Below are 72,089 nucleotides of genomic sequence, written 5' to 3' on the forward strand. Positions count from 1 at the left end.
AGGACGAAGAGTTCGGAGGCATCTCCACTCAGGTCTCTGTCTCGCTCCGTTGACATCTGACCCTATTTCTAGTACAAAATTTATGGTTACTTTAGTTTTTTTGTTACAAAAGTATATTATCATTTTATTTTAATTAAGAATTTTACATACACGAAGGAGTTGTTAATATGTATTTTGTCCTACTTGAATTTCTCACTTCATGTTATATTATGGGTTAAAATAATAAATAACACTAACAGTAACATTTTATTTAGAAGAAAAATCTACTCCATTTAATGTATGTGTCTACATTGATAATTTGTTAATTTACTTAATAATTAAATTTTTTAAATCATAAAATTCTTTTGATAAAATTAAAAGTTTAAAGTAAAATATAAAAGATCTCATTTTAATAAATGTATGTGGTAGATAAACATTGAAATTAAATTTTAATTTAAAGTAATTAAATACATTTATAATTTTATTATGAAAAAATTAAATATAAAAATATTTTTTTAAGATTAAAAAAATAATTTGCTCAAAATAATGAGTTATATGGATTATATTATATTGTGAATATAAAATCAAATCAAATTAAATATTTTTATGTAACTCAAAATTTTAATAGCTAAATTTTTAATAATTTTAGAGAATTAAAATAAGTCAACTTGTAAATAGAAATGACAAAAAATTTTATAAAAGTAAATATTGTGAAATTAAAAAATATAATCTACTTTAATAATTGTATATATAATATATAGTAATATTTAATAATATTTATAATTTAAAATAAATTTAATCTCTTCGTGCAAGGCATGAAAAAATAAATTAGTTAATTTAAAAATTAAGTGACCAATTGTGTAAGAAGTCAACAACAAATTGATTGTTATCTCAAAATTATAAAATTCTATCAATGTATCTTAATTTAACAATTTCTTTTTTTTTTTTCAGAAAAAAGAACTCTACCTTTAAAAGTTTGTGTGAAGTTAAAGATAAAAGATTGAAGATTTACTGGCATATGTTCTATAGATATTTTAATCTAATGGTTGTTATTATTTTTTTAACTTGTCAATATACTATAATAAAAAAAATTTTCTAGGTGGATAAGACAAGATCATTTAGATATATTAATATAAAATAAACGTAGTTTTAATGGCGATCCTACGAATCCAAAAAACTACCTAATGAAAAGGATATATAAGTTAATTATTTGGGGTACGTATTTGCATTCCAGGTATATCATTCGTAGTTGGTATGGTCTTCTAACATATAAAATAGGATTGCAGATACTAATTTTATGTACGGTTATCCAATTTTGGAACGAAGGATTTTTCTTTTATTTAAATTATTTAAATATAATATTTATGAAAATGTATAATTTATAATATATTTATGCATTTATATAAATTTGAATTATACTCAAAATAGTTTCTAAAATTTGACTCCGATTTAATTTAACTTTCAAATTTTCAATTGATCCAAAATATACTCTAAAATTTTAACTTGTGCCTCAATTTGGCTCTTCTGTCATTTTCTGTTACCAGAAAGCAGATCTGAAAATTTAAATTGACACTTGACACTTTAATGGTTATATGACGTGGACAAATTCTTGTAGGCATCAATTTAGCCCCAACAATTTTAACATAAAATCTAGTAGCCCCAATTTTTCTAAATGGTTGTTTCTAGTGAGTAGGGGAGAATGTTAGGGAGCTACAACAAAATCTCGAGCAGTTCTAACAAAGCTCTCGCATGGTGGCTGGGTGAGGAATGCACATCGTGGCAGAGGTGGGTAGATTTTTCATTAGTGTGGTTGTGGGATACGACATGTTCTTCGATAGTCTGGTACGGATTCTAATCTATAAAGATCATTTTATAGATACTCTAACTATAATGTGAGTTGGCTGAATGATTATAACTTAATTTTGTGTCTTATTTTTCCAATTCTTCTTGGTTTTCTAATTGTTCTTCCTCTTATGTTATTTCTAGGTTTTTAATGTTGTAGACTCTTGGTAAGAGATGGTGTCATTTTTTGTTTGGACAAATGTTGAAGAAGAAGAAGCCATAGTTAAGAGAAATGAAACTCTAGTTAGTGAAGAGTGAAGACCATTGAAAAATAACTTTGGAATGGAGGGTTAGTGCAGTTGAAGATGAAATAAGAATGCTAAGAATATGAAACATTATTTTGTTTGTGATTGTTATCATTTTTGGATTTGTGATTGTAGGCCATGGATTTAGTAGGATGAAATATATGTAAATCTGACTTGGTGGGATGAAATATATATAAATCTGATGAGAATTATGTGAATGAAATATTGTTATACTTTTAACTGTTTTTTGTTTTTTACCCTTGAGTTGAAAGTTGATAACAAACTAGAAATGAAAATTGTATATCTTGTGTAATGATGTATATTGTGAAAGTTGTTTAAAACTGAAATGGCGTGAACATGGTATAAAATGAACAAAGTTGTATTACAATACAATATTTAAAACAAAAGATATTCATTGATTTAGTAATTCAAAAGTAAGTAATTATTTTCATTATAATAAGCAGCAGTGGAACCAGCTACTGTAATATACCACACTTCAAGTCCAGAGTATCATCAAATACACACACATATATTTAAGTTTATCCTAGACAAAACACAATATCCTACATACTTAAAATAGCATAGTTTAAAAAGGTTTTCCACAAAATATGTCCTACACAACTTGATCTAGTCAACATTCTAACTCATAATTTATTTCTTTCTTGGTGGGTTGAAGCTCAGGGTTGGGACGAATTTCAGAAATTCTGCCAAGCGTGCAATTGTCCTAGAACTTGCTCCTTGCATTGAGTCCACCTTTGGAGTTGTTTTTCTCTTGGGTTGCATCTCCTCGAGCCTTGTCACCTGTTATAGAGGTGGAGGTGGATCTGATAGAGGCACCTAGTAAAAATTTGAAGGTAAACAAATATTATAAACCTCTACAAACCAATCACTGTTTAATTAACTATTATAATCCAATATAAATCAAACATTACATGTTTCAGATTCTCTCTGTGAGTAAGTGGGTTAGGTGGATTCAATCTCTGTGATTTGTGGGTGACCAACAGTTTGAAGTCGTGCTAATGGAGCATTACCAGTAATAACACCAGGTTGTGTGTCAGCAGCAGTAATATTTGTTATGTTTGGAGTAACTCCAGCATTGGAACCTTTTGATTTTGCAACAACAGTTGCTGCTGCAGCAGTAAGAGCACTAGCAAGATTATCAACTGAAGGTTGTGGTAGGGTTAGAGAAGGGCGGTTGAATCTATGCCTTCCTTTTAAGTTGTTGTTATGACCCTTTTAAAACAAACTTTCAATTCTGATTCTGTTTGTTCTCAGCAAAGGAAATTTATGAGACAATTTATTTTTGACTCATGAATATCAGAAAACAGAACACAACAGAAAAGAGAAAAGCTAACACCAGCATGTATCCTGGTTCGGTTGCCTTGTGCTATGCAACCTACGTCCAGTCTCCTCCACAACAATAGAAAAATTTGACTATAGTTAAAAGTATTACATACACCAATTCCACAGGATTGACCCAATCCACACTCAAGTTCTAACCTAACTTGACATTGGCTATGGTAATACCTAACTCTTCACTCTTAGTGCTAATCCAACTAAGAAAGGGATACCTAACAGGTACAAGATACAAGACACTTAATCAAGCTAAAGAAATCAGAAAATAACTCTAGGCTTTTCTCTCAAGTATATCACTCACCCTTTTTCCACTCATGGATTTTACTTGAGCTCTCTCAATATGCCTTTTCACACAAGAAATGACAGAAAGATAAACATAGAAAAGTACATCACAATCTGTAAAAACATGAAGGAGATTGACTTCATCAACAGCTTCTTTGCTATGTGATAAACCAGCTTTGCAAGCTTTAGATTTTGTTCTTCAGCATTGGCCGAATGCCTCTTTGAAAGAAAGCATTATCCAAGTAGAGGAACTTCTTTACAGAACACGACTCACCAAGCTCTAGTTTTCTCTCCTTGCCTTCTGAATAAACAGCAAGCTTCTTTTATCTCCTTGCATGTTGTTGGTTGCTCTTCCTAGGTCAACTTCTTGAGCCTTGAGCTTCACCAACCCAGCCGTTCACTTTTTCCCATTTATCCTCAAAATAGGAACTTTGCTTTTGACTTCTCTATCTTGACCGAAAGCCACATTATCAGCAGAAAAGATTTCTTCAATGGTAAACCCAGATCTTGACCATTGAAACACAACATGGTCCGCAAGAATCACTTGTGACCGTAGATACACAGCAGTGAGAAACACAAATCAAGTTTCCTTTGTATCCCATTTTGGACTGAGCAGAGAGTTGGGAAGAGGAGAAAAAGATATGTTGCTTGTATAAGGAAATGGGTTACCTTTTAGCTTTTGATCTTTTCTTGATGTGGTTTGAAACGGTTGATTAGACCTTATGCTTCTTTGCTTAACCTTCTATTTCCTTCTTCTTTCATGACTAGCTTAGGAACTAAGCTCTCTTTCTTACTTTTGTTGAGTTCTGTGATTTGACTGAGACAGAGAAGAGAGGAACGTTACTTTGGAAGAAAGATGGAGGCATTTGAAATCAACTCGGACTTGGATCGGTTTCTTCTTAAGATCAGCTCGTTGGTTTCTTTGGCTTTGTTTCTTTTGGGCTTCACTTGACTAACCAGCCCATTAGCCTTGATGTTTTATTTTTATTCCATTTTGGGCTGCTGGACAAAGTTTTGGCCTGCAATGTTTAATAAATAATTAGCAACATATAATTATTATTACTCAACACTAATTATTTATTTTACCCAAAAATAATGTTTGTCATCACTAATTAATTTAGTTAATTTCTTAACTCAACAATCTCCCCCCTTGATGACAAACATATTTAAACAATAACCAAAAGGAATTGAATTTTAGTAAAGTTAGAAAACTTCCCTTTGATTTATGTTTCTTGCTTTAGTGGCTACCCCTTTCCTTTTCAAGATTAGCTCCCCCTAGATTTATGCTCTCTTCTTTGTTCCTGTTTTACATTGTACTTATAGAGAACACAATAAAGAGCTACACACCTTTATCTTGACTAAGGGAGATTCAACAAGCAACCACAAAATCAGCCCAACATATTATATTAGCAGCAATATTAAACATCAAGTTAATATCAGCAGCAAAACTAAGCGTCAAATTAATTAGCCCCTATTACTATTACTCCCACTTTTGTCATCAAGGGAGGACAATAAGCAAGATCAACAAAAATACCCCCTAAAACCTGTAGAAAAGAGTTAGAGCACAGTTCAAAGTACTAACTAAACTACCAAAAGTGCAGTAGTATATAGAGTTATTACAGTCATCCAAGATAAAAAAACAGTTCAAGAATAGCAAAAAAAATAGAATTCATGAGATAAAAAGAGAGCAGCAGCAGCAATTTTTATGAGACAAATCTAGACATCAGAACCATTCCCCTCCGAACCAGCTTCCTCTTCATCATCAGTGGCAGGGTTTTCATCCTTTTGAAGGTTATCAATGAAAGTCATGAACACAGCCACTCGATCTCTTGATTTCCGGAGGAAGTTCTCATGTTTGCTGGCTAGCTTTCTTTGCTCCTTGCTCATTGCAATCATGTGATTAGACTGGGAGACAAACTCCTGAACAACATCCTTGACAACATTCAGCAAAGCAGATTTTTGGCCTGTAGAGATGGAGGTACCCTCGGTGGAAGGAGGAGGAAATTCCTCAGGGACAAAGTCATCGTCTTCATCGTCTAAGACCACCCTTTCAGATCTAGTAGGTCTCTTTTGCTGTTTCACTGAACCACCCCTTTTTAGATATGAATGTTTGCTTTTATATTTCTCATTAGACAAATCAACACCAAAGAGCTCAAAAACACAAGTTAGAAACATGCCATAGGGTAGTGCTTTGCCTTTTTCACTCCTAACAGAGTCAAACATGTATCTAACCATCAAATATGCAAATGAAATTTCAGTTTTGGTGAGAAGGGCATATAAAACAAGAGTATTAGTGTAGGAAAACCTTTGATATGAACCACTTTGAGGAAGTATAATGTGGTTGACAATTCGGTGTAATTGAGCACATTCATATCCAAGGGCTTTGTAAGTGGGTGTAATGACATCAATTAAAGAAACATGTTCACAAATGTGAGCCAATGCATTATTGTAAGAAATTCTAACACCTTTATCCCACTTAACTGAAGTGTAAGCACAAGGCCCAACATCAGTATACTTCAATGCATCACTGATTGTCTCATTGTTCAAGACAATGTCTTAGCCTTTTACATAAGAATGAACAGTCCCTTCATGGTATGTCAGATTTGCATAAAACTCTTGAACCAACAGAGGATAAACAGGCTTTTTGATTTTAAAGAGATTATTCCAATCTAAAAATTCCAGATTTTCAACAAAAGGAAATCCTTTCTTTTTTAAAGTTGGTAAGTCAGCAAGAAATGATGGACACAGGGTACGGTACTTAACAATTCCTTCAAAGAAATCATTGTTCATGGCAGACCTAAATCTATATGGATTATAATTTGAGTGTGATGTAATGAAGTGGGATTTATGGGCAAATGGGTCAATATCTGGTTCTCTAACAGTTTTGAGAGGAGGATAAGGTTTACCTCTCTGAGAATGTAATGGAACAGACCTAGACTTTGGTTGTGTGGGCTCAGATGGAGGCTCAGGCGTGGCTGGTCACTTCCCCTTGGATGAACTCGGCTTTGATGAACCAGGCTTGGATGGAGGCTCCTTCGGTGGTGGTGTCTGCTTGGGTGAGGGTGTAACCCTAGAAGGATTTTTGGTTCGAGCCATGGGATCACACCGAGGAGGACAGGTAGGAGGAGAGGGAGATGGAGTGAAGGTTCGGTCTTGAGAGCGAGTGGAAGGCTTTGTGGGGAGCTTGTATACTTTTTCACGAGGAGGCCTTTTAGCAATGGAATTCTTCCTCATTTGGTTAGTTTCAAGCTTTTGAGGGAAGAGAAGCAGTAAAGATAGTGGAGGAAACCGAGGAGTTGAGGAGAAGTTAATGCAGGGAAGAGAGGGAGTGTTGGTAACCATACCCAAAAGAAGTTTTTCACAAACCATGCAACTGCATCACCTTTTGAAATGACTTGAAAAGACATGACTTCATAAAGGAAAGATTTTATCTGATTTTAAAATAAAACAGAAAAATAATTTTAAATTTTCAAAACCCTTTTTGGACCAGAAAATATTAAATAAAAAAGAAAACCTTTTTGGACAAAAATCTGAAACATAAAAGCTTGTGCGCGTAAATTATGATCATCAACAATGGCGCCAATAAACTTGGAGCTCTCAAATGTGAATCACACTTTGTCACAACTTCGCACAACTAACCAGCAAGTGCACTAGGTCATCCAAGTAATACCTTACGTGAGTAAGGGTCGATCCCACGGAGATTGTTGGTATGAAGCAAGCTATGGTCATCTTGTAAATCTCAGTTAGGCGGATTCAAATGGTTATAATGGTTTTCGAATATAAGGATAAATAAATAGAAAATAAAGATAGAGATACTTATGTAAATCATTGGTGGGAATTTCAGACAAGTATGTGGAGATGCTTTGTTCCTTCTGAATCTCTGCTTTCCAACTACTTTCATCCAATCATTCTTACTCCTTTCTATGTCAAGCTGTATGTAGGGCATCACCGTTGTCAATGACTACTTCCCATCTTCTCAGTGAAAATGGTCCAAATGCTCTGTCATAGCACGGCTAATCATTTGTCGGTTCTCGATCATGTCGGAATAGAATCCATTGATTCTTTTGCGTCTATCACTACGCCCAACAATCGCGAGTTTGAAGCTTGTCACAGTCATTCAATCCCTGAATCCTACTCGGAATACCACAGACAAGGCTTAGACTTTCCAGATTCTCAAGAATGGCTGCCAATAATTCTAGCTTATACCACGAAGATTCTGATTAAGGAATCCAAGAGATATACGCTCGATCTAAGGTAGAACGGAAGTGGTTGTCAGTCATGCGTTCATAAGGACGGATGATGATGAGTGTCACGGATCATCACATCCATTAGGTTGAAGTGCAGCGAATATCTTAGAATAAGAATAAGCTTGAATTGAATAGAAGAACAGTAGTAATTGTATTAATTCTCGAGGTACAGCAGAGCTTCACACCTTAATCTATGGTGTGTAGAAACTCTACCGTTAAAAATACATAAGAACAAGGTCTAGGCATGGCCGAATGGCCAGCCTCCCCAAATGACATATGAATTCAAAAATAGGGAAAAAGACCCAAGATGTGGTCAAAAGACGCCTAGTACAATAGTCAAAAGTTCTATTTATACTAAACTAGCTACTAAGGTTTACAGAAATAAGTCTAAGTGCAGAAATCCACTTTCGGGGCCTACTTTGGTGTGTGCTTGGGCTGAACTTGAGCTTTACACGTGCAGAGGCTTCTCTTGGGGTTAAACGCCAAGTTGTAACGTCTGTTTGGCGTTTAACTCTGGTTTGTGACATGTTTCTGGCGTTTTACTCCAGAATGCAGCATGGGACTGGTGTTGAATGCCAGTTTGCGTCTTCTAAGCTCGAACAAAGTATAAACTAATATATATTGATGGAAAGCCCTGGATGTCTACATTCTAACTCAATTGAGAGCACGCCATTTGAAGTTCTGTAGCTCCAAAAAATATATTTCGAGTGCAGGGATGTCAGAATCCAACAGCATCAGTAGTCCTTTTTCAGACTGAATCAGATTTTTGCTCAGGTCCCTCAATTTCAGCCAGAAAATACCTGAAATCACAGAAAAACACACAAACTCATAGTAAAGTCCAGAAATGTGAATTTTGCATAAAAACTAATAAAAACATCCCTAAAAGTAGCTAGATCCTACTAAAAATTACCTAAAAACAGTGGCAAAAAGCGTATAAATTATCCGCTCATCATAACACCAAACTTAAATTGTTTCTTGTCCCCAAGCAACTGAAAATCAAATAGGATAAAAAGAAGAGAATATACTATAAATCCCAAAATATCAATGAATATTAGTTCTAATTAGATGAGCGGAACTTGTAGCTTTTTGCTTCTGAACAGTTTTGGCATCTCACTTTATCCTTTGAAGTTTAGAATGATTGGCATCCATAGGAACTCAGAGTTCAGATAGTGTTATTGATTCTCCTAGTTAAGTATGTTGATTCTTGAACACAGCTACTTTCATGAGTATTCGCCGTGGCCCTAAGCACTTTGTTTTCCAGTATTACCACCGGATACATAAATGCCACAGACACATGACTGGGTGAACCTTTCAGATTGTGACTCAGCTTTGCTAAAGTTCCCAGTTAGAGGTGTCCAGAGCTCTTAAGCACACTCTTTTTGCTTTGAATCACGACTTTAACCACTCAGCCTCAAGCTTTTCACTTGGACCTGCATGCCACAAGCACATGGTTAGGGACAACTTGATTTAGCCGCTTAGGCTTGGATTTTATTTCCTTGGGCCCTCCTATCCATTGATGCTCAAAGCCTTGGATCCTTTTTACCCTTGCCTTTTGGTTTTAAGGGCTATTGGCTTTTTTTGCTTGCTTTTTCTTTTTCTTTCTTTAAATTTTTTTTGCCACTTTTTTTTTCGCAAGCTTTGTTCTTCACTGCTTTTTCTTGCTTCAAGAATCAATTTTATGACTTTTTAGATCATCAATAACATTTCTCTTTTTCATTATTCTTTCAAGAGCCAACAATTTTAACATTCATAAACAACAAGATAAAAAATATGCACTGTTTAAGCATTCATTCAGAAAACAAAAAGTATTGTCACCACATCAATATAATTAAACTAATTTCAAGAATGAATTCGAAACTCATGTACTTCTTGTTCTTTTGTATTAAAATCATGTTTCATTTAAGAAAGGTGAAGGATTCATGGAATTATTCATAGCCTTAAGACATAGTTACTAAATATTAATGATCATGTAGTAAAGACTCAAAACATAGACAAACATGAAGCTCAAAAATCGAAAAAAACAAAAAATAGGAGCAAGGAAATTAAGGAATGAGTCCACCTTAGTAATGGTGGCGCCTTCTTCTTGAAGGACCAATGGTGTCCTTGAGCTCCTCTATGTTTCTTCCTTGCCTCTGTTGCTTGATCCCTAGTGATTTTGGTGCTCCTATCCTTAGTTGCTCCCAATAATTGTGTGGAGGAAAATGTTTCCACTAAGGTATCTCAGGGATTTTTTGATGAGGGAATTCCTCATGCTCTTGTTGAGATCCATGAGTGGGCTCTCTTGATGTGCAGTCAAATGCTCTACTACTGAGCTATGGACCCTTGAGATGAATCTCTCCATCTCCCATGACTCGGAGGTGGAAGCTTTTGTCTTTCCTTTCCACTTTCTAGAGGTTTCTCCGGCCTTAGGTGCCATCAATGGTTATGGAAAAACAAAAAAAGCTATGCTTTTACCACACCAAACTTAGAATGTTGCTCATCTTCGAGCAAAAGAAGAAAGAATAGAAGAAGAAGAAGAAGATATGGAGGAGAGGGAGAGAGATGTGTATTCGGCCAAGAGGGAGAAGAGAGGGTTGTGTTGTGTGAAAATGAAGAAGTGTGGAGGGGTTTATATAGTAGAGGGAGAGGAGTTAGGTTCGGTCATTTAGGGTGGGTTTGAGAGGGAAAGAGATTTTGAATTTGAAGGTAGGTGGGGTTTATAGGGAAGAGAAGATGGATGTGAATGGTGAAGAGGTGAAGAGGTGATGGGGAAGAGTGATTGAGGTGATTGGTGAATGATTTTTGGGAAATAGTGTTATGAAAAGGTGTGAGAGAGAGGGAGAAGGTAGGTAGGGATCCTGTGGGGTCCACAGATCCTGAGGTGATCTTGTGGGGTCCATAGATCCTGAGGTGTCAAGGATTTCTCATCCCCGCACCCTTTAGGCATGTAAAATGCCCTCTGTATGCAATCCTGGCATTTAACGCCAGACTGTAGCATGTTTTTGGCGTTAAACGCCACTTCCATGCTTGTTTTGGGCGTTCAACGACAATATGCAGCATATTTCTGGTGTTGAACGCCACTTCCATGCTTGTTTCTGGCGTTTAACGCCAGCTCTCCTCAGGGTGTAATCCTGGCGTTTAAACGCCAGATTGCTGCTTGTTTCTGGCGTTCAACGCCAGCTTCATGCTCTGTTCTGGCGTTAAACGCCAGCCAGATGCTCCTTACTAGCGTTTAAACGCCAGTAAGCTCTTCCTCCAGGGTGTGATTTTTCTTCTGCTGTTTTTGATTCTGTTTTTAATTTTTGCAATTGTTTTATGACTCCACATGATCGTAAACCTAATAAAACATAAAAGAACAATAGAAATATAGATAAATAAAAATTGGATTGCCTCTTAATAAGCGCTTCTTTAATGTCAATAGCTTGACAGTGAGCTCTCATGGAGCTTCACAGATCATCAGAGCATTGTTGGGACCTCCCAACACCAATCTTAGAGTTTGAATATGAGGGTTCAACACCAAACTTAGAGTTTGGTTGTGGCCTCCCAACACCAAACTTAGAGTTTGACTGTGGGGGCTTTGTTTGACTCTGTATTGAGAGAAGCTTTTCATGCTTCCTCTCCATGGTTGCAGAGGAAGATCCTTGAGCTTTAAACACAAGGTAGTCCCCATTCAATTGAAGGACTAGCTCTCCTCTGTCAACATCAATCACAGCTCCTGTTGTGGCTAGGAAGGGTCTTCCAAGAATGATGGATTCATTCTCATTCTTCCCAGTGTCTAAGATTATGAAATCAGCAGGGATGTAAAGGCCTTTAACCTTCACTAACACGTCCTCTACCAATCCATTGATTCTTTTGTGTCTGTCACTACGCCCAACAATTGCGAGTTTGAAGCTCGTCATAGTCATTCAATCCCTGAATCCTACTCAAAATACCACAGACAAGGTTTAGACTTTCCGGATTCTCAAGAATGGCTGCCAATAATTCTAGCTTATACCACGAAGATTCTGATTAAGGAATCCAAGAGATACACGCTCGATCTAAGGTAGAACGGAAGTGGTTGTTAGTCACGCGTTCATAAGGACGGATGATGATGAGTATCACGGATCATCACATCCATCAGGTTGAAGTGCAGCGAATATCTTAGAATAAGAATAAGCTTGAATTGAATAGAAGAACAATAGTAATTGCATTAATTCTCGAGGTACAGCAGAGCTCCACACCTTAATCTATGGTGTGTAGAAACTCCACCGTTGAAAATACATAAGAACAAGGTCTAGGCATGGCCGAATGGCCAGCCTCCCCAAATGACATATGAATTCGAAAATAGGGAAAAAGACCCAAGATGTGGTCAAAAGACGCCTAGTACAATAGTAAAAAGTTCAATTTATACTAAACTAGCTACTAGGGTTTACAGAAATAAGTTTAAGTGCAGAAATCCACTTCCAGGGTCCAATTTGGTGTGTGCTTGGGCTGAGCTTGAGCTTTACACGTGCAGAGGCTTCTCTTGGGGTTAAACGCCAAGTTGTATTGTCTGTTTGGCGTTTAACTCTGGTTTGTGATGTGTTTCTGGCGTTTTACTCCAAAATGCAGCATGGGACTGGCGTTGAACGCCAGTTTGCGTCATCTAGGCTCAAACAAAGTATGGACTATTATATATTCCTGGAAAGCCCTGGATGTCTACTTTCTAACTCAATTGAGAGCGCGCCATTTGGAGTTTTATAGCTCCAAAAAATTCATTTCGAGTGCAGGCCAGGGAGGTCAGAATTCAACAGCATCAGCAGTCCTTTTTCAGCCTGAGCAGATTTTTGCTCAGGTCCCTCAATTTCAGCCAGAAAATACCTGAAATCACAAAAAAACACATAAACTCATAGTAAAGTCTAGAAATGTGAATTTTGCATAAAAACTAATAAAAACATCCCTAAAAGTAGTTAGATCCTACTAAAAACTACCTAAAAATAATGCCAAAAAGCGTATAAATTATCCGCTCATCAAAAGCCAACAAAAATAGACATGTAACATTCACATTAGGCCCAGAAGTTGTTTGAATTATGAAAACACATTGGACTACTCTAGATCTGATTTTGAGGTAGGCCCAGATTAACTCTCACTTGCAACAAGCCCAGAAGACGCTGATTGAAGGGAACGTTCTTCATATGCCCAGAATTGTCTCATACCTGTTTATGAGACAAAAACTCCAACAAATACATCAGTAACTTTCAAACAATGAATCATAGCTTAAAATTCCTAGGCTAGTCCTAAGCATTCAGATTTAACAAATTCACTTGAACAAATTCACTTGAACATATCTATCTTCAGCTAGTGGTTTAGTGAAAATATCTGCTAATTGCTCTTCTGATTTAACAAATTGAATGCTAATATCCCCTTTTTGAACATGTTCGCTTATTGAGTGAAATTTCACTTCAATATGTTTAGTCCTAGGGTGTAAAACTAGATTTTTAAAAATATTAATGGCACTCATATTATCACACAACAAGGGAATATTTTTAGCATTTAACTTGTAATCAGCAAGTTGTGTTTTTAACCACATAAGTTGAGAACAACAAGAAGAAGCAGCTATATACTCAGCCTCTGCAGTGGATAAAGCCACTATTGGTTGCTTCTTACTTGACCATACATTTAAGGACTTTCCAAGGAAGCAACATAAGCCTGAAGTACTCCTTCTATCAACTCTATCACCGACAAAATTTGCATCATAATAATCAATTGCAGAAAAATCATCAATCTTAGGATACCAAAGACCAAAGTTGGATGTGCCATGAACATATCTAATGATCCTTTTAACTGCTGAAAGATGTGGCTCTTTTGGTTTGGATTGGAACCTTGAACACAATCCAACACTTTGCATAATATCGGGTCTAGAGAAAGTTAAGTACATAAGAGAACCAATCATTCCTCTATACCTAGTCTCATCTACATCTTTCTTAGTTTCTCCCTTATCTAATTTTGAACTAGGGTTCATGGGAGTTCCCATGGGTTTGGCATTTTCCATACCAAATTTTTTAACTAGTTCCTTGGCATACTTCTCTTGATGAATGAAAATACCATTTTCTGTTTGTTTAATTTGTAGTCCAAAGAAAAAATTAAGTTCACCCATCATACTCATGTCAAATTCACATGTCATGAGTTTTTCAAATTCAGAACAAAGGGATTCATTGGCTGATTTAAAAATAATGTCATCAACATATATTTAGACTAGAATGAAAGAATCATTAGAATTCTTGATAAATAGAGTTGTGTCTGTGGTGCCTCTTTGAAAACTATTTTTCAAAAGAAAAGAGCTAAGCCTCTCATACCAAGCTCTAGGAGCTTGTCTTAAACCATAGAAAGCTTTTGATAATTTGAAAATATAGTTAGAACGTTCTTTATTTTCAAAACCAGGTGGCTGCTCCACATACACTTCTCTATCTATCACACCATTTAAAAATGCACATTTCACATCCATTTGATATAATTTAAAACCACAAAATGCAGCATAAGCTAAGAGAAGTCTTATGGCTTCCATTCGGGCAACAGGGGGCAAAAGATTCATCAAATTCTATTCCTTCTTCTTGGTCATATCCTTGTGCCACGAGCCTTGCCTTGTTTCTTGCAATGCTACCATCCTCTCCTAGCTTGTTTCGAAAAAATCTACTTGGTGCCAGTCACTTTCTTTCCACTTTGCCTTGGAACCAATATCCACACTTGGTTCTTCTCAAACTCAAGAAGTCCATCCTCCATTGCTTTAACCCAAGAGGGGTCACTAATGGCTTCTTTGACATTCTGAGGCTCCATTTGAGAGAAAAGGACAATGTTTATCTCTTCATTGGCCTTTCTAGTTGAGGACCGAGTTCTAACCCCATGAGAAATGTCTCCAATAACAAATTCCTCAGGATAATTCTTCAAGAATCTCCATTCACGAGGTCTGGTTGACCTGGAGGTAGAATTAGTTACCAAGGGATTTTGGGTACTGCTGGTTTCAGGATCTCCTTCAGATTCATGAGTCAAAATGGAATTGTCTCTCAAATTTTCAACAGCTGCAGTTTCTGGTTCAGCTTGACCAGAATTTTTATTTTCATGATTTTGAGCAGTTTCATTGTCCTTTTGAACTTGATTCCCTACATCACAATCTTCCAACATAATTTTCACCGAGTTAGTGTCACAAAATGTAACATGTATGGACTCCTCAATAATCCTAGCATCTTGATGATAAACCCTATATTTTTTACTAGTTGTGGAATATCCTACAAACAAGCACTCGTACTCCTTTGGATTAAATTTACCCAAATTATCCTTCTTATTTAAAACAAAACATTTGCATCCAAAGATGTGCAAGTAGACTAAGTTTGGTGGGTAACCTTTCCAAAGTTCATAAGGGATTTTCTTCAAAAATTTCCTTATGATTGTTCTATTCAAAATGTGGCAAGTCGTGTTAACCGCTTCAGCCCAAAGGAATTTTAGAACATTACTCTCACAAAGCATAGCTCTTGTCATCTCTTGTATGCTTCTATTTCTTCTTTCCATAATACCATTTTGTTGTGGTGTCCTTGGATAAGAGAAGTTGTGAGATATTCTAAATTTCTCACAAAAGGATTCAAATAAATTATTTTCAAATTCAGTTCCATGATCACTTCTTATAGAAGAGATCTTTAAATCCTTTTCATTTTGATTTTTCTTGAAAAAGGTTCAAAGGCCGAAAAGGCTTCATTTTTATGTGCAGGAAATAAAACCCAACCAGACCTAGTATAGTCATCCACAATCACTAAACCATAATGTTTACCACCTAGGCTTTGAGTTCTTGTTGGACCAAATAAATCAATGTGTAGCAACTCAAGTGGCATTTTAGTAGAGATGTCTTCCTTTGGTTTAAAAGAACTTTTTGTTTGTTTTCCCATTTGGCAAGCATCACAAGTGATGTCTTTGTCAAACCTTATCAAAGGAAGACCTCTTACTAACCCTTTCTTTACAAGTTTGTTTATTTGAAACATACTTGCATGACCCAATCTCTTGTGCCATAGCCACTTTTCAGAATCTTTAGAATGAAAACAAGCTACATTTTGATTCTTTAGTTCATCAAGGGTAAGTCCATACACATTATTAAAACGCTTGGCAAATAAAAAGCACTTCATTGGTCTTTTCATTTACAACACAGCATTCAAGTCTTTTGAAAGTTACTAAATATCCTAAATCACACAGCTGACTTATACTCAAAAGATTGTGCTTCAAACCACATACCAAAAATACATCATCAATGAAAGTAGATGTTCATTACCTACTTTTTCAACAGCAATAATTTTACCTTTACCATCATCTCCAAAGGTCACAAAACCTCCATCATACTTGTTTAGTTTAATGAAATAAGTTAACCTTCTAGTCATGTGCCTTGAGCATCCACTATCCACGTACCACATGTCCTTTTTGTTCTTGGATGCTAGGCAAATATGCATGAAGAGTTTCAAGTAGCCTTAGGTATCCAAATTAATTTGGATCCTTTGAAGTTAATCCATCTTGGTTGCCCAAGTGCATTGAAATCACAAATAACATTGTAAATTTTGTTTCCCACAACTCTCTTTTCAATGAAACATTGTGCATGTGTGTGACCATATTTCTTGCAATTTACACAATGATTTTCTAATGTGTATCGCTGAAATTGAGGTGAGTTGCTTTGCTGGAAATGATTAAAGGGTTGAAATTTTCTGGTTTTTGGAAGAGGTGCATTTCTTTTGACAAAATAATTTTTATTAAAATTGTTCCTCTTTGCAAAAACATTTTCACCAGAATTTTTTGAAACATTTGGAATCTTCAAATATGAGGTTTTGTTGTAGAAAGGTGGATTTTTGAAAGCAACCTCCTTATTCGAAGTATATCCCAGACCTGCCCTTTTTAAACTAGGTTCAGTTCTTGGTGAAGGTTCAGTTTCACTTGTGTATACTTCATCAAATTTTTCTTCAAATGTTGGAACATATCCAATACTAGATTTGATTGGTGTGGATTTAATATTTGATGAAGAAGCCACAAATTTTATAGAGGAATTATTAAAAACTGCATTCCTTGACTTGCAAGTAATTTGTCCAAGTTACTAGAACTTTGAGCAAATTTTGCTAAGTCACCATTCAGCCTTTTAATTATATCATTTAATCTTTCATTTTCAACAATTAACTCATGAGAAGGATCCACAATGTGCTTTCCTTTTAATTTTTCAAGTTCAAATTTTAGAAATCTGTTTTCTTTAATAATGTCCAAAGCACATTCAGTTTCCTTCACTTTTTCTTTTAAAAAATCATTTTCAGATCTTAACACAACTCTTTCAAATCTGCATTCATTGTACTTTTCAAGTAGTTTTGAGGTGTTTAAAGTGAGATCGTCAATAATAGCATGTAAATCATCAATGGTTAAATCATAATAATTTAACTCCTCAAGATTGTTGTTTCCATCCATGAAGCAGTCTTTATCTTCACCTTCGGATTCTTCGTCTTCATTTGAGTTGTTCTCAAGTTTCTCCCAAGCTGCCATGAGCACTCTTTTCCTTTCTTTCTTGCCTTTGTCCTCCTTTTTGAGCTTTGGACAGTTTACCTTGAAGTGTCCAGCCTCCTTGCAATGATGACACGTCACTTTGCTCAAGTCCATCTTGTGTTCCTTTGAGCTTGAACCCTTGTACTTGCCCTTGTTCTTCATCATTCTTCTAAATCTCCTAAGAAAAAACATGAGTTCATCATCTGAAATACCATCACTAGACTCGCTCTCTTTGGTTTCTACTTTTGACTTGAGGGCTATTCCCTTTTTCTTTGAGTCTGGGTTTGTGTGTGTGGTTTCATAGGCAAGGAGTTTTCCTCTCAACTCATCATAGGTTATGAGGCTTAGGTTGTTACTCTCGGTTAGGACAGTGGCAGTAGTTTTCCATTCTTTTGTGAGGCTTCTAAGGAGTTTTCTCACCAAGGTTTGTTTTGCATAGTTTGTACCTATTGCATCAAGGTTGTTGATTATGATTGAGAATCTCTCAAACACTTCATCAATGCTTTCTCCATCCTTCATGTTAAACATCTCGTACTCTTTTCGCAGCATATCAATCCTCGTTTCTTTGACTTGGTTACTGCCTTCGTGTGTAACCTGGAGCTTTTCCTAGATTTATTTGGCTATCTTGCATCTAGACACTTTTCGGTACTCTTCAAAGCTGATAGCACAATGAAAAAGGTTAATGGCTTTAGCATTCAGCTTCATCTTCTTCTTATCGTCTTCATTCCATTCAACTTCTTCTTTTGGAGTCACCACTCCATCAGCACTTATTTTTGTTGCGATCTTGGGACCGCTCACAACAATCTTCCATATGTTGTAGTCAATGCATTGGATGAAGATCCTTATCCTCTCTTTCCAGTAGGCATAGTTCTTCCCATTGAAGAAAGGTGGCCGGTTATTTGACTGGCCTTCAGTGAGAGTGTAGACAACTGTGGTTGTGCCCAAGTTATTGGCCATTGGATCTTTACTCCAACCGGTTAAGCTTGATTCTTGAGACCTTAGCTCTTGATACCAATTGAAGGTTATGGTAGGCTTAGAGAAGGGGGGTTGAATCTATGCCTTCCTTTTAAGTTGCTGTTATGACCCTTTTAAAACAAACTTTCAATTCTGATTCTGTTTGTTCTCAACAGTAAAAATTTATGAGACAATTTATTTTTGTCTCATGAATATCAGAACACAAAACATAGAAGAGAAGAGAAAAGCTAACACCAGCATGTATCCTAGTTCGGTTGCCTTGTGCTATTCAACCTACGTCCAGTCTCCTCCACAACAATAGAGGAATTTTCACTATAGTTAAAAGTATTACATACACCAATTTCACAGGATTGACCCAATCCTTTACACTCAAGTTCTAACCTAACTTGACATTGGCTCTGCTAATACCTAACTCTTCACTCTTAGTGCTAACCCAACTAAGAAAGGAATACCTAACAGGTACAAGATACAAGACACTTAATCAAGCTAAAGAAATCAGAAAATAACTCTAGGCTTTTCTCTCAAGTATATCACTCAGCCTTTTTCCACTCATGGCTTTTACTTGAACTCTCTCAATATGCCTTTTCACACAAGAAATTACAGAAAGATAAACATAGAAAAGTACATCACAATCTATAAAAATATGAAGGAGATTGACTTCATCAACAGCTTCTTTGCTATGTGATAAACCAGCTTTGCAAGCCTCAGATTTTGTTCTTCAGTATTGGCCGAATGCCTCTTTGAAAGAAAGCATTATCCAAGTAAAGGAACTTCTTCACAGAACACAACTCACCAAGCTCTAGTTTTTTCTCCATGCCTTCTGAATGAACAGCAAGCTTCTTTTATCTCCTTGCATGTTGTTGGTTGCTCTTCCTAGGTCAACTTCTTGAGCCTTGAGTTTCACCAACCCAGCCATTCACTTTTTTCCATTTATCCTCAAAATAGGAACTTTGCTTCTGACTTCTCTATCTTGACCGAAAGCCACATTATCAGCAAAAAAGATTTCTTCAATGGTAAACCCATATCTTGACCATTAAAACACAACTTGGTCCCCAAGAATCACTTTTGACTGTAGATACACAGCAGTGAGAAACACAAATCAAGTTTCCTTTGTATCCCATTTTGGACTAAGCAGAGAGTTGGAAAGAGGAGAAGAAGATATGTTGCATGTATAAGGAAATGGGTTACCTTTTAGCTTCTGATCTTCTCTTGATGTGGTTTGAAATGGTTGATTAGACCTTACCCTTCTTTGCTTAACCTTCTCTTTCCTTCTTCTTTCATGACTAGCTTAGGAACTAAGCTCTCTTTCTTACTTTTTCTGAGTTATGTGATTTGACTGAGACAGAGAAGAGAGGAACGTTGCTTTGGAAGCAAAATGGAGGGATTTGAAATCAACTCGGGTTTGGATCGGTTTTTTCTTAAGATCAGCCCGTTGATTTCTTTGGCTTTGTTTCTTTTGGGCTCCACTTGACTAACCAGCCCATTAGCCTTGATGTTTTATTTTTATTCCATTTTGGGCTCCTGGACAAAGTTTTGACCTGCAATGTTTAATAAATAATTAGCAACATATAATTATTATTACTCAACACTAATTATTTATTTTACCCAAAAATAATGTTTGCAACACTAATTTTGGACTATTCATCAGCATCCTTCCTTTTTCTTTTGGTTAATGTTCTTGACTTTTTCCTCATCTTAGGTGCATAAGACCTACTATATTGAGATTTTTTCCAAATATCCTGCCTGCTGTATTGAATATGGACTTAGATACTAACTTGGGTATTGGTTTGGGTTTAGGTGCTGATTTGGGTGTAGACTTGGGTTTTGGTGCTGATTTGGATGTGGGCTTATAAACTGGATTGGGTGTGGCTGGAGGTTTGGATTAGGAATTGAGTGTGGGCTGAGATGGGGATTTAGTTGGGGTTTGGGTTGGGGTTAGGATTTGGATGGGAGGTTGGAAGTAGATTGAGGTGAGGGATTGGATGCTGATTGGGAAGGCCTTTAGTTGTGGAATTGGTTGGTAATTTGCTAGGGGTTGTAGAAAATTCAGGTGGTTCAAAGTTAGTTTCTTCAGAGAGAATGGTTGTTGTGTAATTGTTTGAGTCAGGTGTGGTTCCTTTGGCATCCTTGTCTACACTAGTGGTAGTAGGTGTTAGCTCTATCAATTTAGGTGCTTCATTTACCATAGGTTGAGAAACTACATGTTCAAAGTATATATACACTCTTCCCTGGTTATTCTTTGCAATGGAGCACATCTCTAGCAACTCCTTGTCATTGTTTAGTGCTCTCAATCCACTCTTCATAAGTCTACCTAGAACAAGTCATCAACACTCCACCATGTTACCATAACCTAGCACCTTATCATAATCCTTCAGTGAAAATACATCCAGTACATCTTCATCCAGCCCAATCAACTCATTAGTGTGTTCAGTCTTATAAACTACATTGCCATTCGGCTTGATCACAAAACTACCTTCATGATGATACACAATTGTTATACCATCATCCATCTGCAGACAAGATTCAAAAATACAGAATAGTTAATAACTACACTAAGTTGAGTCCGTTTTTAAATCATGTATCATCAAACTCTATTTAAAAATAGAAAATGTTAAGTTAAATCCTCTATGTATTACAACTTCTAATAAACTGCTTCAAAAAAATATATTAACCAATAACCAACTAAAAAATTTTAAAAATATCATTGGTAACATTCTTACACCAGACATATCAGTCACACTTGATTATAGTGAAAACTAAATACAGATCAGTCACTAAATATCCAAAAATTTGCTCAATTAAATATTATAAACAAATAGAAACCAATCACTAGTTGAGCAAAAAAGCACTTAATGAAATACAAATCAATCACTATCTATTAAAGCATCCATTTAACCAAATGATATAAACAAATAGAAACCAATCACTAGTTAAATAAGAATACACTTAATCGAGTACTTGTAGTCAGGCATTATCTAAACACTTGCAAATAATTATTTTATTAGCTGTTATTTGCCAAAACCTACAAGTGTAAATACTCTTTTTCAAGACCAAGTGACTACGATAATAAAAACTCTCACTACTGATTTCATCAAATTTTTGTCATGTACAATAATTATATTCTTTCTACATTGTGCTAATAATTTAAAATGACAAAATTATGGTTGCTACAGTAATACAATTATTGTCTAAATATATGTAATTGTATTCTTTATGTGATGTACAATAATTCTATTAGAGAATCGTAAAAGAATAAGATTGTCATTTTAAATTAATCAAGGAGTAATACAATTGCTCTAACAATGGTTGCTCCTGTAATAAATATATATAATTTCAATCGAAAAATAATAGACAAAGAGTTAGAATGGGATATGAAGGAATAAGATTATCATTTTAAAATGGAATATGAAAAATTAATGACTATTCAAGTAGACAAAGAATTAAAAAATTCAGTTGATTACAGTCATATACATACAAAAAAAGATTAAACCCTAGCATACAAAAATTCTACTATCACTAATAATCATAATCAACCAAAATTTCCAAAAGATTCATTGATGAAGTAGAGCGAAAAAAGAAACGAAAAACAAACCTCAACCAACATTTTATAAAAAACAGAGCATTGTATGTTGAAAGCAACAATTTTGTTACTAACCTGTTTTGAACAAATGGTAGTTCCTAGGTACTTCGTCTTCACTATATGAGCGACACAAGTGAGAAAAGCTTCAAACTTCAGGTACAATGACAACCATGGCTCTTCATTGACTGGACGCATACGAGACGAGGAGGAAGAAGAAGAAGGGTCAATTAGGGTTTCATGTTTGAAGTGGTTAGCGTTTAAGTTTTTGTGTAATCCCCTTATCAAAATTAAAAAGTTTAATATGACGTCATATATAATTAATATCTAAATTTAATTTTTATATTAATATCTATTATAATATTTTTAAATTTTAAAAGCTATTTTATTAAATATTTTTATTTGTTACTTGTGGTTATTAAAATTTATTTTTAATTTAATTTATTAAAAATAGATGCTACAACCTTTAAAAGATTCTTTTTAAAAAATTAATTTTTATAAATTATTTTTAAAAAGTAAAAACTTTACTAAATCAAGTTTATGTCTATTTCTTGTTACTCCTGTCAAAATTTACACTTAGATTTCAATTAAAAATCAATTACTAACTAATTATTTGTATAAAAATAGATAGTCAATAATATATATACCTAATAATTAATTTGATTATTTATTTTTAGTATATATAAAATATTTTTAATATTTTTTTTTTTGGGTTTGAATGTGGATTTTAATTTAGAATAGACTTAATTAATTTGAATTGGTTTAATAATTAACTGACTAATTTATTTAAATAAATATTAAAATTTTAAATTTTATTTTATACATATAATAATTTATTGACTACAAATCTTTAGATAGAACTTAAATTTACAAAAAATTAGTCATTAACGGCCAAATTGAGAATATTGTGGAAAATAAAAAACTAAAAGAAAAAGCTTAGGGTAGACGTTTCTGTAAACGAATTTGCTTCCAATTAGTTGGGCCTCAATAGGACTTCCAAACCAATTGGGTTAACACCCCATGATTCATTTTTCTTGGAAAAATGTCACGATGGCAACATGAAATCAAGATTCAAGAACCCTCGTCACCAAAAACATAAAAGAAGAAAGAAAGGTTCGGAAAGTTTATCAATTTGATACGACGTAGATTCAGACTTCAGAGACTTCGGGTCTTCAGCCAACGAAACTAAAAATAATTAAAAAAATTAAAGAAAAAGGAGGAAGCTGCCTAGCTGGTATTGGATTATTGGGGTTTGGGAACGTTTCGCAGGACATAGAACTTGGCAGGCGGCAGCGATGCGAAACGTGACCCAAATTAGATGTTAGAAACCGCGGTTTATTTCTTAATTAATAACTTTTTATTTAATAAAAAAGCACCTTATTTTATAATAATAATAATAATAATAATAATAATAATAATGAATGATTTCATGCCTGATTGTCCACTTCCTCCTCCAACTCCTACTCCTCATCCCGTTGTTTTTCTTCGTCAAAATGGTGGAGACACGCGTCAATTATCTCTCGCTAATTGAATTGTGGTAATGGCTTGACTCCCAAATCTGGTGTCTCTGATAGCAGGACTTACCTGAGAGTGACATCTTTGTGTATTGGATATTAGATTAGAAAGTTAGAGTAGATTGAGATTGAGATTGAAGTGTGGGTTCCCATGGAAATGGAATTGGAAGCTGAAGCTGAAGCTGATTTTATGACGAATGACATGCTCACACTCCCACACGATCCCTTTGATCCCAACCACATCCATGATGATGTAAGCTCAATCCTCTATTGCAATTTATATTTCGATCAATTAAATGCTGCTTAAACCCTTGCCTATACTTATTGCCTCAACTTCTTTCTATCTTGATATATGTTAATCAACATTAATAAGTATAAAATAGGGTCAATGCTTCAAATGAATATGACTACATAGCGTTTGTTTTGTTTTGTTTCTTTGTATTGGTTATAAGCCCTAATAATGAGTGGCACAACATTGCCATCTTTATAATTTCAGTAGTTCTCCATTGCATTTGAACAATAGAAAAAGCATACATAGGGGTTATGCAATTGTTAATTGTTGGTCAACTTTTTCGCCTCAACCCTCACAATTTGCTAATTAACAGGATAATTTGGCTATTGAAGGCGAAAGATGTGGAATATGCATGGATATCGTCATTGATAGGGGAGTTCTCGATTGCTGTCAGCATTGGTATGTATTATATTCTCTTCCGTAATTTTTCAGCATGCTGAAATATGAATGTGATATTTTGACCTTGGCTTGTTTGTTTCATAGGTTCTGTTTTGTATGCATTGATAACTGGGCTACAATCACTAATCTCTGCCCACTTTGCCAGAACGAGTTTCAGTTGATCACTTGTGTACCAGTGAGTGATGTATCATGTAACATTATGGAATGCCTCTTTATCTTCTTAGCTTTAGTATAAGGTTTCAATTGCATTTGCTCACCTTATGAGTTCTGTTCTGGACCATACAATCTCGTGTTTTCATTGATATTGTTATGAAGATTTTGCATTATTAATACATCTAAAGTCTAAACATGTGAAACCCATGATTGTAAAGGTTTATGATACCATTGGAGGCAATAAAGTTGAAGATGACTCATTCTCCAGGTAAGTTTCCATCCATTATGTTTGTATAATTAATGGCCTTATCTTTATTGAGTCTTTATATCCACATACATTAAACTTTGGATGTTTCAACATTGGTGTTTATGTTGAAACGTGAAAGTCATGAATTTTGAATAGTTCTAGCCATGCATCACTGTCACTTAATTTTGAGTAAATATTTTACAGTTTCATCACTTAGCTTTGCATCTTTACCATGTGTCTGCTCTAAAAGGTGATTTATATGGTCTTTTATATCTCTTTGATTCATGATTGCAGAGATGACGAATGGTCCATTGAAGGGAAGAACAATACATTATCGTTTCCCTCCTACTACATTGATGAAAATGTAATTGTCTCCTATATGACCCGACACACACGCGTGCACACGGATTTAATCCTTATGTATAAACTACTGCACAAAACTAATCATTATGTATTTAATCCTTTTCTAGGCAGTTACTTGTTTGGATGGTGATGGCTGCAAAGTTCGAAGTGGATTGGAAACTATTGAAGGAGATTCTGATCTTGATACATCAATTGCATGTGATTCATGTGATACATGGTAAATCAATGGATCAGACTATTGAGTCTCTGATATATTGTTAATAGATCTGTTACTACTCTGGTTTCTTGTTTGCCTAGGCTTATCACTCATATGCAAGAGCCTGTTAGCAAAGAAAGAAAGGGGGGTATGCATATTGTAGTTTATTACAAAATAGTGGAATGACTTGCTCATAAGTTCATGATAAAATCTAATAGATAGATAGTTATATCTAGATGGAGGATATTAGAATTTTGATGGCGGATCAAGGGTACAGCACATTTTTTATTTCAGAACATAGTGGATTCCTTGTCTTGTAGGATATTACATGGTTAAGGTGGCCCTACTAAAGCATGGCTGTCAAATGACCAAATCATGGTATATCATGGTTGTAAGAGAGATGGTGCTAATATATATTATGATGTGTGTAAGCTTGTCCAAAGTTTTTCTGCCATGAACTTTCATGGGTGGGTAGGAACATCAGTTAATGATTGTATCCATATTACTATTTTGGGAGATGTATCTCCTAATCAGTGCTTGAACTAAACATGGCAGGTACCATGCCTTCTGTGTGGGATTTGATACAGAAGGTACATCTGAAAGTACATGGTTATGTCCAAGGTAAATTTAACATTCTACTTCTAATTGCCTTTTCTAATTGTTATTTATAGCTCAAATCTCTATTCATATCCTGTTTGGTAACTAACGTAGAACATATTGGCTACTTGCCTGTAAATAAAATGACGGTAGAGTTTGATAGGTTCTAGCTGCTATTTTGGGATTAAAGTCTTTCTTTTGGAATGGTATCCTATGATAGAGCACTTAATTAGATAATTGATAGTATAAACTTGAAATTAGAAAAACTCATGACATGGTTATTTGAAGCAGTCAGCTAAACATATTGCTGAGCTTCTATCTGATCTCATTCACGGTTTTATTTTAGATGCGTGGTCGGTGAAGTTTCTAAAGGAAGAGACACTGATTCAATGGAGAGCACGATGGTAGAATGTAACCCAGAGCATATTAACAATCAATGTCAGGCTGAGGATTCCTTTTCAAGAAAAGTTTGTGTGTCTGTTGCTGATGCGGGAGAGACAGCTGTTGTTGTTTCAATGGTTGATGGACATAAATGGGTTCCATCAACAAGCGAGAAAAGCCTATTGCCTCTTGAACTTGGCAGGGAACAATTGACTGCATCATGTATATTAGATTCTGACACAACTAATCAGCAGAAAGCAATGGAGAAGAAGATTATGTCACCAATTGTGAAGGAACAAGAGCTGGAGTTGTGCTTATCACACAATGTATCTGGTAGCCTAAGTTCTAAATCCTTGGAGCATAATGATCGAAAGGAAAGTGCTCATGGAGCAAGGAGTGGACCAAGTAACCTTGATGAAACCAAGTTAGCTGATGAGTCCCATGTCAAAACTAGTCCTTCTAGAAATGAATCTGATATGGGTCTTCATCTTGGTTTATCAGTGGGCTCTTTCCTATCAGGTGAACAATATTACATAATTTATTGCTAACTTTTTGTGCATGAACAATATATATCACAAGAATGCATAAAAAAAGTATATCAAAAGTTTTTTACCCCTTCGATTGTAAGCTGGTGTGATTGGTAATGTTATGTGTAATTCTAGTTGATAATGTGGACAAGGATGGAATAAAAGATCACACAACTGGTGTCAAGCACCTGAGTTCAGATGAATGTTCTATGGAAGGTATGGCACCATTCTTAGAAATATGATTCTTGTTGCTTGCTTTATTTAGGGCCACAGTTTGAACATGTTTTGGATCCTCATAGTGTCATTAATAAATGTTTTCAGGAGATGTAATTGAAAATGATGTTAAGAAGGATAATACTAGTGTAACTGCTGGGAAGAGAAAGCATGTTGATCACAGGTTAGAATTCATTTAAACTATACATAATATTTAGATGAATGTGCTTCTTACTTGTTGTAAATGTTGAGAGATCATTCTGCATAGAGAGAAATTTCTGAAACCTGTCGGGCTTAAGCGCCAATATACATAAGAGCTGCTTTTGGCATCAAGATCACCTTTAGAAGTGTGTGGTTGTTGCCATATCATTTTAGAAGTGTTGCTCACATCAAACTACAAAGGCCAAATAATGAATCATTGCATCTGAAATCTTGTCTTGATTTATCATAACACTTCTCAGTTGATGTTTCATAAACTTTCCAAGAAGACAAAACCGAGAGAGGACTGAGGAGGAGGAGGTGTATTGATAATCTTCATAGTAGTATATGCTGTTAAAACTGAAGTACTCTTTGTCTCCCCTCTCAAACTTGTATTGATTATTTACAATTTTTAAATGGCTATTCTGTTGATACAAATTAGCTATTTTTCTTTAATTTTAAATTCATTGCATGACCAATATTGACTAGTGTTTATGTGATGATGTGATGTGATGTGATGATGTTACAGCAATGATGGAGGTCATTTGAAAGTTGATGGGGATGTGAAGCCTGAACTTCCAATTGAAGTGTCTCAAAAGAAAATTAGAGCTGCTGGTGGTCAAATGACTAGTATTAATAACTCAGCTGATGCCCAGCTTTCAGACAATGGTCAAAAGAGCTCTGCTTTGAACCATTCTGCATCCAAGGAGGTTGTCAGACCAACTATAATGAATATAGTTAAAGGTACAAACCGTAGGCTTTCCAAGGGACCTACTGGCACTAATTCGTCTGACAATGTGACTAGAAAGGATGAAAATATGGCTGGATTGAGGGTAAAAAAGATCATGAAGAGAGTTGCTGATGATGGAGAATCATCCTTGATAGTTCAAAATCTAAGGAAGGAAATTAGAGAAGCTGTCCGTAACAAATCCTCTATAAACTTTGAGGGAAATATTGATACAAAGCTTCTTGCAGCATTCAGGGTTGCTATAGCTGGACCCAAAACTGAACCTGTAAATAAGTTAACCCCTTCAGCTTTAAAGGCAAAGAAGTCGATGTTGCAGAAAGGAACGGTACGTGAGCATCTTACAAAGAAAATTTTTGGGACTTCAAATGGAAAAAGAAAGCGTGCATGGGATAGGGACTGTGAAATTGAGTTTTGGAAATATCGGTGCATGAGGGCTACAAGGCCTGAAAAAATTGAAACTTTAAAATCAGTTCTAGATCTACTAAGAAAAAATTCAGAGTCAACACAGGGTCCTGAATGTCAGGCCAAGGATACTATTCTTTCCAGGTTGTATCTAGCAGATACATCTGTTTTCCCACGGAAAGATGATGTCAAGCCCCTCTCTGTACTTAAAACTGATGCTAGCTCAGAGCAGACTAAACAAAATAACCCGTCAGGAACAGATATAAAAAATCTTTCATGCAATGCCAGAGTTTGTTCATCTGAAACAAAAGTAGATAAGAAGATTATACATGGTTCAGCTAGTGATAATTCGGCTTCTCGTAAGACATCAGTTTCTTCTTCAGCTGGTGCCAAAGTAAATGCAAAGGAATTAGGACTTAAATCAGATTCTACGAAGAGTGATAAAAAGAAATGGGCTTTAGAGTTTCTTGCTAAGAAAACAGCTGCTGATAGCAAAAGGACGGCAAATGGAAGTCAAGAAGACAATGCACTTTTTAAAGATAAATTTCCTTTGCTTGTATGTAAATTATCTTCCTTTCCTTCTCATGATTGTTATTATTTCCTTCGACTTTGATGTCAGAAGTTGTTTATGACTGTTCACTGTTATTTCTTTCTGCCATTGAGAGTAGGCCCAGCTACCGGCTGATATGAGACCAGTACTGGGACCTTCTTGTCACAATAAAATTCCAATATCAGTGAGGCAGGTATTGTGTGTCTTCTATTTCAGATTGCATTTGTGTAGATTGCAGAAGAAAATTTGATATGACTTCCTTAATGATTGTGTTATGATCTCTGGCTTCTTAGTTGCTATTAATGTGTTTTACAGACACAGCTTTACCGCCTGACAGAGCGCTTGTTGAGGAACACAAATCTGCCAGTCATTCGCAGAACTGCAGATACAGAATTGGCTGTTGCAGATGCAATCAATATTGAAAAGGAGGTTGCTGACAGATCGAGCAGCAAGCTTGTGTATTTGAACCTCTGCTCACAAGAGCTCCGACATCGTGCAAATAACACAAAATCCGATGTAGCTGAAGATACAAATCCCCCGGAGTCACCTGCCAAGCTTCCTGATCAATTAGAACATAATGCTGATGATTGTTCAACCGACCCTGCTGTTGAAGCCTTGAAAAATGCTGGTCTATTGTCTGATTCACCGCCTAGCAGTCCACATGATAACAGAGAAATAGGTAATGAAAATGATACTTCAGGGCCTGATAATATACTTGAATTGGATTCTCATCCTGAGCTGGACATTTATGGTGATTTTGAGTATGATTTGGAAGATGAAGACTACATTGGGGTTTCAAAGGTCTTAAACCCAAAACCAGAGGAAAGTGACTCGAAAGTGAAACTTGTTTTCTCCACCATGAACTCGAAGTCAGATACAGCTGTGGATGACACAGACTGTAAAGGGTCCCTTAACAGTGAAGTACTACGGGATGCCTCCGGCTCAACAACCTCTCACATCGAAACAGTCCCTAGGGACTCAGCAACTGATGCAGAGATTGGCAGGCCTTCTGCTTCGGTTTCTTCTGAGTTATGTGAGAGTGCTGTCGAGCCAGCTGATTCCGAATTTGAAGAATTATATGGCCCTGACAAAGAACCACTCATAAAAAAATTTCCAGATGCCGAACCAAGAACAACATGTGGAGAGGGCAAGAAAGAAACACCAAGTGAGGCCACTGACAAATCTAATGTATCTGAAACTGGTAAAAATTCCCCAGGAAAAGAAGAGAAATCTGATGATATGAGTGCGAAGCAGTCTGAGTGTGACTCGATAAACCATGTAACAAAGAAGGTATTTACAATTTATTTACTTAATTATTTTGGTAATTGGCTGTGTTGTTGAATTTTACCATTTCTCTATACTTTCCTGTAAATGTGCTCTTCCTAATTGTGTTGGACTATGTACAGGTAGAAGCCTATATCAAGGAGCATATGAGGCCACTGTGCAAGAGTGGTGTGATCACAGCAGAACAATACAGGTGGGCAGTCGCAAAAACAACAGAGAAGGTTATGAAGTATCATTGCAAAGCAAAGAATGCTAATTTCCTCATAAAGGAAGGTGAGAAAGTAAAGAAGCTTGCAGAGCAGTATGCCGAAGCAGCCCAACAGAACAGAAAAAATTGATTTGCCCAGCAAGTTTTCTCATGTTGCCCCCTTACTAAAAGAAACTTGATTAATTGTTCAGCTGTAGATATATGTTAGATTTATAGCCCCAGCTCACCCTTCATATGTGAATTGAGCATAACATGGGGAGTGATTGAGATTTGAGAACATGATAAGCAAAATGTAAAATTTTTCACATGACTACGTTCCAGTCCTCGAGTCATCTTGTCGAATTTCATCGGTCGTAAACAAAACAAAAAATACATCTAGTGAACGCCAGGAAAATATACTCACAAGATAACTATATTATTCTTTCCTTCGGCAGAAACTTATTTATTGGCCAGCGATCTTTCTTTTGTATATATGCACATATATAAAATTAACGTCTTTGTAGTCTTAATAATCCACATTATATCTTCCTGGAAAACTAGTCTTCAACTCTTCATATTTTCGGAAATAATGGTTACATACATCGTCTATTTTTTTAGATATTGGTGAAACTTTAGTATAACACTCAATTATTGAATTTCATGGTGTTTTTCAAAATTCTGGGTTTTTTCTTCCATATCTTAAAAAATTAGCCTATGTACATTTCATACCATTTGAAATACACATTATTTTTTCGTGAATTTGACTATTTTTGTGTTTTGTAAATAAAAAAATATTACATACAAACAAAAAAATCAACTACTAATCACTTATTAAGTATTTATATATAAATATATTATTTAATTTATTTTAATATATATTTTATACAGATAATTAATCTTTTTTATTCAAATTATACCGTATGGTACTCATCTCATGCAAAGCAATTTTAAAACATTATTTTATAGAGTCCTTCTAGTATGATTATGTTACGACAATTATGCTATTTCAAAAAATATTGCTAAAATTAAAATAATATTTTTTATTATTAAACAACGCTTTTTAAAAAGTGTTACCAATATATAAAAAATATGACTTTAATTTTAATAACACTTATATAATCACCGTAATTATTGAAACATAATTGGTTTTTACTGTGCTCCAAGGATTTTTCTTTTTCTTTCTTTCTTTTTAACCTTAATTAATTCTCTTCTTGTTCTTTCAAATTCTTTTTCATCGAGTCACCAAAAAAAGATCCTTTTTCATCTGAATTAATTCCTTACAACTTTCTCTCCTTCTTCAACTTTTTTTATTCTTTTTATCTTTCTTGTTTTCTATCATCACATCCTCATTCGTATCATGAACCAAAAAAGAAAGTAAATCCAAATCCGAACCCAAGGAACATGAAAGAAGAAGAGGAATTGGTGTTTGTGACATAGGAAGACTTCTCTAAGAGACTGGAAGCATGTATAGAGCTTGTGACTAAGAATATGTGTGTTAAACAAGAGCTAATTGCTGATAAGAGGGTGGAGGGTGCCAGCCGGTCAATGGCACCCCAAGACCCATGAGAATATTATTGTAAAATTATCGAGGTTTGGGGAGACCACTGACAATTCACAACTTTAATTCTTTAAAGGAATTGTTGAATCCCACTTTTCCGAGTTAATTTTTCTTTGTGAAACAAAAAACCAATCTCGACAGGTGGAAAGCTACTCTAATTGGCAAATTATTGATCCTTTTAGTAGTGCGGGTGCACTTGCGTTAGCATGGAAGGATGATTTTGTTCAGATTTTCAGTTCTATATTGCTGCCTTGATAAAAGATGTCCCTCTCAATATTGAATAGAACTTTGTAGGCGTTTATTTAAATTGCAATGAGAAAATTTGGTTATCCCAGTTTCAAGAAATCTCTTTCGTGCTCTCCCAACTCTAAGGTAAATCGGTTATTGTTGGTGATTTTAATTCTATTATTGATCAAGGTGAGAAACTTGGTGGTAATCCTAAATCTTATTCTTCTATTGCTGCCTTTAATTATTTTAATAGAGATAACTCGTTAATTAATTTGGGAATGGTGGGTAGACCACTTGAAGTAACAGACGAGAGAATGTGAACTAATTCATGAAAAGCTTGACAGAGTGCTTGTTGATAAATTTTGGTCCCGATTTCCCACGGTCTTTAGATTATCAAAGACAGGTTTTGATCACGCTCCCTTGTTTTGGATACTAACTACCAATCGGAGAGATCAAAGAGGAGATTCAAGATTCAATCCCGCTAGTGTGGTGAAGAATAAATTCGTAACTTCATCAGCAAGGTCTAGAACTTAGATACAGAAGGTTCAGCGATGTTCAGATTATTTCAGAAGTTTAAATTAGTTAGACACCGATTAATTCTCTGACAAAGGAACAGCTCTACTAATTCTAAAAAGGAAATTGTAGAAATTATGGCTCCTCTAAAACAAAAATAGGCATCAGACATAATGGGAGATACTAAATTACTTGAGCTTGAACAACAGCTTGAAAAAGTATATTTGGACGAGAAACTTTATTGTAAAGACAAATCTAGAACTAAATGGCTGAAGGAAGGAGACCAAAATACAAACTTCTTCCATCGAAAATTTAAATCTAGAACTAAAAAGAATAAGAAGATATGGCATCTGAGAAGGGATAATGGGGATATAGCAACAACCAATGCTGATATTGTTAAGGTGGCTGAAGATTACTTTAAGAGTATTTCACATCTTCTAATCAAGCAGATCCTAGGCCTTTTTTTATAAACTTCAAGCCTAAGGTTATAGATAACATGAACCATAGGCTCAAAAGACCTGTTTCTATGGAGGAAGTAAAAAGAGCTACTTTTAGTATCCACTCTCAGAGTGAACCAGAAGAGGATGATATAACGGCTAAATTCTTCTAATTCTATTGGGATATAGTCGGAGAAGACGTGTTCCAAACTGTAAAGAGTTTCTTTGCTGGAGGTAGAATTTTAAAAAGTTTAACCACATCAATATTTATCTAGTGCCAAAAGTCCCAGATGCAAGCGATATGACTCAAATAAGGCTCATTAGTTTGTCTTCTGTTGTCTACAAAATTATTTTGAATGTACTGGTCCACAGACTCCAAGGGTGTATGAACAAAGTAATTAGCCCTACTCAAAGTGCATTCTTAAAATGTAGACTTATTTTTTATAACATTTTTATAGCACACGAATGTATGCATTATCTTAAACAAAAGAAGCGAGGTTTGGAATACAAAATGGCATTCAAGCTTGATATGAGTAAAGCCTACGATAAGGTGGAGTGACATTTTCTATCGTTTATTATGGAGAAGTTGGGCTTCGAATCGAGATTCATTGACAGGATTCATGAATTGTTGACAACCATTTTTTACTCTGTTGTTATGGAAGGTCAACCCTATGATTTTTTTTAAACCAAATAGAGGCATCCGTCAAGGTGACCCTCTATCCCCTTTTCTTTTCTTATTATGTGTAGAAGAACTTTCCTTCTTGGTACACAAAGTAAAGCAAAACAATCTTATTCGAGTAATTCAGATAAACAGAAGATGCCTGACTATAAATCATTTGCTATTCACTGATAATTCCATTCTATTTGGTAAAACCTCAAAAAATAGTTGTGCCTCTATTCTAGAATTATTGGAATCTTATGAGAGATTCAGTGGTCAAAGAGTTAATCTTAATAATTCGGTCCTATTCTTCAGTAATAACACTCCAAAACTGATTAGAACCTCTCTAGCAGCCCAGCTGAATATTTCTCACATGTATACAAGATAAATATTTAAGTCTCTCTTCCCTTGTCAACCACTCTAAGAAAGTCACCTTTAACTCAATCAAAGATAAGGTTCTCAAAAGGACACAAGGATGAAAAAAAAGTGCTTGTTATCTAATGGAGGAAGACAGGTATTACTCTAAGCAGTTGGTGAAGCCATACAAATATACACATTGTCATGTTTTAAACTTCTGGACAGCTTGTTAAATGAAATTCATAGTATTCTAACGTAACTCTGGTGGGAGCAGCAATGTTCTGAAAGGCGAATGGCGTATATTAGTTGGGATAAGATGACTAGGCTTAAGAAAGAAAATAAGCTTGGTTTCAAAGATCTCAGGGTTCAAAAACTGGCTCTTTTGGGTAAACAATGCGAAAAAATTGTGACCCAATCTAACTCTCTTCTTTCTAGAATACTTAAAGGTAAATACTTTAGATTTAATTCTATCTTCATAGCAGAAGTAGGAACCTTGCCTTCTTGGGGTTGTCAAAGTATTCTTGAAGGAACGCGAGTTGTAGAGAAAAACATTATTTAGAAAGTAAGTTCTGATGATATCCGAATCTTCAGTGATCCAGTTACCATCTGTTATGGGTGAAGGACCTGTAAACAATGAAACCAAGTATTAATCTCAAACCTTTTTCCTCAGAGCAAGAACATATAATGTTGCATCAAGGTACAAAATTGCTTACCCATAGTTATTAAAACGAGACCAGACCGGTCGGTTCGACCGAAAAATTAATAACCAGACTCAACACTGGTCCGGTCCGAGATTAGGACCGTTTAAGGTAGAAAACCGGTACGAATTAGTCAAACTCGGTGAAAACTAGACCGGACCGAACCGTTCAGTCATTGAAGGCGAATCTACGACGCACCAGCGTTCTGCAAGTCCATTGTTCTCCATATACTCCAGCACTATCAAGTGTCAAGGCTTGTGATTTTTGAAAAATTTTCCAAAATGCCTTACATGGGGTTCAAACCCCCTGGCCCTAGGATACAAGAAAGATGATCATACCACCAAACTGTAACGCTTCTTACTAACATATACTCAAATTATAGTACATATAACAATCTTTTATTTTTACTTTATTCAATTTATTTTAATTTTAAATTTACTCATTTTTAAATCAATTATATTTTATTTAACTATAAATTTTATTAAATATATTTTATTAAATATATACAAATTAAAAAGATAAACAAAAAAATTTTACTAATCACAATTTATTTTTTTCTTTTCATGTTTATATGATATCTATTAATATTATTTTTTCAATAAATACATATAGTATATTGATAAACCCCAATTTTGTGGTTTATCTTGTGTAGAATTTAGTGGATTTTATCAACTTATCTCACATTTATTCAATGAAAAAGCATGCTTTTATAATTCTCCCTAAATTTGTGCTTAAGAGTGAAAACATGCTTTTTAGGCCTTAAAATAGCTAAATCTAATTCACTTTAATTCCATTCAATGCCTTGATATGTTTGTTGAGTGATTTCAAGCTTATAAGGCAAGGATTGGATAGAAGAAGTGAGGAGAAAAACATGCAAAGTGGAGAATTCATGGAGAAATGAGCAATTGGAGGGTTCAAGGCCACGCACACGCGTCATCCACGCGTACGCATAAGAAGGAAATTTGCCAGCGACGCGCACGCGTGACGTTAGGCACGTGACCTCATTAAAGGCAACACACTGGGGGCGATTTCTGACTTTCTAGGCCCAAAACCAACTCATTTCTGAGACTATTTGATGCAAAATTCAAGCGGAAACAAGGGGGAAGCAATTAGATTAGCTTAGGATCATGCTTTAGGTAGTTTTCTAGAGACAGAAGCTCCCTCTTCTCTCTAGGTTAATTCCTCTTAGATCTAGGTTTTAATTCTTATTTTCAATTAGTTTTTCTTGCAATTTCTTGTTCCTACATCTTTATTCTCTTAGTTTACATTGTTAATTTCCCTTTTATGCCTCTTTTTTATGTTGATGAACTCTTGTTGGATTTGGATTTCCTTTTAATGCAATTTCATGTTTCTTTGTTTATTGTTATTTATTTGAGTTGTTATTGTTAATTTCTTACATTGGGTAGTTGTAGATTTATTATTCTTGCACTTTTATGATGTTTTTCTTTTGTGCCTTTCAAGTGTTTGACAAAATGCTTGGTTGTATGTTAAAGTAGATTTTTGAGCACTCTTGGGTTGGAAAGAGAAATTAGGCAATCTTGAGTCATTAATACCCAACTTATGTTGGTGATCTAGAGTTGTTTGTTAATATTGTTTCTATCGACTCTAATCTCTTACTAATTCAATTAGTAAGTTGATTAGGACTTTTGGATTGAGATTAACTAGTCCTATTTGACTTTCTTCCTATGTTGAAGATAACATTGTACCTTCTTCCGATGTTGAAAATGACTTAATAGGATTAGCTCTTGTTAAGTATTGTATTATGATTAATGACTAGGATCGAAAGCCTAGATTCTCAATCCTTGCCATGAATGCCTCTCTTTTTAGTATTCGTTATCTTTAGTTGTTAGCTTTGCTTTCTTGTCATTTATTTTCTTGCCCTTTTATCAACCCAACCCACTTGAACTTCATAACCAATAATTAGGCACTCAATACACAACTAGAAAATGAATTAATACAGAAAGATTTACAGACAGATTTAGTCTTTATTATAGACGGATTTTTGGTTACTGACGGACTTTGCCTTCAGTAAAAGCCTCGTCGAAAATTATTTACCGACAGATTTTTTTCCGTCAGAAAACTACCGACGGATTTTTACCAGTTACCGACGGATTTTCCCTCTATAAATTTTCCATCCATTTTCCAAAGGCAACGAACTTTCCGACGGATTTTTTGTCGATAATTACAGACAGATTTTTTGACGGATTTTCTGTCGGTAATTACAGACAGATTTTTCGACAGATTTTGTCTGTAATTACAGACGGATTTTTTGACGGATTTTTTATCTGTAATTACAGACGAATTTTCCGACAAATTTTCCGTCTGTAATTACAGACAGATTTTTCGACAGATTTCTCATCTATAATTTGAACCCTGGAAAATTATCTAACACTCTGATTACATACAGAAAATCCGTCTGTAAATTTGTTAGTAAGGTAAAATAGATTTTTTTTATTTTTCTAATTACAAAATAATAGGAGTTTACAATAGGAGATTACAAACATTTTTTTTATTATTCAATGCAAAGCAGTACAATAGGAGTTTACACTGATGTTACACAATGAAAACGTTTACAAATAGATCCTCATCAAGTTTCAACAAACAAAAAGAACACGATGATAAGGTATAATTTTTCTTGTTAGTAATGTTAGTTAGAATCAAATACAAAAGCTACCAAGGGTGAATTCAATCCTGCAGCTCAAATTTGTGTTTGCTAAGTCTCCGTAAAGAAATTGGCTTACAACAAACATGTAAAAAACGAGGAGCAGATTTGGCAGTCTTTCTCGCTCTTCTCCTCCAACTGCACTCGCCTATGGCCGAATTGAGAGTGCAGTAACCACTGTCACAGATTAGTAAACTTCTATGGATTCTGAAAGTGTTGGAGAAGCAAGAACTTCCGAAGACGACAAATCTATCCATTAAGATGGTTTTTTCTTTCTGCCAGTTTGAGAGATGCGCCTCAACAGTTGAGTTTCCCTTTTCATCCCTCTATAAGACAAAAATCAAAACCTTATCACAAGTAGATAAAGTAGATATAGAGATAGTAAAGTAGCAGCAGCATCAAAAGCAAAATGGAAGCAACGATGTAGAATGCATTTGTCTTCTTCTGCATATATCAAGAAACCAGTTAAATGAATTCAAACGAATTACATTAAATAGATTCATTTCCACCATATAGTTGGACAAGGCATTAAGGAGTCTTTGAAAATTCACTCTCTCATTATTATGCAATTTGTCAAGTTAAATTCTTCAGGATTTCTGAATCTTTTAAGATTTTTCAGAATGATCCTCTTAAGGTAAATTAAAGAAAGGGATAGAAATCATTTATATATTTTAATTAAATTACCTGGCGGTCTCTAGAGAAAGGTTTCTTGCTTCCAATGCAGCTGTGTGCATCACAGAATTGGTGCAAGAAGAATTCTGACAAATTGTCAATGTAAGAAAGCAGTAGCTACCAATAACGTGCAACATTTTACAGAAAAGAAACTAATATCATACCATGGAGTCGGCTTGCTGCAGGACCGTCATTAACAGGAAAATAACTATCTGCTAAGCTCTGTAGAAAACAATTAGAGACAGATATAAATTGTTTATACCATCAATTTAGCCCTTGAATACTTAATAACATAGACAATTTAACCTCCAAATAACTAAATAAGTCCATTGTGTTCAAATGATTTACTCAGTTTGTTGATAAATTTCCCAAACCCACATAGCAACTGATGTTACACTTCTTTAGTCCTTCAAGGGCTAAATTGTCAACTTTTCAATCTTTTGAGATAAATTGGTGGCTTGAAACAAATCTGGTTAAAACAAATGAATAGACAGACTGATGCACACCTCGCACAGATGTTTATTTCTTGCAGTGGCAGCAGGATTACATTTTGATTTTTTCAACCCAAAATTGATTTCAATGTCACAGTGCAATGCACCACATAGATCTACTAAGCACTGGCTCTGATTTTGGATCAAGCACAATGATCTTTCAGTTAGTGATGCTACTACATGTCTACATGTAATGTTGAGCAAAGAAAGCCATAAGTCTTTTTTGTTTCTTTCAACAGAATTTCTAGTTTTAAAATTCAGATAGGCCAATACCCAATATCTTAATATCAAAATGATAAAAGAATATTATTGACAGGAAATTATTTATGCTTAGGAAAGTTAAACAATCAAAGCATCCAACAGAAATAACCCCAAATAAGGGATCTTTTGTTCTCATCCTTAAGAGGATCAACTAGTCACTATCAGTCAACAGCAGGTTTCTCTATAGTAACCATTGAAATAAGAAAGCATAGAGAAGTTTAGCTTAAATAAAACTAGAATGACCCAATGACAAAGCTTAGATCTAACAGTGGTAACCTTTTAAAAAGAGAAATTGTATTGAAGAAAGTATTTCTACTGTGAATAACAAAAGGCGGAAGAGAATGTAACACAGAAAATTACTTAAAGGCCGAGAAAAGCATACAGTCAGATCCAGAACTTCCATCTGTGTCAGCATACAGAAGCAGAAAAGCATTATTGTTTGCCAAAATCCAAAACAACAAAGACACACACAAAAAGAATATTTGAATAAGATGCGCAAGTACTCACTGTGTGGATTTGGTGAGTATGCAAAATCAGGAATCTGCAAAAAATAAATAAAAAGGAATTTCAAAATAGAATATTAATAACGCCAAACAGGGCCTTAAACTTTACCATGATATAAAAAATAAAAAAAAAGGGTCCATTCATCCACAATTTCCTTCCACTTCTTGCAAATAAAACAGCTCAATCAAGTACACTGAAATTATGATAAAATTAATTCAATTTTGAAAATAAAAAGAAAAGTAGTGTTTAATCAACAACCTCACAAGTAGCTTCACCTATTTATCAAGCTCCCTAGCTCTGGCCTCCACTTCTTGGCATTTTTCAAGAACATCAAGGGTAGGACCCTCGCTTAAAAAATTATGAATGAAAATGACCAAATTAGACCTAATGAAAGAACAGAATTGCATGCATGTACATGTACGACAAGACTTGGCGGTTATGGTTAGGGGTTATGATTTATCACTTAGAAACCATTAACTAACCAATATTAATTATTTTCTTATACTAAAATTATTGATCTCTTGCAATTTTTCATGACTTATCCCCTAATTGGGACCCTCTCAGAAAATGAAGGTCATGAAACATTTGATCTTAGCTTGTTATAGCACCACTCTCAGGATGAACCGACAAAAAAGTAGTATACGTACGATTCCCGTTATTCATAGGAAAAGAAAAGATCTCTAGCTACAACATTATTGAGCTGATGCACAAATCAAATAAATATTTAGTTAAATATATTGAAGAATTTTCCTTTAAAAAATTTCATATTTCTGTTGATAAGATATTAATAAATGAGTGGTGGGGTGGCTTATCTACTTGGTTCATCACTGGATATCGGTGGTACTAGTTTGGATAATTCAGAGTCTTTGTGTAAGCCTGGCATAATGGCATCTGTTAGTACTTACTAGTTCGCAATTGCTTCAATCAGTACAAAAAAACTTCAAAAAAAAAACAAAAGATTAAAATTCCTTATAAATGTTCCAACCCCCCAATCCTCACCTACAACTGATCAAGTCGGGAGTCCACCATCACTCAATAACCCAATGAGATGCAATGTGCCATTGGCAAAACTTTCCTGTATGTACTTGAAGCCTTCTCCTTCATATATTTTTCCAGATTCAAGAGCAAAGTCCACAAGCTTGGCACTAGAATAAACAATAAACACCACAAAATCCCAATCCTCAGACAAGTTAGGAGAACATTTTAACAAGAAAGGCTAAGGATTAAGGAGTACACACATCTGAAAATTCTAAATGACCAATTATTTAAGAATACAGAGTTCCAAATCAAAGTAATATACCATGTAGTATCTATAATGACTTCTACCAATTTGCTACAAAAGTCAGAAAGAATTGGTAGCAGATATCATCATGTATTTAGTTAGTAAATGAACAAAAACATAACAGAAAGGAATCTAAAGTCAGAAAGCAGAAGGCCATAAACTATAGAACAATAAAGGAGCACAAAAGCAACATGATATCTTTGGCAATCACTGTATCGCCATCTGCAGCTCCAAGATGTAGCAGAACTACCTGCTTAAGACGACCATCTCTATATGCATGCTGTAATTGACACATAAAATGCAATTAGGCTACTTTCAATTTTTAAAAGATGCCTTTTACTCACCAATCAAGCATCAATTTTAACATGGTTGTAAAAGCAGTGCCTTTTCAACTATTTTGAGTTCAAAAAATTTGCATTCATGTACCAATTTCATGTAATAAATGTCTCAAATCTAACTAATCAGAAAACAACCTAAAAATCCTATTTTAAACATTTCTCAGCTATTCTGAATCAAAACATAATATAATCCTACTTTAACAACCTAAAAATCCACTAATCAGAAAACAAATATAACCTGATTGCTTGTCCCTCACAACTCTCGCCATGTTAAACGAAGGGAATCTTGTGAAGGCCTTCGACAAAATGTCGTCATTCACCTCGTTCCCTAGGTCGCCGCAGAACAAGCAATAGTCATTCTCCGGCCACTCGGCCAACGAGGGATCCTCCCACGGCTACCCGACGGCACGGCGGGGAACTGCCTTCCGCTTTGCGTCGGTCTTGTGGTCGACGTCGCTGCTGGCTATGGCGTCCTTCACGATCTCGAGAGCCTCCGGGGTAATGGTTTGGGCATCGCGCTGGAAGAGTTGTTGAGCATTGTACTGGAATTGGTAGTGGTGTGACGGTGGGAGGATGGGGACGAAGGGGAGGGGCGTAAGGCGGTTGTTGAAGGTGAAAGGGGGTGGGGAAGTAAGAGGGATCGGAGGAGGAGTAGGTGAATTGAGACGGGGAGGAGGAAAATGAGGAAGGGTTTGCCATGGAATTCGATCGATCTGGATATTTGGGATTGAAATTAGGGTTTGTTATTTCAGACACATTAGAAGTTTAATTACACACATATTAGAAGTTTAGCGTTTATTTCCTTTGATTTGTGTGCTGTGAATAGAGCTCGGGCAATGGTAGGTTTAGCTTATTATTTTCGATGGAAAATTTTAAATTACAGACGGATTTTTCTGTCTGTAATAATTTAATAAAATGCAGCATTTTTGTTCATTTAATTACAGACAAATTTTCTGTTTGTAATCATTTTTCACGAAAAATAATTAATTTTTCCGACAGAATTATCGACGGATTTTCTTTTCCGTCTATAATTTATGCTAATTCATTTTTTTGTTTTCCGACAAAAAATCCTTTTGAAATTCCGTCTGTATTTCTGTGGGATAAAATCCGTCGGAAATATCCGTCTGTAAAAACTAGTTTTCTAGTAGTGATAGTAATTCCTAGGAAGAACGACCCGAGACTAATACTCTCGGTTATTTTTATTGGGTTGGACTTGTGACAACCAAAATTAAACTTTGATTAAGTGTTTCTTGTCGGTTTGGAACTATACTTGCAACGAAGTTATTTTCTCTAACCAAGAAGAAAATTCTAAGCCGACGGTAATACTCTATCATATATTATAGGTAAAGACTCAAATGTACTTATCTTTATATGAAGTTAATAGTTGAAAATTGTTAGAAGATATTTAGTCAAATTTTTCAAATCATCTAATGGTTCTTAAATATCAACTTCACATGAAAATAACTATATATGAGTTTTCACCTATAATAATATAATAATACAATAAATATAAACTAATTAATAAAGTATTAAAAGTTGAAAATGATAATTATTTTTATAAAAACAAAATAAAAGTACCTATAATAAAAAAATAATTAAATTTTATATAATTATTTAATTATATCGGGTTAATCGGTTCGACCAGTGACCCACTGGTTCAACTAGTGACTCATTGATTAAACCAGTAACCAATGACCCAGTAACCTTACCGATTTGATTACTGATTCGGTTTTGACAACTATGTGCTTACCAATTTTACCATACCACCATTGAATATTGTCAGAACTTCATGCAATAGAGACCAGTTTGGAGCCATTTATGGAAGATGAAAATCTCTTACATTATTTTGCTCTTTGGGTGAAAAATCCTTTATGGTAAGTTTCTTGTTCTACTTCTCATCCACCAGCAATTCTCATCCATTCTGGCAACTTGTCCAATCTGTAAGTCAATTCTAGAATCACTCATGCATGGTCAATTTTTCTATCGAGACGCTAATTTAGTGTGGAAAAAGTCTTTTGGCTTATCTCATTCCAGATCATAGATGTTCCTTGTTCTTCGATCGGTGAAGGGATCGGTGTTACAACTGGACTTCAAGGAACAAGCTCTCAAAGAGTAGGAAAATTGTCGGTATAGAATTTTCACAAAATAAATCTCGTCGAAGTATAGATCTAAACCGACAAACAACCATCAATCAAAGTTTAATTTGTTTGTCACTTAACCAAACCAATAAAAACTGAGAGTATTTAAACATCGGGTAGTCTTTCAAGGAATTATAGAGAAGTGTGCATATTATTGGTTATGGAAAAGTATTTTTGGGGTTTTGAATGAAAGATAAAAAATGTAAATAACAAGAAAGTAAAGCTACAACAAAGAAAGGTCTTAACAAAGGTTAAGAATTGGAATTCCTATCCTCATTATCATCATCAATTGTGATGATAAGTGTAAATTGCTTTCACTTAGTTAACCTCTAACAAATGAAGGAAAGTCAAGTGAATACAATTAACTTGAGTTCACAAGTCCTAGTCAACTCATAGTGAAAGACTAGATTTAGTGAAATTCAAGCCAATTAGCAACCTTCAATTACCAATCAACAAGAGATTTAGATAATTCAAGAGTCTCCAAATTACTAATCCCAAGTCAAGAATACAAAAATCTACTCTAAAACCCAATCAAGCATTTTATCAAACACTTGGAAGGCATAAAAGAAAAGCATGGTAAAATTGCAAGAAATAATAAAATCTAAAACTACCAAATGCAAGAAAACAATAATAACAACTCAAATAAACATTAATAAATAAAGAAACATCAAAATTGCATTAAGTAGAAATTAAAATCAATAAGAGTCATGAACATAAAAATGACATAATAAAGAAAATAGTAAATAAAACTAACGGAGCAAAGATGTGAGAACAATAAATTATAAGGAAACTAAATTAAAGCAAGAACTAAACCTAAACTTAAGAGAAATCTAACCTAATCTACGCTAATTCTAGAGAGAAGAGAAAGCTTCTCTCTCTAGAATATGACCTAAAGCATATTACTAAACTATCCAAATTGCTCTCCCTTGTTCCTTCTTGATTTTGGCCTCAAATACTTCAAAAATGAGTTGGATTTGGGTCTGAAGCAGCTCAGAAATCGCCCCCAGCATGTTCTTTTAATGAAGTCACGTGATGAATGTCACGCGTATGTGTAGTTGACGCATGTGCGTTGCTTGGCAAAATTTCTTGGTCACGCGTGCGTGTCGCTATGATTTTTACAAATCCTGATTTCTTCATGAATTCTCCACTTTGCATGCTTTTTCTTCACTTCTTCAATCCAATTTGTGCAAGGCATCAAATTGAATTAAAGTGAATTAAATTTAGTAATTTTAAGGCCTAAAAGCATGTTTTCACTCTTAAGCACAATTTAGGAAAAATTCACAAAACCATGCTCTTTTATTGAATAAATGTGAGAAAAATTGATAAAGTCCACTAAATTCAACATAAGATAAACAACAAAATTGAGATTTATCAACATCCCCACACTTAAACCAAGCATGTTCTCATGCTAAACTCAAAAAAGACAAGAAAGGAGTATTAACATTTATTCAAAGTAAACTACCTATATGCAACCTATCTATATGAATGCAACTATTTAGTCAAAATAAATCAATTTCCAAGAAAGCATATATGATCACAAGGGCTAAAGGTATTAACAACCAAGTCAAATCCACAATTGAATTGAGTCCTAGAGAAGAATTTACAACTTGTAAGATAAGAAATAATAACCGGTGGAAATATAGAATTTGAGCAATTGAACTCTCAACGGATGTGTATACGCTCTAATCGCTCAAGTGTGTAGGGTTGATTCACTCAATTCTCCTCTAATCATACTTTCCGAGATTTGTTTTTCATCTACCAATCAACAATTATCCAATGCATGCATACAAATATCATGAGGACTTTTCACAAGGTTGTAATGGGGGTAGGGTCAATGTAAGATTGTATATGGTCAAGTGAGCTTGAAATTTGAACCTTTGATTAACCTAAGCTCTCACCAAACACATATAACAACCTAGACTATTCTAATGCAAACCTAACTACCCATTATTCACTTTTTCACACACTCATGCATTCTCTTTTTAATCACAACACATATGCATTGTTATTATTACTTTTCTTGGGACATTTTGTCCCCTTTTTATTGCTTTCTTTTTCTCTTTTTTTTAATTTTTTTCAAAATAAAATATATACAAGTGTATCAATGCATATGGTCTACACATTTAATGCATGAGTATGTATCCAATTCCCAAGATCTTCAACAAAAGTACAAAAATATACTTTTATCTCAACCAATGTTCCCAAACTTCTCCACACTTAAATAATACACACTCTCACTAGCCAAAACTAATCAAAGATCCAAATGAAGGATATTTATTATTTTTTGCTTAAGGTTAGTAATGTGCTAAAATAAAGAACAAAAGGGGATTAAAATAGACTCAAAGTTGGCTAACAATGGTGGGTAAAAGGGTAAGGCCATTTGGGTAAGTGAGCTATTTGAAATGGAGGCCTCAATCATATAAATGTATTCATACACAGAATAATGGACATAAAGAATAAAAAAATCAAAGATTACAATCATAAAAAGAGAATAATACACACAAAAATGAAAATAGTGGTTATATGATGTAACCACACAATTAGGCTAAAAAACTCACAAGCTTATGTGTTCTTAGCTCAAAAACATGTTCCACAATATAGTTCAAGCAAGTTTCAATGAAAAATATTTTAACTCAAATCAATTGGGATGTCAATGCCCTATTAAGAATGTTCTTCTTGAAAAATTTCATTATTTTGACTAAGCTTATTATATATATGCAAATCAAGACAATGCAACTAAGAATTCTAAAAGTCCTAGTGATAACAGAAAAATTAAAATATGAAAGTGTTAGGATTAGAACTTTCACCCAACATTGGCCGATTGGTCGGACGACCTCCCCACACTTAAAATTTTGCACTGTCCTTGGTGCATTCAAAGATGAGTAAGCGGGTACAGTGACTACACGGATTGCCACCTCCAACTGATAGATCAACCGGCTACTGTGTGTTCTTTCTTCCGCTTCCCTTTTCACTTATGGTGACTTATCTTGAAAATAAAAAATAAGATAAGAAGGCAAGTAAATGCAAAAGCAAGGAAGCAAATATTATTGGAAGGAGGTAAGAATCACTAAAATGAAGTAAGTGATAAGTGTGTGACATTAAGGCAAAATAGTGTTGAAAGCTATGTCGCAATTACACAAAAGAAGTATACACTTCACTCATTCTAGTGTGTTTAAAATACTTCAAAAGAAACTTGTGGGTTAAGACAAACAAACAAACAATAAAGAGGCATGAAAACACTCAAGCAAATAATCAAGCAATTGCAAAATGGATAATGAATAGAAATTGGTTGATGTCCAAGAGAATTTAATGGATCAAAGAAAGTATGGAACTCACACATCAATCAATGACACACTTTGAATTTTTTGTTTTGCATCGCCTAATTGACATAGAGTGGGGTACATGGGTGCTATGCAACTTAGGAAAACAGAGATATAAGGTGAGATTAATCACATAGCAAGCATGGTCCACAAAACTTAAAAAGCTAAAAAAAATGTCATTATGTAAGCTTACGATCTAATTTCACAATTCCAAAATCTCAATGCATGAACTAGGTGACATAAATAAAAATCAATCATAAACAAGCATCACCTAACAAAAAATGCATTGAGTATATACAATTGCCCAATAATAGATAGTGAATTTAAATTACATGGTGGCTAGCTACAACATGCAATTCAAAAATCTAAAAGCATTCTTAAAGACAATATCATAAGTACTTAGTATGCAAAAAAATTAAGCATGAACAATTCAATATCAAGCAACAAAGTATAACCTCAATAAAGAAATCCAACAATGAATATTAACAACAATGATGCTAAAATAGCATCAAGGCAATAATCAGCAGCAATAAACAGCAAACAAGATTAATAATCCAACACTTTGCACCAAAACAGAAAATTAAACTAACTAACTAACAGATTAACTAACAAACTAACTAAAGAAGATGATGGTAGATGGTGAATGATAGTGAAGGATGGTGGTTGAAGGAAGGGAAGAACAGGGGAGAAGAGAAAAGAAGAAAAGAAATGGAGAGAAGAGAAGAAAAGAAGAGTGTGTGAATAGAGGGGGGTCACGCGTACGCAAAAGGTCACACGTACACGTGAGTAGCAGAAATGGGATGTGACACGTACACGTCTGGCACACGTAGGCATGAGATAGGAAAATAAAAGGTGACGTGTACACGTGGGTCAATCGTAAGCGTGGGAAGAAATTGTATTAGACACACAGTTCTTACATACTACGCGCACAACTCACTGTCTGGACTGTGCGATGGCACAGTCCACGCACGATCCTGGCACGCTATGATTTATGGAGGTCACGCATACGCGTGGGTCAGGCGTGTGCGTGATAGGCCTCTCTTTTTTTTTAAACATATAATAGAAACAGGGCACTCCCACCCACTATTTACATATCTAACACCAACCAAAATCAAAATTACCAAAATTCCTAACTTCTAAAAACTATTTAAATATGCAACTAACCAATTCAAACCAAAAATGCAATTCAAAATAGAGATGCAATTCAAAACAAATAACCTACAACTTAAAGCACAAATCTAACCAAACAAACTAACATCTAATGGCAATATATACAAGAATAATATCAAGGGAAAGAAAGTACCTAACAATGGTAACTCAATTCATTCATATATATACAAGAGAATGGAAAGAGATTACCATGGTGGGGTATCTCCCACCTAGCACTTTTATTTATTATCCTTAAGTTGAATATTTTGGGAAGTTCCTTGTCAGGGTGGCTTGTGCTTGTATTCTTTCTTAAATTCCCACCAATGCTTGAACTTCCAATAAGCTCCAAAGTTCAAAATTAACAGCACCAAGCTTTGAAGAAGTTCCACACAAGCTAAGAGCTCCCAAAATTGGTCCACATGATGTATACCAGGATCCCAAATCTTGTTTCTACACCCGTTTTCAAGTGGATCATCAAAATTCCAATCAGGTGGAAAGCAATCCGAATTCTCACTCAATGACACAAACATCTTTCTAGACCCAAACAATCTAACTCTACACCAATCCTTACACTTCAACCTTGAGCTCTTAACCATAATGGACTTTGAATGTTGTTTCTAACCACTAACCATCTGCATTTTTCTCTTAAAGCCACAAAGAGGTCTAAATTGACCATCCGTCTCAAGCAAAATCATATTCAAGTAGAATAAGAAAGCTTAGGGATAATAGATTTACCCACTTGAATGAAAGAATGAATGGTGATGGCTTAGTGAGAGAGGCTACAACCGACTTTGGCAAAGTCATTGGAACTCCCTTTGACTCCTCCTTAATAACTTCCACCTCTTGACATGCTTCTTCAACTTCAACCTCTTTCTCACCAAATTCTTCTAATTCTTCTCCATCACTCAAGTCATAAGTTGGAAGTTGAGTGAGATCTACTCAATCTCAAATTCAAATTCAATGGGGGAGGATTTATTAGGCTCAAAAGAATCATATGTTGATGTGGAATCATCATCGATAGGAGGACTTGTTGCTTGCTCCACTTCTTTCAATTCTTCACTCATGACATACTTTGGAGGTTGCACACCCTTTTCAATATTAATTTCAAGCTTAACGGAAGAAGGTTCTATAACTCTAGATGATGCACAGAAACTTGTCTCTCAACAAATTTTCCTTCGGCAAGTATACCGAATTGTCATCAAGTAAAAACTCACAATAGAGTGAGGTCGAATCCCACAGGGATTGATTGGTCAAGAAATTTTAGTTAGAGGAATGTTCTAGTTGAGCCGAGCAGAAATTGAGTTGAGAGTTACAGAAAATTAAATGGCGGGAAAGTAAATTGCAAGAAGTAAATTGCAAAATCTTAAATGGGGATTTGGGGAGATGAACATAAAAGTAAATGGCAGAATGTAAAGAGAATGGGTAAGATCAGAAATGGGGGATTCATTGGGCTTAGGAGATGTTGCATTCTCCGGATCAAGTTCATTCTCATCTCTCCCTTAATCAATGCATTCATTGATCTCCTTGGCAATCTTAGGTGATTGGATCCCAATTCCTTGGCAACACAATCTCTCTAAACTTGAACAATTGCCCAATTCCTTGATTTAATTGCTCACAGGAAGAGATGAAGTATGGTCACTGATTATACCACTTGTATTTCCAATTCAAAGTATTGGGAGGATTATATGTCACTGTATCCGTCCAAACCCCAATTTGGTCCAACATGAGAAATTATTTTTATCATGATCTCCTCATCCCTTTTCCAAGGCTCAGAGGAGATCCAATTATGGAGAGTTTATTTTCCAAGACAACTAACCAATTGATTAAGATCAAAAGCTTTATAGTAAAAGAAAGATGAAGAAGAATGAAAACTATAATTGATCCATCAAATTACAACAGAGCTCCCTAACCCAATGAAAAGAGGTTTAGTTGTTCATAGCTCTGGAAATGGAAGATGATAGAGAAGAGTACATTCTAGAATTGCAGGAAAAGTAAATATATCGAGTGTAGTTCTCCAAAATGCCAAGCTCCTTTTTAGTTCAAAACTACTCTTATATATACTACTCTTCTTGATCTTCTAGTCAGCTCTTCAAGTCTTGGATATGGGCCTTTGATCTTGAGTTGAAGCAGTTACAATCTTCAGTGAGCTCAGCTTTCCTTGTAGAAAAAGTGTGAGTCAGGCATGGGTGGACATTAGTTAGGACGTTAGTGGTGTTAACGTTAAGTGAAAATGTGGGTTCGAGAACGTTAGTGACGATAACCTTTTTCACTAACGCTCCAAACCAAATTGATCCACGTTAACTTCAACGTTAGTGGCACTAACGTGACCACTAACGTTGCCTCTTAGTCCTTCACAAACGTTATTGGCATTCACCTTTACCAATAACGTTGTCTCTTAGTCCTTCGCAAACGTTATTGGCATTCACCTTTACTAATAACGTTTCTCTTTGCTTCTTTTCCCCACGTTAGTGATCCATGTTAGTGTAACTAACGTGGCCCTTAACGTGGGCATGCCCAAGCTTCGAGGGCGTTAGTGACACTCACCTTTGTCACTAACACTTCAAACGCCCCTTCTTCCCACGTTAGTGCCTCACGTTAATTGTGTTAACGTGACCACTAACGTGGTGGTAATTGCCATCTCCAATGTTAGTGACAAAGGTGAATGTCACTAACGTTGGCCTATCATTCCTTGCTCCACGTTACCTTTCACGTTAATGGTCTTAACGTGACCACTAACGTGGGCAATATTGGCTTAGTCCAACGTTAGTGACAAAGGTGAGTGTCACTAACGTTGGCGATTACTTTCTCCTCCCACATTAGAGTTCACGTTAATTGGATTAACGTGACTCTTAATGTGGCTAAGTGTGCCCTTTTGGAACGTTAGTGGTATTCACTTTTACCACTAACGTTGGAGCTCCCATTTTCCTCCATGTTAGCTACCACGTTAATTTAATTAACGTGGCAACTAACGTGGGCTATGATGTCTTCGAAGGCATTATTGGCGATCACTTTTTCCATTAACGCTGCAAGCTTATTCCCATTTCACGTTAGTGGTCATGTTAATTAGATTAACGTGGCTGCTAACGTGGCTCTTCCTTGCTTCCTTTGTCTTGAAATCAAGCAAATAAAGTGTATCAAAGCTCTGTTCCAAGTAATGAGATCATGCATTATCCATTTTATCATTCAATTCATGCATAATTCTCATGAAATCATGTAAAGTTCACAATGTTTGCTTGAATCAAGATGTAAGTGTATTTTTATCCAAAACTTGCTTATTTACTAAGAAAATGCAGGAAACTACCCTAAAATAGTAAAGAAAAGGTCAGTGAAACTGGCCAAGATGCCCTGGCATCACTAGATTCCCATGGACATTCTGCATCTCCTAAATCTTCAATCACTTCTTCCTCTTCAATTATTTTGGCTTCTTCCACTTGTTCCAATACAAAATCTCACTCCTTGTTCTCCACTAGAGTTTCTAACCTCTCTTTCATACTCTGCTCTTCATTTGATTTTCCACATATGACCATGGGAGTGCTTTAAGTGTCTAAGTATTGGGAGACTAAATTAGTTACTACCCCTTGGAGAATAGTATAAAGCTCCCTTTGCTCTTGGAGAATTGAAATGAGAGTGTCATCCATTGGTGTTTGGGTTGGATAGGAGGGTTCATTGTTTGGGAGAAATGGTTCATAATAGGAAGGTAATTCATCTTGGTAAGCATATGGAGATGGTGTATATTGAGGTGGTGGTTCTTGGGAGTACTGATATTGGAGTTGGGGTTGTTCTTTGTATGGTTCCTATGGTGGTTGGTATGGTGGATATGGACTAGGGTCATATGGAGGTGAACGGTGGTATGGGGCTTGTGAGTATGGTGGTTGAGGGTTATGTTGAGGATATGGCTCATAGGTATATGGTGGTTGTGGTTGATAACCACAAGGAGGTCCATCATAACTATTGGATTTGTATGCATCAAGGAATGGTTCTTGCTCATAGTACATTGGAGGATGTTGTTGCCATGAAGATTGATCACATGCTTAATGCTCCTCCCACCTTTGATGTTCCTATCCTTGATGCATGCTTTCATTATAATTCTCATTTCCTACAACATAGTCAGAACCAAACTCATAGCCAAAATGGTGAGAATTTATAGTAGAAAAGAGAAAATAAAAACAAAAGCTAACAAGAGACAAAGGAAACAAACTCCAAAACCAAAACTAGCAAACAAATAAAAAGCAAACTATTTACAACATTCACATATGAACAATAACCAATAACAATGACACATTGAAATTCCCCGACAACGGCGCCAAAAATTTGATCTAGGAAAATCGTTGGTATATAATTTTCACAAAATAAATCTTGTCAAAGTATAGATCTAAACCGACAAACAACCATTAATCAAAGTTTAATTTGTTTGTCACTTAAACAAACCCAATAAAAAACGAGAGTATTTAAACCTCGGGTCATCTCTCAAGAAATTGCAGGGAAGTGTGCATATTATTGGCTATGGAAAAGTATTTTTGGGGTTTTGAATGATAGACAAAAAATGTAAATAACAAGAAAGTAAAGGTACAACTAAGAAAGGTCTTAACAAGGGTTAAGAATTGGAATTCCTATCCTCATTATCATCATCAATTGTAATGGTAAGTGTAAATTGTTTTTACTTAGTTAACCTCTAACAAATGAAGGAAAGTCAAGTGAATACAATTAACTTGAGTTCACAAGTCCTAGTCAACTCATAGTGAAAGACTAGATTTAGTGAAATTCAAGCCAACTAGCAACCTTCAATTACCAATCAACAAGAGATTTAGATAATTTAAGAGGCTCCAAATTACCAATTCCAAGTCAAGAATACAAAAATCTACTCTAAAATCCAACTAAGCATTTTATCAAATACTTAGAAGGCATAAAAGAAAGCATGGTAAAATTGCAAGAAATAATAAAATCTAAAACTACCAAATGTAAGAAAACAATAATAATAATAATAACTCAAAAAAACATCAATAAACAAAGAAACATCAAAATTACATTAAACGAAAATTAAAATCAACCAAAGTCATGAACATAAAAATGACATAATAAAGGAAATAGCAAGTAAAACTAAGGTTGCATTTGTTTCCAAGAACAGGACAGGACAAGACACTGAGGATAGGACAAGATTAGACACTGATGGACAGAGACACAAAATTTTGTATTCTTGTATTCTGTTTGGTGATAAATAAGAACAAATTATGAAAATCCAATTTATTCTCATTTTTTTCATTCAAAAAATTTGAGATGAAAAATATAATAATAAAAAATATAATTATAAAAAATTAATAAAAATAATAAAAGAAAAAATAAAAAATAAATTGTGTCCATTGTTAGTCCTTTCTGTCAGGATAGACACAAAATACACTAATTTAGTGTCTCTGGACACATTGTCTCTGTCTATGTCTCCTCTGCCAAACACAATTTTGTGTCTCTGTGTCTCTATCTCAGTATCTTGTCTCTATAAACAAACGCAACCTAAAAGAACAAAGACGTGAGAACAATAAATTGTAAGGAAACTAAATTAAAGCAAGAATTAAACCTAAACTTAAGAGAAATCTAACCTAATCTACCCTAATTCTAGAGAGAAGAGAGAGCTTCTCTCTCTAAAATATGACCTAAAGTATGCTACTAAACTATCCTAATTGCTCTCCTTTGTTCCTTCTTAGTTTTGGCCTCAAATACTTCAGAAATGAGTTTGATTTGGGCTTGAAGCAGCTCAGAAATTAACCCCAGTGTGTTCCTTTAATGAGGTCACGTGACCAGTGTCACGCGTACGCGTGGGTGACCTGTGCACGTCGCTTGGCGAAATTTCTTGGTTACGCGTGCGCGTGGGTTATGTATGCGCGTCGCTATGATTTTCACAAATTCTCATTTCTTCATAAATTTTCCACTTTGCATGCTTTTTCTTCACTTCTTCAATCCAATCCTTTCCTTATAAACCTGGAATCACTCAACAAACATATCAAGGCATCGAATGGAATTAAAGTGAATTAAATTTAGCAATTTTAAGGCCTAAAAAGTATCTTTTCACTCTTAAGCAGAATTTAGGAGAAATTCACAAAACCATGCTATTTCATTGAATAAATGTGAGACAAGTTGATAAAATCCACTAAATTCAACACAAGATAAATCATAAAATTGGGATTTATCAAGAGCTCAACTAGTTTCGATTATAACTTGGAATATTTGGAATGAGAGGTGTCGGTCAGTCTTCAAGTATGTCCAGGAGCCTCCGGAAAAAGTGCTACCAACGTCGCTTAAGTTGAACTAGGAGCTATCTATTTTGCCTTATGCATAGTGTGAAGGGTATTTACAAATTTGATTAATTAATATTATTAATATTATTATTATTATTAATAAACGGTTACTATCCGTTTAGTACCATTTGGCTAAAGGGAAACAACTTTTTAAAAATTGTGTATGTTCAAAACATTGTATCTATTGGCTAAAGAGACACAACTATTTAAGAATTGTGTATGTTCAAAATATTGTATCTATTGGCAATAGACACAACCATTTATGTACGTAACAAATTATAATTGCTACGTGCAATATGTATAAATAAGTCCTTGTCCACTATTTCAAAAATGAGTATTAAGTGTACATTTTACTCAACTATTAAGAGATTTTCTTTGTTCAAAAGAGTTGAAAATTTTTTATTGTTGCTAATTAAAAACTTCTTAGATTTCATTGTATCCTAGAAGAGTATTGTCATCAACCCTATAACAACTAAGTGTGGGGACAAATATCTCTCTAAAGAAAGCAATCTAATCGTACCTTGAAACCAAAACACAATTAATGTTTTATGATCTTCCCATCTTTGTATACCCAACAATTTTAGAGATATATTACTTGAAGATGGCACAAGATCAAAACACACGTTCAAAGTCATGAATCAAGAGTTTGTCAACTTAGATCGCTTTGATGGAACAAACTTTAACCATTAGAAGGACAAAATGATGTTTCTTCTTTTAGTTCTCAATCTTGCATATGTGATTGAACCAAAGACTACACCTATTGCCGATGTTGCTAAAAATTCCACGCTGCAAGAGAAAGAGAAGATTGTTCAATTGAAGAATTAACGTGATGAAGATACTTTTTCATGTCAATGTCATATTCTCAATACTTTATCCGACTGACTCTCTGATCTCTATATGTTAATTCAATCACCATTGGAGATTTAGAAATCTTTGGAAGAAAAGTACAATACTAAACGACAAGGAACAGATAAGTTTGTTACGATAAAATATTTTGAATTTATTATGAATGATACTATACTTGTTATGGATCATTCATGAATTACAAATTCTTGTAAGTATATTTCGTGATCTACAAGTGGTGATCCCTAAATCATTACAAGGTAAAGAATATTCTTTTTAATGAATTTGATAAATTTTGTAAATTATGTGGTATTGTGCATGAATCTTCTGCTCCATATACTCCGCAATAAAATGGTTTGGCGAAAAAAAAATCGTACCTTACTGGATATGGTTAATTCAATGTTACTAAATGCAAAATTGCCTTACAATTTATGGGGTGAAACATTATTGACATTATGACATATCCATAATAGGATACCATCAAGATATAGAAAGGTTTTTCCTTATGAAATTCAGAAAGGAAGGAAACCTAATTTGAATTATCTAAAAGCGTAGGGGTGTTTAGCCTTTTATCGAGTTCCTGATCAAAAGAGAACCAAATTGGGGTCAAGAACTATAAAAGGCACTTTTATAGGATATGCTCAAAATTTTAAAGCATATAAATATTAGACTTAGTGTCTAATGTAGTTGTTGAATCAAGAGAGGTAAAATTTATTGAAAATAAATTAATGAATGATTCAACTTCTAATTCAGAATATCCCCAAAATGATATTAATGTTCTACAAGAAATTTATATGGAGCAATAAGAAAGCTATGTGCTATCCGAAAATGAAAAGAAATGTTGTAAATTAATTAAGTCTTTGTATAACATACAACTGTAAATCATGTTGCTTGTATGCGAAGTTTGTATTCGTAGGTTTTGATGAATGACAAACCAACAAACGACATGAAAGACAAACCAACAAACAACTTGAATGAACAAGCATGTTGAAAGATCAACCAACATTCAACGTTGAGGAATGAAGAGTTGAAAGCAACACAACAACAACAAGAAACTCAAGTCCACAACATTTGAAGACAAGTATAGTGTCTTAGGACTTAGGTAACTTCTTGTTAAGAACCAATTGCTAAATCTCTCAACACACACTCACAAAATGTTTTGATGCACATCTTGCAATTCGATGCTAGCCAAATGGTTTAAAACTTGTTTTCAAAGGTACAAAAGCATAGGAATTGACTCCAACAAGTTTGAGATCAATCCTAAGTATTTTGAAGTGATTTTAAGCCATTCTTTAAGGTTTGCATCGATGCACACTCATCTTGCATCGATGCAAAGCATGCAACGACTTGTTGCATCGATGCAAAGATGTTTGCATCGATGCAACCTAGCTGAAAATTCAAATTTCAGCTTCAAAGACACATTTGCATCGATGCAAAGTGTTATGCATCGATGCAAATGATTCAAAAACATAAAAAACGGCTAGTTTTGACAAAAAGGCTCCATCCCACTAACTCCCCAACGTTTCTAAGGTTTGGGGAGTCTATAAATAGATGGATTGAAGCCTTATTTCATATACTTGAGTATTTGCAAACTATCTTGTTCATATTCTTTCATTCTACACATTTTTTAAGGTGTTATAATACACAATTTGAGAGAGCAATATCAATTGGTTCAATAGTGCTAAACTTGTAATCATACACTCTTCTAGAGAGTACTCATTTCATCTCAACAATTCTTTGAGAATTGTTTTCTTGTACACTTTGTAAATTGGAGTGTGATCTCCAAGGTTGAGTCAAGAGTTATAAACACTATAGTCGGTGAGGATACCAAAGAGGTATACTAAGTACTCAAGGCAAATCTTAGAGAAGGTATCTCTAAGTGGAGTGGGTTAGTATACGAGTGGTGATCATATACCGTGAGGTGTTAGAAACTAAGGACTCGGATTGTAAAAGGTTTTGCGCGAGCACCTTGAAGCTTGGCAATAGTGGAACTTCTCAATTGCGATTGAGAAAGAAAGTGGACGTAGGACAAGGATTGTGCCGAACCACTCTAAATAGTGTTTGCATCTCTCCAAACTCATCTCTTCAATATTATTGTCTTTTACCTTTGAGCAAATAAATTGTGATCGAAAAGTAGCTTCGTAAGTACTTAAGGAGTAGCTTAAGTCCGATTGGTGAAAAGCTTGATCAATTTATTTGAGTTGGTGTCTATTGGAAAGTAAAAGCTCCTTATAAATGCTTAGCAATTGAGTTAAGCTCTTGGAAAAATACTAGTACAATAACACTTTTGTATATTGTCTTTAACTTTCGCAAAAAGATTCATTGTTGTTGCAATACTCAATTCACCCCCCCTCTTGAGTAATTGTGCATAGGTTCTACAAGTGGCATCAGAGCTTAACCCTTTGAAAGACTTAACCGTTTAAAGGAAAAGATCATGGCAAGCACAAGCTTTAACAACAACAACACTAGCGAAGGTAACTCAACCGCTAGACCTCCTCTTTTTAGCGGAACAAATTACTCTTATTGGAAAAATAAGATGAGAATTTGGATCCATTCTCAAGATGTGAGAATTTGGAAAGTGATTGAGAATGGAAATCACATTCCAACAAAGACAACAAGCGCTAAAGAAGGAGAAGTCTCCGTCTCAAAGCAAGTACCGAAAGAAGAAGATGAATATAGTGACGATGATTGGAAGAAAGTGGCAATGAATGATAAAGCCATCAACTTCATTCATTGTGCACTTAACGAGCATGATTATATGAAGATCTCTACATGTGAAACCGCTAAAGAGATTTGGGATAAACTCCAAATCACTTACGAAGGAACCAACCACGTTAAAGAATCAAAGGTATTTATGTTGGTTCATGAATGGGAAAATTTTAAAATGAAAGATGAAGAGAGCATTGAAGAAGCTCTTGAAAGACTCTCCAAGATCTTCAACAATCTAAGCATGCTTGGCACAAAATACAATGATAAACAAATTGTGACCAAGGTGCTTACAAGCCTTACACCAAAATGGAACTCCAAAGTGAACGCCATTGTGGAAGGAAGGCTCTATGATCAACTTACATTTGATCAACTACGAGGTAATCTTCTCACCTATGAAATGACTATGCTAAATAGACAAAAAGGTGAAGAAAGCAAGAAGAAAAGTCTCGCCCTTAAAACAACATCACTACAAGAAGAGAGTGATGATAATGAAGAAGAAGGAGATGAAGAATTTGCACTCTTATTAAAAAGATTCAATAAGTTTGCAATGAAGAAAAACTTCAAGAGCAAAACAAAGGTACCAAAATGCTATGAGTGTGGAGAAGTTGGACACATCAAACCCAATTGTCCAAAACTTCAAAAGGAGGACAAAAACAAGAAATTTAAGAAGAAGGAGAAAGCATACATATCATGGGAGAACAAGGATGAATCCGACTCCGATGACGACGAGGTTGCAAATCTTTGCTTAATGGCAAGCGAAGAAAAGGTTAGTGATGACAACTCCACTTCTTTTAATTTACAAGATGAATATGATGCTTTACTTGAGGTGTACACAAAACTTACCCAAGATTATTCTCTCCTAAAGAAAAAGAATATGGATCTTTTAAAACAAAATGAGATGTTGAAAAACGAGAATATCAATCTTGGAAAAGATAAGTGTAGCACAAGTAGTGATCCACACAAATCTTGTAAAATGCATGAAAATGAAATTACAAATCTTAAGAACACTTTAGCTAAGTTCAATGAATCTTCAAAGAACTTAGATAAAATGTTGAAAAACCAAAAGCATGTTCATAATAAGGAAGGTTTAGGTTTTGAAAAAGGAAAATTTAAAAATGCTAAAACTCCTATTAGGCAACCGCAAGCCCAAAAGGCAAGCATGCCTAAAAGGAATGAAGCCTTTAAACATCCTCCTCAACATGCTTCATTTAGAAATTATAATCACAATGCATATAGATCAAAAGATGTTGCATTTAGGAAACAACCTAGGCAACCATTTAGAAACATGCATAGGATGCATAATCCAAATGTCATATGTCATTATTGTAATAAAGTAGGTCATATAGCACCCGTATGCTTTACTAGAATTAAACATATAAACTTTCGTAGTCAAGATACGAGATGGGCACCTTATGGGCATTATGCTCATACTAACCATCAAGGACCCAAATTCACTTGGGTACCTAAATCCCAATTTTAATTGTTTTGTAGGTACGTGTTGGAGCTAAGGATACAAATTGGTATGTTGATAGTGGATGCTCCAAACACATGACCGGCGATGAATCAAAGTTCACCGTAATAGAGCCTACAAACGGAGGAAACGTGATCTATGGAGACAACAACACCGGCAAAGTAATCGGCGTTGGAAAAGTTGGTAAAAATCCTTCTACCTCCATAGATAATGTTATACTTGTCAAAGGTCTCAAACATAATCTCATTAGTGTTAGCCAACTTTGTGACAAAGGAAACTTAGTCACCTTTGATTCAAAATGTTGTTTGATAAAAAGGCAAGACACTAATGAAATTGTGCTAATTGGGCACCGTGTTGACAATGTATACATGATTAATCTAAATGAAGTTTCCTCAAATGATGTGAAATGCCTTGTTAGTAAAAATGATGAAACTTGGTTATGGCATCGTAGAGTAGCTCATGCTAACATGGACCATCTTAGCAAGTTGGTCTCTAAAGAGTTAGTAATTGGCTTACCAAAGCTACGTTTTGAAAAAGATGTCCTTTGCAATGCATGTCAAAAGGGAAAACAAGTAAAGGCCTCTTTTAAATCCAAAAACATTGTTTCAACAACAAGGCCATTACAACTTTTGCACATGGATTTATTTGGTCCTTCTAGGACTATGAGCTTTGGTGGCAATTACTATGCTTTAGTTATTATTGATGATTACTCTCGATTTACATGGACCTTGTTCCTAGCAAACAAGAGTGATGCATTTCGAGCATTCAAAAGATTAGCCAAAGTTATTCAAAATGAAAAGAATTTGCATATATCATCTATTAGAAGTGATCATGGTGGAGAATTTGAAAACAATCTTTTTGAAACTTTTTGTGAAGAAAATGGCATTGAGCATAATTTTTCCTCTCCTAGAACACCACAACAAAATGGTGTTGTTGAAAGGAAAAATCGTCATTTAGAAGAAATGGCGAGAACTATGCTCAATGAGGCTAATATTCCTAAGTACTTTTGGGCGGATGCGGTTAGTACCGCATGTTATGTTATGAATAGGATTATCATTCGACCTATTCTTAAGAAAACACCGTACGAATTGTACAAAGGAAGAAAGCCAAATATTTCCCACCTTCACGTCTTTGGTTGTAAATGCTTTATTCTAAATAATGGAAAAGATAACTTAGGCAAATTTGATGCTAAGGCTGATGAAGGAATCTTCTTAGGCTACTCTTTAACTAGCAAAGCTTTTAGAGTATATAATAAACGCATCATGACTATGGAAGAAAGTATTCATGTCGCTTTTGATGAAACTAACCGTTGTTGTGCTAGAAAAGATTTTGATGAAAATGTAGAAAACTTTGATTCACTAAATTTGAATGGTGAAGACAAAGAAAAAGATTTAAATGAAGCCTCTACAAGCTCAACAAAGGATAGTGTTCAAGTTGAAGAAATTGAACCATCACAAGCACAAATAAATGCACTTCCAAAGGATTGGCGTACTTCAAAGGATCATCCTCTAGACAACGTCATTGGTGATGTTTCGAAAGGGGTAACAACTCGGTCCACTTTTAGAAATTTATTTGCATATAGTGCTTTTGTTTCTCAAATTGAACCATCTACCATTGAGTCCGCAATTGATGATGAACATTGGGCTATGGCAATGCAAGAGGAGCTTAACCAATTCAAACGAAATGACGTTTGGGAATTGGTGCCTAAACCAAGTAATCAAACAATTGTAGGAACAAAATGGGTTTTTAGAAATAAACTCGATGAAAATGGTACAATTGTTAGAAACAAAGCTAGATTAGTAGCTAAAGGTTATAATCAAGAGGAAGGCATTGATTATGACGAAACTTATGCTCCCGTAGCTAGATTAGAAGCAATTAGGATGTTACTTGCTTTTGCATCCTCTTATAACTTCAAACTTTATCAAATGGATGTTAAGAGTGCCTTTCTTAATGGTTTCATTCAAGAAGAAGTATATGTTGAACAACCTCCCGGTTTTGAGGATTATGAAAATCCTAATCATGTTTTTAAACTCAAGAAAGCTCTTTATGGTCTTAAACAAGCTCCAAGAGCTTGGTATGAACGTTTAAGCAAGTTTTTAATAGAAAAGGGTTTTAGAAGAGGGAAGGTTGATACAACTTTATTTATCTTGATTGAAAACAAAAATATCCTTTTGGTACAAGTTTACGTCGATGACATAATATTTGGTTCAACTAACGAATCACTTTGCAAGTTTTTCTCAAACCTCATGCAAAGTGAATTTGAAATGTCCATGATGGGCGAACTCAACTTCTTCCTTGGTCTTCAAATCAAACAAGGAAAAGAAGGAACTTTCGTTAGCCAAACCAAATATTGCAAGGAATTGCTCAAAAGATTTGGAATGGACAATGCTAAGGCAATGGACACACCAATGAGCACTACTTGCTACCTTGACAAAGATGAACAAGGTAAAAGCATAGATGTAAAGAAGTATAGAGGCATGATAGGATCATTACTTTATCTAACGGCAAGTAGGCCAGATATCATGTTTAGTGTATGCATGTGTGCGAGATACCAAGCTAATCCTAAGGAATCTCACTTAAGTGCGGTGAAAAGGATTATGAAGTATCTCATAGGAACATTAAATGTTGGATTGTGGTATCCGAAAGGATCCACTTGTGATTTGATTGGTTATTCCGATTCCGATTTTGCCGGTTGCAAATTGGATAGGAAAAGCACTAGCGGCACTTGTCACTTGCTAGGAAACTCTCTTGTTTCATGGCATAGTAAGAAACAAGTAAGTGTAGCCTTGTCTACCGCCGAAGCCGAGTATGTAGCCGCCGGTAGTTGTTGCGCCCAAATTTTATGGATGAAACAACAACTTATGGACTATGGACTCATGCTTGATCACATTCCTATCAAATGTGATAATACTAGTGCAATAAATTTAACCAAAAATCCGGTTCAACATTCAAGAACCAAGCATATTGAGATTAGACATCACTTCATAAGAGACCATGTTCAAAAGGGTGATGTGGTTATTGAATTTGTCGAAACTAGTAAACAACTAGCGGACATCTTCACCAAACCTTTATGTAAAGAAAGTTTTTTTAACATCCGAAATGAACTTGGTATCTTGGATTCTAATCTAATATGATTTGTTTGAATTCATTGTATTTATATTGCTATTTTTGTATCTCTTACTAACTTAAGCATTGGAGATATCCAATTAGCCATTGTTTTGTAGGTTTATGAGTTGATGAATGAGTGATTAATCTTGAGGTAGATTGAAGAATTTGAAGATTATAAATAATGGAGGATCAACAAATTGAAGTTTATAATGGTTTAAGTGAGTATATACATGATGGAACTCAAAGGATTGAAGAAAGAACCACCAAAGGATGAAAATTTGGTGATTTTGGGCAAAATGATGCATGTTGCATCGATGCAACCAAGCTTTGCATCGATGCAAAGCACACAACGTGCTATGTGCATCGATGCAAAGCCTATTGCATCGATGCAAACACGACCAAATTGCACAAAAACACGTGAATTTGGCATTTTTGAGCAACAAAACCCCACTTTTTCATCATCTTCAACCTCACAACTCATATCCCCACATTCAAACCTCCATAACCTCCAAAACAAGCTCACATATAGCTTCATACAACTCACAAAACTTAGATACCCACTACAAACAAATTACATATTTGAAGTCCCCACATTCTCCTCTACAAAACCCATAAAACAAAATCATCCACAATGCCTAGAATCAAGAGAACCATCAAGAAGTCAAAAGGCTCTTCAAGTGTGGTTCCACCTCCAAATGATCATCCTTTGGCAAGGTACTTTGCTTCTAATGAAGATCTTCAATTCTATGAGGCAAGGCTCGCCGGAAGAAAGGAAATTCCTCCGAGGTATTTGGATCCGACCCTTCTTGTCATTCATAAGTTTGATACTCTTAAGGCTATTCTAGTTCATCAAGGCCTCATGGATTTTGTTCAAATTAAGAGTAAATATTATCCGGATTTAGTTGCCATAGCCTATGTACACTCATGATTGAGATTGATGAGGAAGATGAATCAAATTTCACATTATTCTTCAAGATAGGAAGAAAGGATTATAGGCTAGATGGTGATGAGTTAGCCACCATTTGGGAGTTGCCAAATCAAGGTGACTTGTTTCAAGGTGGTAAAACCCCAATTGATGAATGGGGTTATTCAAAGGACAATGCCATGCATTTATTCAACCTTGTACAAGGAGCTCACTCCAAAATTAGTTGCAATTCAATGAGTGCGGAACATAGAACTTTGTTATATCTAGTCACCTATGTATTGCAACCTAGAATATCCGGGCATGCGAATGTAAATGATGAAGATTTGATTGTCATGTGGGCTATGATGAATGGGATTAAGATTAATTGGCCATACTTTATAGTACAACATATGATTAGGCTCAAGATGAAGGATAGGAATGGTGGATTAGGATTCCTTTGCCTATGGTCTAAAGTCTTTGATTATGTTGGTATTGATGTATCAAATGAGATTGCCAAGGAAGTACCACCTCAATCTTGTATCAACACTCATATTCTCAACAAAATGGGAAGAAGAAATGTTGATGAACAAGGTCCTCAAGAGCAAGCTCCTCCACAAGCACCTCAAGCTCAAGAACCACCCTCCTTGGTTGATGTAATGAGAGAATTACAATCCATCAACCAAAACATCCAAAGGATTGAAGTAGAGCATGGTAGGCAACTTGAAGCACTTAATCGTCGTGTGTCTCGTGTAGATCATCGCACGGGTCGCTTGGATCGTCGTATTGATGACTTATATGAGCATTTCGGCATCCACCTACCGTATGAAGAGGATAATGATGATGATGAAGACCAAGATTGATTGTCTCCTCTTCATCAAGTCACTTTTTATTGCTTTATGTTTATTTGATTATATGAATTGTTAAACTAACTCCTAGTAAGCTAAGGATTTCTATTATGGTTTAAATACTTTGATATTTCCTTCATAATTTTGTTTAATGATTAATGCTTGTATGCTTATTTGGTGAATAACTCAAAATAGGCTTGGTACCCCTATTTTAAGTTAATGTGCATGCTTTGATATATTTCACTTCTTTAGGGGGAATTATGCATGCTTGTTATATATAAAAAGAGGAAATCAAATTCTTTTTGAAAGGGGGAATATCTCATCCTTGAGATTAATAGAGAAATTGAACTTAAAAAAATTCATTGTTTTATGCATGCTTCTATGACACATTTCAAACTCCTTTCTTTTTGATAATGTCAAAAGGGGGAAGAGAAGTTTGAGGATATTTGAAGTTTTGAACTTTTGAAAAAGAAGAAGTTTGAGGATTTGAAAAGAAGAAATAAGTTTGCGAAACAATGATTTCAAAAAGACTTCCGCTAAGCAAAAACTTTGATATCTAAATCGTTTTCTTTGATAAACGCCCTTTAAGGGAACAAATGCACATATTTAGGGGGAACTCCTGCAAAATTTTTTTGTGAAGTCTTCTCCAAAGCTTTCTATAAAACAAAGTGCATTATTGTTGCTTTCAAAATCATTTATAAATGCATATCCTCAAAATTGGTTTGTCATTATCAAAAAGGGGGAAATTGTAAATCATGTTGCTTGTATGCGAAGTTTGTATTCGTAGGTTTTGATGAATGACAAACCAACAAACGACATGAAAGACAAACCAACAAACAACTTGAATGAACAAGCATGTTGAAAGATCAACCAACATTCAACGTTGAGGAATGAAGAGTTGAAAGCAACACAACAACAACAAGAAACTCAAGTCCACAACATTTGAAGACAAGTATAGTGTCTTAGGACTTAGGTAACTTCTTGTTAAGAACCAATTGCTAAATCTCTCAACACACACTCACAAAATGTTTTGATGCACATCTTGCAATTCGATGCTAGCCAAATGGTTTAAAACTTGTTTTCAAAGGTACAAAAGCATAGGAATTGACTCCAACAAGTTTGAGATCAATCCTAAGTATTTTGAAGTGATTTTAAGCCATTCTTTAAGGTTTGCATTGATGCACACTCATCTTGCATCGATGCAAAGCATGCAACGACTTGTTGCATCGATGCAAAGATGTTTGCATCGATGCAACCTAGCTGAAAATTCAAATTTCAGCTTCAAAGACACATTTGCATCGATGCAAAGTGTTATGCATCGATGCAAATGATTCAAAAACATAAAAAATGGCTAGTTTTGACAAAAAGGCTCCATCCCACTAACTCCCCAACGTTTCTAAGGTTTGGGGAGTCTATAAATAGATGGATTGAAGCCTTATTTCATATACTTGAGTATTTGCAAACTATCTTGTTCATATTCTTTCATTCTACACATTTTTTAAGGTGTTATAATACACAATTTGAGAGAGCAATATCAATTGGTTCAATAGTGCTAAACTTGTAATCATACACTCTTCTAGAGAGTACTCATTTCATCTCAACAATTCTTTGAGAATTGTTTTCTTGTACACTTTGTAAATTGGAGTGTGATCTCCAAGGTTGAGTCAAGAGTTATAAACACTATAGTCGGTGAGGATACCAAAGAGGTATACTAAGTACTCAAGGCAAATCTTAGAGAAGGTATCTCTAAGTGGAGTGGGTTAGTATACGAGTGGTGATCATATACCGTGAGGTGTTAGAAACTAAGGACTCGGATTGTAAAAGGTTTTGCGCGAGCACCTTGAAGCTTGGCAATAGTGGAACTTCTCAATTGTGATTGAGAAAGAAAGTGGACGTAGGACAAGGATTGTGCCGAACCACTCTAAATAGCGTTTGCATCTCTCCAAACTCATCTCTTCAATATTATTGTCTTTTACCTTTGAGCAAATAAATTGTGATCGAAAAGTAGCTTCGTAAGTACTTAAGGAGTAGCTTAAGTCCGATTGGTGAAAAGCTTGATCAATTTATTTGAGTTGGTGTCTATTGGAAAGTAAAAGCTCCTTATAAATGCTTAGCAATTGAGTTAAGCTCTTGGAAAAATACTAGTACAATAACACTTTTGTATATTGTCTTTAACTTTCGCAAAAAGATTCATTGTTGTTGCAATACTCAATTCACCCCCCCTCTTGAGTAATTGTGCATAGGTTCTACAACAACAAGCGCCTAAACAATGACATGAGAAGTTTGATTCAGTGGTGTTATCAAATGGCTTCTCACATATTAGTGCGGATAAATGTATTTACTCAAATTTACCAAAGATTATGGAGTAATTATTTGTCTATATGTTGATGATATGTTAATCATCAGAACAAATTTAAAAGGAATTTGTGTAATAAAGGAGTATCTAACTTCTAAATTCAAGATGAAGGATTTGAATGAAGTTGATACAATATTAGGCATAAAGGTGCATAAGAATGAAGTTGACGTTACTTTAAGTCAATCTCATTATATCAGAAAAGGTATTGGAAAAATTTGATCATCTCATAATTAAAGAATGCAATACACCCTATGATCCTAATCTTGAATTAGAAGGAAACATGGAAAGACCTATAGCACAATTAGAATATGCTAGTGTTATAGAAAGTTTAACGTATGCAATGCATTGTACTAAACCTGATATAGCATTTACTGTGTGCAAATTATCAATGTTTACAGAAAAGCTTAGCAATCAAATTGGAAAGCTATAACAAGAGTTCTTTGTTATCTCAAGAAAACCATAAACTTGGGATTACATTATAGTTATTATCCCGCAGTTTTAGAAGGTTATTCCGACGTGAGTTGAATTACAAATCTTAGTGATAACAAATCCACTTCAGGATAGATTTTTACCATAGGTGGTGGAGCAATAAATTCAGTCTCAAAGAAACAAACATGTATTATACATTCTACTATGGAGGCTGAGTTTGTAGCTTTATCAGCCGCAGGTAAAGAAGCAGAATGGTTAAGAAATTTGTTATATGATATAAAGTTGTAGCTACAGCAGACGACAGCCATTTCAATCTTCTGTGATAGTGAATCAATCATGTCTTGAGCATATAATAAGATTTATAATGGAAAGTCTAAACATATAAGTTTGAGACATGAGTTTGTGAGGCAACTAATAAATGATAGTATAATTACCATCATTTATGTAAGATCTCAAGGAAATTTAGCAAACCCTTTGACTAAAGGTTTGTCAAGGGATAAAATCAAAGAGAATACTGCTAAAATAGGATTAAAACCTATTATTGCTAAATGATGGGAACACAGCCTTATTTTAGTAGACCACTAGTTTCAAGATTTAACGCGTAATAACAAGTTATTTAGCAATTGGAGCACTAAGATATAGGATTTAGTGATAGTTACAATAAATTAGGATGGTGAGTTAAAACTCTTAATGGAATGATAATATTATTTATCAAAAGATTCCACCTATATGAATATAGGAGTGGTGCTGCTCTAATCGAGAATTTTAGAGGTTTTATTCTCGTAAATATTCATGAAATCAGGATGAGCACAAGGCCATATAAGTGCTTAAAATTATAAACTCTTGAACTTGGAGGGTATAAGTAATATGTGTGATTTTTGGTACTAGCATATGGAGTATAGGATTAATGGATTTGACACCAATTACTTCGTTAGAACTTTAAAATTTACACTAAAAGAATGTTTAATCTTAGTGGCACATTCTTTATCCATATACTTGTATGAAATTTAAATTTTGTAAATAGTGGGGGATTGAAGGGTATTTATTGATTAATATTATTATCAATATTATTATTAATATTAATAAATGGTTACTAACCATTTAGTACCATTTAATTAAAGGGACACAGTCTTTTAAGAATTGTGTATGTTTAAAACATTGTATCTATTGGTTAAAGAGATACAACTCTTTAAAAATTATGTATGTTCAAAACATTGTATCTATTGGCAATAGACACAACCATTTATGTACGTAATAAATTATAATTACTACGTGCAATATGTATAAATAAGTCCTTGTCCATTATTTCAAAAATAAGTACTAAGTGTATATTTTACTAAATTATTAAGGGATTTTCTTTGTTTAAAAGAGTTGAGAATTTCTTACTATTGCTAATTAAGAAATTTTTAGGTTTTATTGTATTTTGAGAGAGTATTATCATCAACCTTATAGTAACTAAGTGTGAGGACAAATATTTCTCTAAAAAAAACGATCTAATTGTGCCTTAAAACCAAAAAGCAATTAAAATTTTATCATTTTCTCATTTTCGTATATCCAATATAGTACCCTAAGATTTCTTTTTTATCTATTTTTTATGTTATTTTTTTACAATTTCATTTATTCTTGAATATTTAAAAATTCTCTTTTTCTATTTTTTTTGTCCTAACTTTTAAACATTAAATTTATTTTTTTATAGAATAAAATATCACCATTATCTCTAAAAAATTTTTTTTATTAGAATCTACTTATTTTATATTGTACAGTAAATCTTAAATACCAAATTAGTTTTTCGTTCGTAGTTACAAAATATATATATAAAATATGATCGCATCGGTTCAGTTTTTGAAAGATTTGTAATATTATTTTAGTTAATGAAAGTTTTATGAATATGTAATTAATAAAAAAAAGTATTAGATAAATTTATAATTTATAGTTATTAATTAATTATTATTATTATTTTTAATAATATAAGATTATATTTAATGATATAAAATTATTAATTTTTTGTTTAGTTAAATACTAATAAAATTTTAATAAAAATGTTGTTGTTAATTTTTTTTTTTTTTGGAATAAAAATACAGTAATGAGTAGTTAGTAATTCGGCGATGCAAATGGAAACGGATATGTAATTGCAAGCAAAGGAATCCGACCCGGTTAGGGGAAAAAATAATGGAAGGTTTTATCGGATTAGGTGACAGCGGATACTCATTTTCAGATTAACATCTTCAACTTCTTCAACCTCGTCCCGTCCCTCCATTTCCATAATCATGCATTCAACTCATGTTGTTGCTCAACTATATTTAAATCTTTAAACCCTAATTTCATAAACCCCTTTTGCTGTTCCATTCATCCATTTATGAATTTGCCAGAACCATGAACATTCTCTCCCCACCCAACAAGCCCTTCTCCACCTACCATGGAACCTGGAATCCATTGCTCTCCAACCATCGCAATAGGAAACTTCCAAAGCAGTTTCTCCTCCGTAGGTCGCTCACAGTGCAGTGTAAATCCAATTCCAACTCCTCTAAGATCAGCGGTGCCAGCTCGGACGATTTTGTGAGCAGAGTTTTGAAGGAGAACCCAAGCCAAGTGCAACCCAAGTACCTAGTTGGTGACAAGTTCGTTACTTTGAAAGAAAAAGAGAATTTGGGTAGAAAGTTCAATGTGGGTATCTTTGATGTGTTGTCCAAGAGGTTGCAGAGCTTGAAGCATCAGAAAAAGGGTGAGGGAACTGAGAATGAGGCTCAAAATCAAGCCTTGGAAGAGAAAGATTCTGTGCACTTGAGAGACTTGCTTAAGGAGTATAGAGGGAAGCTTTATGTGCCTGAGCAAGTTTTTGGCCCTGAGTTGTCAGAAGAGGAAGAGTTCAATAAAAATGTGCAGTCTTTGCCCAGAATTAGCATTGAAGATTTTCAGAAAGCTATGAGTAAAGACAAGGTTAAGTCAATAACTTCAAAGGGAGATACGGCTCAGTTCTTGAGCAGTGGTTATAGGGACTACATTGTGGAGTTGAAGGAAATTCCTGGTGATAAACGCTTGCACATAACCAAATGGTAAAAAGAGAATTGAATTCTTGGCTCGTTTATTCGCATTGTTGTTTGCAGTGCAGTTGCACTGAGAGTTTATATGTTGCAATTTTGTAGGGTTCTTAAACTGGAGAATAGTGAAGCTGAAGAGATCTTGGAGGGTTACACTGGACCACGATATGAGATAGAGAGGCATAATACGGTTGTTCATCTTTATGTCTTAAATATTTTGAAAATTTAATTATATTATGACATATTATGCATTCAGATTTCAGAGTTTAAATCATTCAGCATTCTCCATAGATGTGATGCTTTTGTGGGTGACCATATTTTATTGTTCTTATTGCAGTATTGGGTAGGAAAAATACCTGAGTACCCACATCCTGTTGCATCTTCCATATCTAGCAGAATGATGGCTGAACTTGCGGTGGTGACATTTTTAGTAAGTGTTGCAGCAGTTCTCGTTAGTGGCTTCCTTGCAGCAGCAGTATTTGCTGCTAGCACTTTTGTATTCTTGGCTTGTTTCTACGTCGCATGGCCTATTGCCCAACCGTTTGTCAAGCTTTTCTTTGGAATTGCTTTTGCAATTTTGGAGAAGATTGGGGATGCCATTGTTGATTTTTTTGCTGATGGTGGCATTTTCTCCAAGTTTTATGAGATTTACACTTTTGGTGGCATATCTGCCAGCCTCGATGCTTTGAAACCAATTCTGATTGTTGTTTTGACTATGGTCCTTCTTGTTCGTTTCACCCTTTCAAGAAGGCCTAAGAACTTCAGGAAGTGGGTAAGTGGCCAAGTGTTTCAATGACGTAGTTATTGATGAACTATTGTGCCTATTTTGTTCTGTGGATATGCTTAATAAGCTTTTTCTGAGTTTTTTTCTTTAATATGCAGGATCTTTGGCAGGGAATAGACTTCTCAAGATCAAAAGCTGAAGCTCGTGTTGATGTGTGTTGAAACCTGTTTCATTGTTCACTGTTATTAAAATAGTGTTGTATTAATTTATTATTATAGCTTTGGGAAAACATATTTTCAGGGTTCAACTGGAGTTAAGTTTTGTGATGTGGCTGGAATTGATGAAGCAGTAGAGGAACTTCAAGAGGTAATTCATTAACTCTTTCATTCTTAGAAAATATTTATGTTATGTACATTGTACAATTAGGTATATAATTCATATTAATTTAAAACCTTCAGTGACCGTGTCCCCCGTAATTTGTTCCTTCTTCTTCTCCCTCCCTTCTCTCTTGTATTTCTAAGTGTTTATGATAAGAAACTATGGTGTCATTTCATTGATGTAACCATCCCCATCTAGTGGAAAGATACTTGGTGGTTGTTGATGAATTCTTTTCTTATGTCTCATTTTGTCGTTTCTGCTTATTGTATTTTAATGCATGTAAACTTATAAGGACTAAAGGTTATTCATGGATTGTTTAGTTGGTGAGATATCTAAAAAATCCTGAGCTATTTGATAAGATGGGAATCAAGCCTCCACATGGTGTTCTTCTGGAGGGCCCTCCTGGATGTGGCAAGGTCAGGTTGCTCTCTCCAGCTATGCTAGATGTAAGAGTCTGTTTGAAACTGTGTATCATATGTAATCATGCATTTGCAGACCTTGGTAGCCAAGGCTATAGCTGGTGAAGCTGGTGTACCATTTTACCAGATGGCTGGATCAGAATTTGTGGAAGTCTTAGTTGGTGTTGGCTCTGCACGAATTAGGGATTTATTTAAAAGAGCCAAGGTAATTTCAACTTCTATTTTATCTGGATTTCATTGTAAATTAATGCATACCAATTATAGCTTCTTCCTTTTTTTTTAAAAAGATGGTGTACATTGTAGTGTTTCATGTTTCTATTTCTTTGGAGAACTGGTGGTGTCAGGTACTCAATTTTTTATTCAATTTTATTTTCAGGTAAATAAGCCATCAGTTATATTCATAGATGAAATTGATGCACTGGCAACAAGGTATGGCCATCTATGTGTGGAAAGTTTTGACTTTTTTTATTATCTATGGGTTGTTTACGTTTAGCAGAGAACATCTTTAGAATGCTAACATTTTTCAGCCTTTAGCCAAGTAGAGTAAATAGTTTAAGTTTAACTTTATAAAGCAATCGGTCACTATGAGCAATTGGTCACTGTTGATCAATTGGAGCTTGCACTACCATTTTGATATTCTATTATATAGTGAATAGCAGTTCCTGCCATAGTGATATTGCGTGGTTTACATCTGTTGTCAACTTTCAGTCCACTAAACTTCCACCCTGCTTGATTGTGAACTGTGTTTGATTAGGCGTCAAGGAATTTTCAAAGAGTCCTCGGATCAACTTTATAATGCGGCTACCCAGGAAAGAGAAACTACGTTAAACCAATTGTTGATAGAGCTTGATGGTTTTGATACGGGAAAGGGTGTCATATTTCTAGCTGCCACAAATCGTAAGGATTTGTTGGATCCTGCACTTCTTCGTCCAGGTCGCTTTGATCGCAAGGTTTCATTCTGTGCCTGAGTTATTGGATGTCCTTCTCAGTTATTCTAAGTATGTTGTCTTAACAAAACACAAAAAGGTGGTAAAATGGAGAATCAATTGAATGCTCTTTTTAAAAATGC

At 34.8% G+C, this 72,089-nt stretch overlaps 2 protein-coding genes, 1 long non-coding RNA gene and 1 pseudogene across 8 annotated transcripts in view; 2 read left to right on the forward strand and 2 right to left on the reverse strand.

The window, feature by feature from the left end:
• The first annotated feature begins 23,004 nt into the window (after positions 1 to 23,004).
• Positions 23,005 to 30,571, forward strand: LOC112790768 (uncharacterized protein At4g10930). Of its 5 annotated transcripts, none has more exons than XM_025833313.3 (15): positions 23,013 to 23,529; positions 23,610 to 23,759; positions 24,112 to 24,197; positions 24,282 to 24,372; positions 24,569 to 24,618; positions 24,892 to 24,961; positions 25,068 to 25,177; positions 25,712 to 25,777; positions 26,100 to 26,653; positions 26,797 to 26,877; positions 26,983 to 27,058; positions 27,602 to 28,778; positions 28,891 to 28,965; positions 29,088 to 30,062; positions 30,179 to 30,571. In XM_025833313.3, the coding sequence occupies exons 2-15, from the start codon at positions 23,658 to 23,660 to the stop codon at positions 30,392 to 30,394; spliced, it is 3,729 nt and encodes a 1,242-aa protein (XP_025689098.1). In that variant the 5' UTR covers positions 23,013 to 23,529; positions 23,610 to 23,657; the 3' UTR covers positions 30,395 to 30,571. The 5 variants fall into 5 exon arrangements, with proteins under 5 accessions (XP_072089163.1, XP_025689099.1, XP_025689098.1 ...); XM_072233063.1 differs by having other exon boundaries at positions 23,175 to 23,529; positions 25,072 to 25,177; XM_072233062.1 differs by having other exon boundaries at positions 23,005 to 23,759.
• Positions 30,572 to 38,040: 7,469 nt separating this feature from the next.
• Positions 38,041 to 38,619, reverse strand: LOC140182679 (uncharacterized). Its single transcript, XR_011878701.1, has 3 exons — positions 38,533 to 38,619; positions 38,191 to 38,248; positions 38,041 to 38,112 (listed from the first exon to the last, which is right to left on the reverse strand). It is a non-coding gene; the product is annotated as an uncharacterized lncRNA (long non-coding RNA).
• A 1,672-nt stretch (positions 38,620 to 40,291) lies between these two features.
• Positions 40,292 to 41,601, reverse strand: LOC112778991 (uncharacterized; annotated as a pseudogene).
• Positions 41,602 to 68,562: 26,961 nt separating this feature from the next.
• Positions 68,563 to 72,089, forward strand: part of LOC112790767 (probable inactive ATP-dependent zinc metalloprotease FTSHI 1, chloroplastic) — a 5,414-nt gene continuing 1,887 nt past the window's right edge. The window contains exons 1-9 of one of the 2 annotated variants that reach the window (XM_025833311.3): positions 68,563 to 69,514; positions 69,605 to 69,689; positions 69,837 to 70,271; positions 70,382 to 70,435; positions 70,524 to 70,589; positions 70,922 to 71,017; positions 71,097 to 71,225; positions 71,397 to 71,449; positions 71,775 to 71,970. In XM_025833311.3, coding sequence (XP_025689096.1) covers positions 68,835 to 69,514; positions 69,605 to 69,689; positions 69,837 to 70,271; positions 70,382 to 70,435; positions 70,524 to 70,589; positions 70,922 to 71,017; positions 71,097 to 71,225; positions 71,397 to 71,449; positions 71,775 to 71,970 — 1,794 coding nt within the window. In that variant the 5' untranslated portion in view covers positions 68,563 to 68,834. The remainder of the gene's footprint in view (positions 69,515 to 69,604; positions 69,690 to 69,836; positions 70,272 to 70,381; positions 70,436 to 70,523; positions 70,590 to 70,921; positions 71,018 to 71,096; positions 71,226 to 71,396; positions 71,450 to 71,774; positions 71,971 to 72,089) is intronic. The other variant, XM_025833312.3, reaches the window with a different exon arrangement.

The sequence above is a fragment of the Arachis hypogaea genome, chromosome 3, assembly GCF_003086295.3.
Source record: "Arachis hypogaea cultivar Tifrunner chromosome 3, arahy.Tifrunner.gnm2.J5K5, whole genome shotgun sequence".
NCBI lineage: Eukaryota > Viridiplantae > Streptophyta > Magnoliopsida > Fabales > Fabaceae > Arachis > Arachis hypogaea.

Coding starts and splice junctions, on each gene's coding strand:
- LOC112790768 (XM_072233062.1), top strand. CDS start 23,658: ATGGAAATGGAATTGGAAGCTGAAGCTGAAGCTGATTTTATGACGAAT. Junction 24,198..24,281: donor CTCGATTGCTGTCAGCATTG/GTATGTATTATA, acceptor TTTGTTTCATAG/GTTCTGTTTTGTATGCATTG. Junction 25,778..26,099: donor AGTACATGGTTATGTCCAAG/GTAAATTTAACA, acceptor GTTTTATTTTAG/ATGCGTGGTCGGTGAAGTTT.